The 72,089-nt window shown below is 45.4% G+C and overlaps 3 protein-coding genes across 3 annotated transcripts; 2 read left to right on the top strand and 1 right to left on the bottom strand.

Moving 5' to 3' along the window:
* Nucleotides 1–18,198: 18,198 nt before the first annotated feature.
* Nucleotides 18,199–25,505, bottom strand: LOC125518871. Its single transcript, XM_048683748.1, has 5 exons — nt 25,188–25,505; nt 23,582–23,679; nt 20,850–20,892; nt 20,539–20,619; nt 18,199–18,515 (listed from the first exon to the last, which is right to left on the bottom strand). Exons 1-4 carry the CDS (start codon nt 25,503–25,505, stop codon nt 20,578–20,580), a joined length of 501 nt encoding a protein of 166 aa, XP_048539705.1. The 3' UTR covers nt 18,199–18,515; nt 20,539–20,577.
* Nucleotides 25,506–29,911: 4,406 nt separating this feature from the next.
* LOC125524803 (peptidyl-prolyl cis-trans isomerase CYP71) lies at nt 29,912–37,109 on the top strand. Its single transcript, XM_048689830.1, has 14 exons — nt 29,912–30,222; nt 30,326–30,411; nt 30,562–30,650; nt 30,892–31,131; nt 31,216–31,337; nt 31,896–31,971; nt 32,392–32,499; nt 32,586–32,762; nt 33,686–33,903; nt 34,039–34,171; nt 34,306–34,529; nt 34,783–34,936; nt 35,029–35,131; nt 36,758–37,109. Exons 1-13 carry the CDS (start codon nt 29,987–29,989, stop codon nt 35,110–35,112), a joined length of 1,947 nt encoding a protein of 648 aa, XP_048545787.1. The 5' UTR covers nt 29,912–29,986; the 3' UTR covers nt 35,113–35,131; nt 36,758–37,109.
* A 1,598-nt stretch (nt 37,110–38,707) lies between these two features.
* Nucleotides 38,708–41,706, top strand: LOC125524802 (monodehydroascorbate reductase 4, cytosolic). Its single transcript, XM_048689828.1, has 10 exons — nt 38,708–38,901; nt 39,005–39,076; nt 39,224–39,275; nt 39,424–39,504; nt 39,829–39,947; nt 40,099–40,318; nt 40,455–40,573; nt 40,663–40,788; nt 40,957–41,097; nt 41,213–41,706. The coding sequence occupies exons 1-10, from the start codon at nt 38,848–38,850 to the stop codon at nt 41,534–41,536; spliced, it is 1,308 nt and encodes a 435-aa protein (XP_048545785.1). The 5' UTR covers nt 38,708–38,847; the 3' UTR covers nt 41,537–41,706.
* The last annotated feature ends 30,383 nt before the right edge of the window (nt 41,707–72,089 follow it).

The raw sequence follows: 72,089 nt of genomic DNA, 5'->3' as shown, positions 1-72,089 counted from the left end.
GCAACCGATCCCGGCCCTTTACGGCCGTAGCGGGTGGCGTCATCCTCCCCGTTGAAATCCCACATGGGGTGGCCTCTATACTGAAGCGGCTGCACCCCCCGCATAATACATGTGGCCATGACTTCAATCATGGTCAATCCGGATCGAGCTAACAAACTTATCCGGCTCATCAGGTAAAGAACGTCCCTGTCATCTTCCTCCAGGGAGCTCCATGGACGCCAGCTCCGGCACTTCTTCAAAGGAGCGTTGTCGAACTCAGGGAGGCCGATTCGAATAGGATCCGGGAGGGGGTGCCTTCTATATAAAACCATTCTAAAGGCCAGTCTTCGGACATCTTCTTTGGGGTTCCGGACAGATATCCGGTCCCGTTAATACGCCACACTTCGGCTCCGCCCACTTGATATATTGACCCCTTCTGAGAACGGGGCACAAGGCAGAACAGCTTCTTCCACAGCGCGAAATGAGCCTCACAACCCAAAAACAGCTCGCAAAGGGCTACGAATCCTGCGATATGCAATATGGAGGCAGGCGTAAGGTTGTGCAACTGGAGGCCGTAGAACTCCAGGAGCCCCCGGAGAAACGGATGAATTGGAAATCCGAGCCCTCTTTCTAAATGAGGGACAAGGCATACCCGCTCTCCCCTGGAGGGATTGGGAATGCTCTCCGCTTGCTCTCCGCCATTATAGGTGGTGAGCCCGGCTCGAACCGGGACCATGTACGCTGGGGGAAGAAATCCCTTGGTTTGAAGCATCACTAATTTGTTGTGCGGGACGGAACATCTCTCCCAATCTCCAGGCTTGGGGCTAGGGGAGCGAGAGGAGGAGCTGCGTCGACCGGCCATGATGGAATGGATCTCTGTCGGATGCGCTCTGATGAAGGCTCACCAAGGGAGTATGGTATGATTTGGATCTGAATCCTCGTCTTTTTAATAGGCAGCTCATTCACACAGCTAGGGGGGGTAAATGTAAAAACACCCTGGCTCTTCACATTCGCTCGACACGTGGAAAGTGGTCGTTATCGGGCGTGGAAGCCAAGGAGCGCAACATTCACAAGAGGCCGGACACTATTTCAACGGGTACACGGAATTTGGAGAGGAACCCGCCTTGCAATGCCGAAGACAATACTGCACGCCGGACTCGTCGTCATTGAAGCCTGGTTCGGGGGCTACTGAGGGAGTCCTAGATTAGGGGGTCTCCGGACAGCCGGACTATATCCTTCGGCCGGACTACTAGACTATGAAGATACAAGATTGAAGACTTCATCTCGTGTCCAGATAGGACTCTACTTGGCGTGGAAGGCAATCTAGGCAATACGGATATGGATATCTCCTCCTTTGTAACCGACCTTGTGTAACCCTAACCCTCTCCGGTGTCTATATAAACTGGAGGGTTTTAGTCCATAGGACAACATACAATCATACCATAGGCTAGCTTCTAGGGTTTAGCCTCTCTGATCTCGTGGTAGATCTACTCTTGTACTACCCATATCATCAATATTAATCAAGCAGGACGTAGGGTTTTACCTCCATCAAGAGGGCCTGAACCTGGGTAAAGCATTGTGTCCCCTGCCTCCTGTTACCATCCGGCCTAGACGCACAGTTCGGGACCCCCTACCCGAGATCCGTCGGTTTTGACACCGACAATGACCTCATCGACTCCGATCAATAGAAAACATAGCCACATCGATCCCCATGTGCAGTTGATCTCATCAACCATGCACACAACCAATCTCATCAACGACAACAGATCCCATCTATCGCCTCCACATATCTAATATGCATACGATCTGAATCCGAATCCTATAGCAGAGGCTCTGATACTACTATTGGGTTCTACGGCAGGGTGCGTCGACTGCAAATTAAAATTTCCTATGTGCAGAACAACCAAGAACATGCTACAGGAGATAGATCACAGTTCGTTACCACTAGACGCGCAGTGTCGTGCAGCGGAAGAAGAGTTGGGGCAGCGCGTCCGCGTGGATTGTCTCCTCGTATGATCTCCCTCGAATAGCTGGTCATCGGTTCCCACGTACAGGTTCGCCGGAGCGGCGCAAGTGCACCGCCTCTAACGGTATCCACGCGTGCAGGAGGAACGTCGTGCGGCGGACTGCTAGGTCCGATCACACAACCGGTGGCGAGTGGAGGTGTCTTTTCGCAACACATGCAAACCCTAGTGACAGCGCCGAAGCGATCAACCACATGAGTGTGCGGCACCTCCACTTTATATAGGCGTCCGTCGTGGGCTCAACACTTGGGCCTTGCACAGACCCTAAAGCCCATAAGTCTACTCGGCCACCATCCGAATACAGCTCAGATCACATCTGACCAGTGTCCTCGGATCTGACCTCATAGGTTCCTTCCCTTAAGTGCGTGACCCCTTAGGTTCAAGCCGGCTTGGTCGCAGTCCGGATCACCTCCGTACTGCATGGTTGGTAGCGGCCCCTAGCAAGGCATGCCGAACACCAAGCAGACTATGAAGCTGGTTAGGCGAACATGTACATCATACTTCCATCCCTTTTGCCACACGATATATGTTGTCGGGCTCAAGGCGAGTCTGTCATCCTTGTGCTAGCCCAACCTCTTTCTCATTCCAGTGATGCCGACCATAAACCAGATTATCTCATAATACTTGCCGCATGGCCATGCTTATCCTGGTCGGATCACACAAGGGGCCCAGAGTATATCTCTCCTGGTCGGAGGGGCAAATCCCATCTTGCTCGACCATGTCTCGCAGCATGGGTCTAGACAAGCCCGAAACCTACCTTTGTAACTACCCAGTCACAGAGTAGCGTTTGGTTGGCCCAAAGCAAGTATGTCACCATCCCGAGTACATGTGCCAGGTCAGGTCTTAGGACATAGAACGTATGTTGTACTAGAGACTCACAGATGACATATCGATGCATCTCATAGTTGGGTCTGTCAGACTCGAACCTTTATCTCAACTCGGATCTGACTACGTCGAATCCGACTAGATCCTTCCGAGTCCATATTATCCGGTTAGCATCCAATGCTCCATGGCTAGTGAGACCAAGCCATCGACCGTGTCATATGCTAGTCTAGTCGGCTGCGCGTCCACACAGCCCTTTCGACTAGGGACCTTTTAGGCCAGTCATCATACAATGCATAGTCCCATAAACAAGTCACGTACTTGCTGATACACATCATTGATAATGTCCAAAGACTATCTTTATTCATAAACACATAAGAAATATCATCATACATGATTGCCTCTAGGGCATATCTCCAATAGAAGGTTCATCGTTATCTAACAACATGATTTCCAGGATAGGGTTGCCGCACCACTCTGGTGTGGAACGTGTCCTTGTGGACCTACGAAGTTCAGTAGCAACTTGATCCAAAGTTTCATGATCATCATCATTAACTTCCTCTCTAGTCGGTGCAGGCACCACAGAAACATCTTCCTGAGCTGCGCTACTCTCCGGTTCAAGAGGGAGTACCTCATCAAGTTCTACTTTCCTCCCACTTACTTCTTTCGAGAGAAAGTCTTTCTCTAGAAAGGATCCATTCTTGGCACCAAAGATCTTGCCTTCAGATCTGAGGTAGAAGGTATACCCAATAGTTTCCTTAGGGTATCCTATGAAGACGCATTTTTCCGATTTGGGTTCAAACTTTTCAGGTTGAAGTTTCTTGACATAAGAATCGCATCCCCAAACTTTTAGAAACGACAGCTTAGGTTTCTTCCCAAACCATAATTCATACGGTGTCGTCTCGACGGATTTCGACGGAGCCCTATTTAAAGTGAATGCGGCAGTCTCTAAAGCATAACCCCAAAATGATAGTGGTAGATCGGTAAGAGATATCATAGATCGTACCATATACAATAGAGTGCGATTACGATGTTCGGACACACCATTACGCTAAGGTGTTCCAGGCGGCGTGAGTTGTGAAACAATTCCACATTTCCTTAAGTGTGTGCCAAACTCGTGACTCAAGTATTCTCCTCCACGATATGATCGTAAGAACTTTATTTTCCTGTCACGTTGATTCTCTATCTCGCTCTGAAATTCCTTGAACTTTTCAAAGGTCACAGACTTGTGTTTCATTAAGTAGACATACCCATATCTACTTAAGTCATCAGTGAGGGTGAGAACATAACGATAGCCACCGCGAGCCTGAACGCTCATTGGACCGCACACACCAGTATGTATGATTTCCAACAAGTTGGTTGCTCGCTCCATTGTTCCGGAGAACGGAGTCTTGGTCATTTTGCCCATGAGGCATGGTTCGTACGGGTCAAATGATTCATAATCAAGAGACTCCAAAAGTCCATCTGCATGGAGTTTCTTCATGCGTTTGACACCAATGTGACCAAGGCGGTAGTGCCACAAGTATGTGGGACTATCATTATCAACCTTGCATATTTTTGCATTCACACTATGAATATGTGTAACATCACGTTCAAGATTCAATAAAAGTAAACCATTGCCCAGCGGGGCATGACCATAAAACATATCTCTCATATATATATAACAACCATTATTCTCGGATTTAAATGAGTATCCATCTCGCTTTAAACAAGATCTAGATACAATGTTCATGCTCAAAGTTGGCACTAAATAACAATTATTGAGGTTTAAAACTAATCCCGAAGGTAGATGTAGAGGTAGCGTGCCGACGACGATCACATCGACCTTGGAACCATTCCTGACGCGCATCGTCACCTCGTCCTTCGCTAGTCTTCGCTTATTCCGCAGCTCATGTTTTGAGTTACAAATATGAGCAACCGTACATGTATCAAATACCCAGGAGCTACTACGAGCGCTGGCAAGGTACACATTAATAACATGTATATCATATATACCTTTGGCGTTGCCGACCTGCTTATCTGCTAAGTACTTGGGGCAGTTCCGTTTCCAGTGACCATTTCCCTTGCAATAAAAGCACTAAGTCTCAGGCTTGGGTCCATTCTTTGGCTTCTTCTCGGCAACTGACTTACCGGGCGCGGCAACTCCCTTGCCGTCCTTCTTGAAGTTCTTCTTACCCTTGCCTTTCTTAAAACTAGTGGTCTTATTCACCATCAACACTTGATGTTCCTTTTTTATCTCCACATCCGCTGATTTCAGCATTGAATATAACTTAGAAATGGACTTCTCCATCACTTGCATATTGTAGTTCATCACAAAGCTCTTGTATCTAGGTGGGAGCGAGTGGAGGATCCTGTCAATGACTGAGTCATCTGGAAGATTAACTCCCAGCTGAGACAAGCGGTTGTGCAATCCAGACATTTTGAGTATATGCTCACTGACAGAACCATTTTCCTCCATCTTACAACTATAGAACTCATCGGAGACTTCATATCTCTCGACCCGGGCATGAGCTTGGAAAACCATTTTCAGCTCTTGGAACATCTCATATGCTCCGTGTTGCTCAAAACGCTTTTGGATCCCCGGTTCTAAGCTGTAAAGCATGCCACACTGAACCAGGGAGTAATCATCACTACACGACTGCCAAGCGTTCATAATGTCTTGAGTTGCTGGGAAAATGGGTGCGTCACCTAGCGGTGCTTCAAGGACATATGCTTTCTTGGTAGCTATGAGGATGATCCTCAAGTTACGGACCCAGTCCGTATAGTTGCTATCATCATCTTTCAGCTTGGTTTTCTCTAGGAACGCATTGAAGTTGAGGGCAACATTAGCGTGGGCCATTTGATCTACAAGACATATTGTAAAGATATTTTTGGACTAAGTTCATGATAATTAAGTTCATCTAATCAAATTATTTAATGAACTCCCACTCAGATAGACATCCCTCTAGTCATCTAAGTGATACATAATCTGAATCGACTAGGTCGTGTCTGATTATCACGTGAGACGGACTAGTCATCAACGGTGAACATCTCAATGTTGATCACATCTACCATACGACTCATGTTCGACCTTTCGGTCTCTCGTGTTTCGAGGCCATGTCTATACATGCTAGGCTCGTCAAGTCAACCTAAGTGTTTCATATGTGTAAATCTGGCTTACGCCCGTTGTATGCGAACGTTAGAATCTATCACACCCGATCATCACGTGGTGCTTCGAAACAACAAACCTTCGCAACGGTGCACAATTAGGGGGAACAAATCTCTTGAAATTTTAGTGAGGGATCATCTTATTTATGCTACCGTCGTTCTAAGCAAATAAGATGTAAACATGACAAACATCACATGCAAATCATAAAGTGACATGATATGGCCAATATCATCTTGTGCCTTTGATCTCCATCTTCGAGGCGCGGCATGATCACCTTCGTCACCGGCATGACACCATGATCTCCATCATCGTGTCTTCATGAAGTTGTCTCGCCAACTATTACTTCTACTACTATGGCTAACGGTTAGCAATAAAGTAAAGTAATTACATGACGTTTACATTGACTCGCAGGTCATACAATAAATTAAGACAACTCCTATGGCTCCTGCCGGTTATCATACTCATCGACATGCAAGTCGTGATTCCTATTACATGAACATGATCAATCTCATACACCACATATATCATTCATCGCATCCTTTTGGCCACATCACATAGCATACCCTGCAAAAACAATTTAGACGTCCTCTAATTTTTGTTGCATGTTTTATGTGGCTGCTATGGGTTTCTAGCAAGAACGTTTCTTACCTACGCAAAAGCCACAACGGTGATATGCCAATTGCTATTTACCCTTCATAAGGACCCTCTTCATCGAATCCGATCCGACTAAAGTGGGAGAGACTGACACCCTCTAGCCACCTTATGCATCAAGTGCATGTCAGTCGGTGGAACATGTCTCACGTAAGCATACGTGTAAGGTTGGTCCGGGTCGTTTTATCCCACAATGCCGCTGAATCAAGATAATACTAGTAACAGTAAGCAAATTGACCAAATCATCGCCCACAACTACTTTGTGTTCTACTCGTGCATAGAGTCTACGCATAGACCTAACTCATGATGCCATTGTTGGGGAACGTAGTAATTATTCAAACTTTTCCTATGTGTCACCAAGATCAATCTAGGAGATGCTAGCAACGAGAGGGAGGGAGTGCATCTTCATATCCTTGAAGATCGCTGAGCGGAAGCATTGCAAAGAACACGGTTGATGGAGTCGTACTCGCGGCGATTCAAATCGCGGAGAGCCGATCCAAGCGCCGAAAAGATGGCACCTCTGCGTTCAACACACGTACAGCCCGGGGATGTCTCCTCCTTCTTAATCCAGCAAGGGGAGAGGAGAAGTTGAGGGAGAACTCCGGCAGCACGAAGGCGTAGTGGTGGATCTTGCATTTCTCCGGCAGGGCTTCGCCAAGCACTACGAAGGAGGAGGTGTAGGAGGAGGGAGGGCTGCGCCAGGGGAAGGGGTACGGCTGCCCTCCCACCCTCCTACTATTTATAGGAAGAAGGGAAGAGGGGGCCGGCCCCCTAGATGCATCTAGAGGGGGGGCAGGAAGGGGAAACTTGCCCCCCAAGCAGGTGGGAGGCCCCCCTCCCCCTAGGGTTTCCAACCCTAGGCGCCTTGGGCCCTTGGGGGCGCACCAGACCACTAGGGGGCTGGTTCCCTCCCATATTCAGCCATTAAGTCCTCCGGGGCAGGTGGCCCCACCCGATGGACCCCCAGGCACCTTTCGGTGGTCCCGGTACAATACTGATAACCCCCGAAACCATTTCGGCGATTGAAACTGGACTTCCCATATATAAATCTTCACCTCCGGACCATTCCGGAACTCCTCATTACGTCCAGATCTCATCCAGGACTCTGAACAACCTTCGGTAACCGCATACAATTTCCCATAACAACTCTAGCGTCACCGAACCTTAAGTGTGTAGACCCTACGGGTTCGGGAACCATGTAGACATGACCGAGACATCTCTCCAGCCAATAACCAATAGCGGGGTCAGAATACCCATGTTGTGTGATGCCCTTGATTCAATCATACACGCAAATGTGTACGATCAAGATCAAGGACTCACGGGAAGATATCACAACACAACTCTAGACACAAATTAAAATAATACAAGCTTTATATTACAAGCCAGGGGCCTCGAGGGCTCGAATACATAAGCTCGAATACACAAGAGTCAGCGGAAGCAACAATATCTAAGTACAGACATAAGTTAGACATGTGTGCCTCAAGAAGGCTAGCACAAAAGCAACAACGATCGAAAAGGCAAGGCCTCCTGCCTAGGAGCCTCCTAACTACTCCTAGTCGTCCGCGGTCTTCACGTAGTAATAGGCATCCTCCGGGTAGTAGTAGTCTTCAGTGGCGTTTTCTGGCTCCTGGGATCCGTCATCTGGTCACAACAACCGGGTATAGGGGAAAAGAGGTAGCAAAGCAACCATGAGTACTCATCCAAAGTACTCGCAAGACTTACATCAAATCTAAACCAAGTATAGTATGCATCTGTACCAAAGAAATGGGTTGTATCTGTGGACTAAACTGCAGAATGCCAGAAGAGAAGGGGAAAGCCTAGCCTATCGAAGACTAGCATCTTCTGGAATCCACCATCTTGCAGCAACAGGAGGGAGTAGAGTAGCACAAAGTCAAGTAGTAGAAGAGTTATCAAACTCGGCCAGAGATCCTTTCTTGACACCCTGCGAGAAAGCAATCCCAGAGCCATACTATCCAGTTATCATCACATATCCAAGTCTCATCTCCATGTCTCATCTCAAGTATCCAGTTCTAGTTGTATCGATCGGGATACAACTCCAAGTGTCCGTTACCGTAGGAAAGGCTATCGATAGATGTTTTCTTCCCTGCAGGGGTGCACCAACTTACCCACCACGCTCGATTAACTCCGGCCGAACACACTTTCCTGGGTCATGCCCGGCCTCGGCCAAACAATACGCCGCAACCCGACCTAGGCTTAATAGAGAGGCCAGCACGCCGGACTAAACCTATGCCCCCAGGGGTCATGGGCCATCTCCCCGGGAACTCCTGCACGTTGCGAACGCGGCCGGTGAGCAGACCTAGCTACCTCCTTCAACAAGGTAGGTGCTTTCCAGTCCAACCCGGCGCGCGCCGCTCAGTCGCTGACGTCTAATAAGCTTCGGCTGATGTATACGACGCAGAACGGCCATACTATGCCCGCGTGATGGTTACTGCTATCAGGCCAGAGGCCCCTCGGATCAAATATCCAAATCGTAGTGGATTAGGAACGCGCGGTAATGAGCAGAGACTCACGGTCGATGTGACCCCGTCGCCCCGTCTCGAGTACTTGCGGCAAGGGCTAAGAATGCCCGGCCACGCCTCGTAAGTATCTCGCGGGCACCTTCCAGGTCAACCCGACTCCACATCACCCGCAATTAAGCTCGCGCGGGTACCACTCAGGGTCGACCCGTCTTTAGTAACATGGTTTAGTGCAAAGTCATAGTAACTGTGTGTCTAACACCAAGGGGAAAACCTGAGGAATCACCCCCGGTGAATTCCACTCGATGTTGTCATCAAGGTGAACGTAAGAGGATCCACCCTCGAGGTTCACGTTTGATGGGTTGCACGACAGAGCCGTAACGGAAGTGGTTAAGGAGGAAATCACCCTCGATGACCTCGACCGTATAAAGCTACACTACGAGATCTCATCAGGAGTGATGTAAGAGGTTCCACCCTCGGCACTCGATGGTAACTCTGCAGAGTCGTACAACTAGGGGGTGATGTGCGGTGTCGGGGCCTGGACGTCGATCACGTTGATCGAGTCATCGAACATAAAGCGAGGCAACTGGGACAAGGTGGGGTCACTGATGGATCACTAACCAACCTATACTAAGCAGTTTAGGATAAGCAGGTAAGGTATGAAAGCAGGTAACAACAACAGGCTATGCATCAGAGTAGGATCATACAGAAAGCAGTAGCAGTTCTAATGCAAGCATGAGAGGGAAAGAAATGGGCGATATCGGAATGCTCAAGGGGGGTTTGCTTGCCTGGTTGCTCTGGCAAGGAGGGGGGTCGTCGTCGACGTAGTCGATCACAAGGGCAGCATCGGTCTCGGGGTCTACCGGAGAGAAGAGGGGGAAGAAACAGTAAATATAAAGCAAACATAGCACCACAAAGCATAACATGGCAATAAGATGTGCCGGGTGTGACCTAACGCGGTAGGAGGTGATACCGGCGAAGGGGGGAAACATCCGGGAAAGTATCCCCGGTGTTTCGCGTTTTCGGACAGATGAACCGGAGGGGGAAAGTTGCGTGTTCGCTATGCTAGGGATGCGTGGCGGACGAACGGGCTGCGTATCCGGATTCGTCTCGTCGTTCTGAGCAACTTTCATGTACAAAGTTTTTCCATCCGAGCTACGGTTTATTTTATATTAAGTAAAATTAAAATATTTAAATCATTTTTAGGATTTATTTAATTAATTTAATCAACATTATCTAGAACAGTTCATGCTGGCATCAGCATGACATCAGCATGACGTCAGCAGTCAACAGAGGAGTTGACTGGTCAACTGGCGTGTGGGTCCCGTTCGTCGTTGACTGTTTAAACTAATTAGGGTTTAATTAAAATAACTAGTTAATTAGATCAATGAAACATGATTAATTAATTAATTAATTAATTAATTTAACTATTTTTTAATATATATTTTTATAAAACCATTTTGGGCGTGGGCCCCGTTCGTCATAGACCCTAGTGGCTTAGCGGGCGACGGGTGCGGGCGTGCGTGCCCGAGGCCACCAGGGGCGGGGAGCACTCGGGTGCCCAGGAGGACGCGCGTCGGTGGCCATGACGCGGCCGGCCGAAGCCGCGAGGGCTGGGGCGGCGACCAACGAGGGGGCCGCGGGTACGGGGCGTCGGACGCCGGGGTGCGCGGCGTGGCGTTGGGCGCAGACGAGGGCGGTTGGCCGGATCGGGGCTACGGGGCGCGGGCGGACGGCGAGCAACGGCGCGGTCAGCGCAGGCGGTGAGCACGGCCACCGGGCGCGTGCGGGACAGTGACCACAGGCAGGACGGCGCGTGGGCGCGACGAGCGCGATAGGGGGCGTGTGCGGGGGCGGTACCGTGCGCGACGACGGGAGGAAAAGGGGGAGGCGGAGGACGAGGGCCTCACCAGCGATGGAGGGAAGCGGCGGGCGGCGAGGCTCGGGGTCGGCCGACGATGGAGAGGCGGGGACGGGGCAGTCCGGCGCGAGGGTGAGGAGACGACGGCGAACGGCGTCGAGCGACGGGGGCACCGGTTGCCGTCGGGGCAGAGGCGAGGGTCGTCGTGGCGGTTGTCGGGGAGGCAAGGTCAGGGGCGACGTGGATCGCCCGGATCCAGTAGAGAGAGGGGAAGGAGTGGAGGAAGGTGAGGCGTCCGGCGAGGGAGGGTTCTTTGGGCGGTAGCGGCGTTCGTCGGGGCCGGGGCATCTGCCCCGATCCAGATCCAGACAGGATCGAGTGAGGGAGGGGAAGTGGGGAATCGGGGGAGTGGGCATAGGGTTTACGATTGGGTAGTGGGGGTTATGGGGGAAGCAGGGAGAGGTGGGCCGGCCTGGTTCGGGAGGCCAGCTGGGCCGAGTGGCCCCATTGGGCCAGGGGGTTGCTCTCTCTCTCCCTTGTCCTTTTCTTTTAGTTTTCCTCTCTTTTTAGCAGCTTTTGCATTTTCTTTTTAGCCAATAATGACTTTGCAAAATTGTGCCACTGGCTAATACAATTTCAAAGAATTAAAGTGCACTGCCACAAAAAGGTTGGGAGGCTTTTGGAATAGTTGCCAATTTTATAAATTAAAAAGGGCATTTAATTTATTGCTTAGGTCACTGTTTTAAGTAGTTTAGGCCACTCAAACCCTTTGCAAAAATGTTGGTTCACCACCAATATTAGTTGTGGAATATTTGGCACATGATGAACAATTTTGTTTTCATGTTTGAGAAATTTGAATTTTTGACATAAATTTGAAAATGAGATTTGGACTGGAATAGAATCAAAGTGAGATTAGCAACAGTAACAATGATGACAAGGCATCATTTAAAGGTGATTACTGTAGCATGATTCTCGGGGTGTTACAAATCTCCTCCACTACAAGAAATCTCGTCCCGAGATTTAAGTGGGGAAGTAAAGAATAACTTCGGGAGAACTGAGCCTTATAGTGCTAATTATCTGGTGAACAATTCAGGGAATTGAGGCAGAAGTATCTCTCGAGTTGAAACTTAATAAAATATCGAGAGCAAAGTATGAAGGTACAATAAGAAGTTTCAAGCGAATGGGAAAACTATCGATACCTGAACAGAGTGCGAGAAGGGGGGGTTCCGAGCATCGGGAAGAGATCATCTCTCGGATGGTGGCTCGTGACAACACACAAAGCCAATAGCAAATGATACTTCAGAATAAAGGATATATAGGAGAGTCAGGTTTCGACCCGGTGGAACTGTGGGTTATGGGCCCACCATGTGGGTTAACAGCAGGAAGGCACTAATCAATTTGCACGATCATGATAGCAAGGCAGGTCAGAGTATAGCATGTTAGTTATGTTGGCAACAACGCTGGTACCAAGGGCGAGGGACGAAGAGAACCATTTTCCTGCTCGTTAAACGAGGCGGACCAATAGGCAAAGTTCTCGTCCATCGGTGGCTACCGGAATGCCACCATCGATAGTAACAGGGGTATTCTGACCAAGTAGTACATCGAGGTGTTTATAAAAGTAGTGACGTATTACTGCTTAGATCATATAAACCTCAAGAAGGTTAAACAGAACAATGGAAAGGAAAATGTGATTATAAGATTAAACAGAACAATGGAAAGGAAAATGTGTTTAAACACATATTTCAGGGGTATATCCTTCCCAAGAACAAGCAGAGTATGATATCCAAGACCGGATAGAAGGTAGAAAACCACTTAGGTAAGGGGAGAGGAATTTCATGATGTTACCCATATAGTGGTGTTTGGGTAATTGAGCAGGAAACATTTAGCATTGGGCTTCAAATGTTCTCGTTGAAAATCGGAGTACCACAGACAAGCTTCGAGGTAGCATTGACATGGTCTTCAAGCAAGGTCGGACTTTGGATACACCAAGGATCCATCGGAAACAACTTAGAAAATAAGTCATACAATTTTAGCAGGGAAAAGATGAGGGTGTGGCCGACGAGCTCAGTAGCAATCCATCGACATGTCAAAAAGGATGTATTCCCAAAATCAATATGATCAAGTTTTTGTTGGGGGGAGATAAGAATGTTGTCGATGATAACATAAATCATCGAGGGGAAGGATTGTATTTCTCACCATGAATTCGATTGATATCCTGGAAAAGTTCAGAATGTTGATGATGATCACGACACATTTGTCGAGAGATTTCATGAAGATGTCACCGAGCTGAAAAGGAAGGATGAAGTGAAAGGCTATGAGAACCACGGATTCGACACAAGCTCAAAGTCAAGCTTGTTGTTCGAGGTGAAATGATAAGATGAGGAAGATCGACGTAAGCTTAGCTCATCGTCGAAAGTTGCTCCGGGCATAAGGACTAGGTAGCACAGTTAAAAGTGGACATGATAAAAATATAGCCGATCAGGCTAGGAATGATGTGATGGGGTATAAAGCTTCTCAGTATCAAATACTATGTGTAATGCCTGAAGGTAAATCGGAGTAGAGGTTGGACGGGGGAAATGATTTGCAGAGGATAAGTAATTTCAACTTACCCAATAAATGGGATCAAGGAGGAAATATGGTCGGGACCATAACTGCAAGGGATCCAATTTATGATACCGGAAGAATTATTCAAATGATTAAATATCCTTGCAAGAAGCTTTCATGATAAGTTCCACACCGTGTCCATGGGCATGAACACAAAGGTTCAGGGTCGACTCCCACTTCTACAATGCATAACCTTTCATTTTACTTCTCGCTCTTGATGAAGTTGTAGTATTGAAAATTATATCTGACGAAAGGCCAGTAGAGTATAACCCGCATAACTTTTGAGTTCACACGGATTAGGGAAGACATAGGTTCAACCCATCGGGGCATCTTAGGAACATATATCATAAATTTCGAAAATAAATAACACATGCTCGGTAGTAGAGCATGCTTGAGAAAGCGGAGGATACAATTTACCAAAAGCATTACGTATCCGAGGAAAGGCTTACAAGTTTATTGAATATGAAGGACGTTGTCGGATAAAATCCAAAAAAGGGGGTCTGGTGGTCCACAAGGGATTTGGTGTGAGCAACAGTATTCAACCAGAGGAAGAGAGAATGCAAGGAGATCAGATTATAGAAACAACTGACTAACTCAAGGCTCAATTGCAAAGGAATTATGAATTCCAAGACAAGGGATCAGAAGCAATGCTTTGAGTAGGGATGGATAGGTAGAATAGCCATATGGGTACAATCGATGGCGATTTGATTGGTCGAGATCTAGCTCATGTTAAAATGACGTCTGAGCCGGAAGGATGAATTCGAGGATCTGATTGAGGATTGTGAGCAATTTGCAAAATATTGTATCAACGGACTCAAAATGATAATGACAAAGGCTGACAATAAGATTACTAGACTTATGGTTTTAACCATAAATGCAAGCAAGCAAGAAATTCAAGAACAATAGGCTATTGAGGATTTTCACAAGAACGAATGGTATTACGAAGACTTTTGTGAAGTACATGAGTCAACTGAGGATGAGCGGATACTCGATAGGTGCACAAGGTTATCCGTAGGGGTATTCAGATGACAAGGAACTGCAAGGCACTAAGCTCAAAGGATTCTCGGAACAAAGGAGAGCAGTTCAGGGCATCTTGTAATAACAAGAGCAACAAGGAATGATTGTATGAATGACAAGTGTATATAGTTACCCATAAGGATATATCGGTGGTAGGGAGCTGCAAAGAAGTGGGCACAGGATCTCGGGACTCATCGAGGAGTACCTTCAGAGTCTTCTGATGAAACAGTCGGTCATCTGTGGTGAAGGGGCTCTCCGGGATGAAGTGGTTATGAGAACCTAATGTCAAGTTAGTAAAAATTTAACCCGAAAGGAAGAGAGATCAGAGTCCCAGAGTATAGGCGAGGAGTAAAAGATCATAATATCTCCCAATGGCGACGTGGGGCCGTAAGCCACACAGCCATGTTAGTAAAACAGTTTTCACTGACTAGACTCAACTTCGGCCAAGGAGTTTGGAAGGGGATTCCTACAGGCAGTCGGCTCTGATACCAACTTGTGACGCCCTCGATTCAATTGTACACTAATCATACACGCAAATGTGTACGATCAAGATCAAGGACTCACGGGAAGATATCACAACACAACTCTAGACACAAATTAAAATAATACAAGCTTTATATTACAAGCCAGGGGCCTCGAGGGCTCGAATACACAAGAGTCAGCGGAAGCAACAATATCTGAGTACAGACATAAGTTAGACATGTGTGCCTTAAGAAGGCTAGCACAAAAGCAACAACGATCGAAAAGGCAAGGCCTCCTGCCTGGGAGCCTCCTAACTACTCCTAGTCGTCTACGGTCTTCACGTAGTAGTAGGCATCCTCCGGGTAGTAGTAGTCTTTAGTAGCGTCGTCTGGCTCCTGGGATCTGTCATCTGGTCGCAACAACCGGGTATAGGGGAAAAAGAGGTAGCAAAGCAACCGTGAGTACTCATCCAAAGTACTCGCAAGACTTACATCAAATCTAAACCAAGTATGCATCTGTATCAAAGGAGATGGGCTGTATCTGTGGACTAAACTGCAGAATGCCAGAAGGGAAGGGGAAAGCCTAGCCTATCGAAGACTAGCATCTTCTGGAAACCACCATCTTGCAGCAACAGGAGGGTGTAGAGTAGCATAAAGTAAAGTAGCAGTAATGTTATCAACCTCGGCCAGAGATCCTTTCTCGACTCCCTGCAAGAAAGCAATCCCAGAGCCATACTATCCAAGAGTCAACACATTCCAAAACTCATCACCATCCAGTTCTCATCACAAGTATCCAGTTCTAGTTGTATCGATCGGGATACAACTCCAAGTGTCCGTTGTCGTAGGACAGGCTATCGATAGATGTTTTCTTCCCTGCAGGGGTGCACCAACTTACCCACCACGCTCGATTAACTCCGGTCGGACACACTTTCCTAGGTCATGCCCGGCCTCGGCCAAACAATACGCCGCAACCCAACCTAGGCTTAATAGAGAGGCCAGCACGCCGGACTAAACCTATGCCCCCAGGGGTCATGGGCCATCTCCCCGGGAACTCCTGCACGTTGCGAACGCGGCCGGTGAGCAGACCTAGCTACATCCTTCAACAAGGTAGGTGCTTTCCAGTCCAACCCGGCGCGTGCCGCTCAGTCGCTGACGTCTATTAAGCTTCAGCTGATGTATACAACGCAGAAGGCCCATACTATGCCCATGTGATGGTTAGTGCTATCAGGCCAGAGGCCCCTCGGATCAGATATCCAAATCGTAGTGGATTAGGAACGCGCGGTAACGAGCAGAGACTCACAATCGATGTGACCCCGTCGCCCCGTCTCGAGTACTTGCAGCAAGGGCTAAGAATGCCCGACCACGCCTCGTAAGTATCTCGCGGGCACCTTCCAGGTCAACCCGACTCCACATCACCCGCAATTAAGCTCACGCGGGTACCACTCAGGGTCGACCCGTCTTTGGTAACATGGTTTAGTGCAAAGTCATAGTAACTGTGTGTCTAACACCAAGGGGGAAACCCGAGGAATCACCCCCGGAGAATTCCACTCGATGTTGCCATCAAGGTGAACGTAAGAGGATCCACCCTCGAGGTTCACGTTTGATGGGTTGCACGACAGAGCCGTAACGGAAGTGGTTAAGGAGGAAATCACCCTCGATGACCTCGACCGTAAAGCTACACTACGGAGATCTCATCAGGAGTGATGTAAGAGGTTCCACCCTCGGCACTCGATGGTAACTCTACAGAGTCGTACAACTAGGGGGGTGATGTGCGGTGTCGGGGCCTGGACGTCGATCACGTTGATCGAGTCATCGAACATAAAGCGGAGGCAACTGGGACAAGGTGGGGTCACTGATGGATCACTAACCATCCTATACTAAGCAGTTTAGGATAAGTTAAGCAGGTAAGGTATGAAAGCAGGTAACGACAAACAGGCTATGCATCAGAGTAGGATCATACAGAAAGCAGTAGCAGTTCTAATGCAAGCATGAGAGGGAAAGAAATGGGCGATATCGGAATGCTCAAGGAGGGGTTGCTTACCTGGTGCTCTGGCAAGGAGGGGGGTCGTAGTCGATGTAGTTCGATCACAAGGGCAGCATCGGTCTCGGGGTCTACCGAAGAGAAGAGGGGGAAGAAACAGTAAATATAAAGCAAACATAGCACCACAAAGCATAACATGGCAATAAGATGTGACGGGTGTGACCTAACGCGGTAGGAGGTGAGTACCAGCGAAGGGGGGGAAACATCCGGGAAAGTATTCCCGGTGTTTCGCGTTTTCGGACAGATGAACCGAAGGGGGAAAGTTGCGTGTTCGCTATGCTAGGGATGCGTGGCGGATGAACGGGCTGCGTATCCGGATTCGTCTCGTCGTTCTGAACAACTTTCATGTACAAAGTTTTTCCATCCGACCTACGGTTTATTTTATATTAAAACTAGCAAGCGTGAACGTGTAACACACGTTTTGTTAAAATTCAAAATTGAATAAGTAGATCACATCTTGACTAATAGAATTAGTTTGCATGCATGTGAGTTGGTACACCATATCCAGTCAAAATAATAATAAATCATATATGTTTGTGCATGACATTCAGGTCACCATTACAGATAACCACAACTTATTAAAGAGACCCATCTAGATCTAATAAGAATTCCATGGGCTCTGCTCAAGCACCGCATCGAAGTTGACTATCTTGCCTAGTTCTCCTCCTATCTTGTTTGGTCGCCCCGCCCTCTCCCTTCTTTTCTAGCAACGCATCCTTCTCCAACACTGCCAAGTGGAATTCCATCTCACACAATCAACAATTATATAATATGAAAAATATTGTAAATCTACTATTACACTGAGATGGTGAGGTCAATTCAACATTTAGAAAAGATAAATCTAGTGAACTATATTTAGGTCTATGTTGCTGGAGTTGCAAGATCTTTTTTTGTTAGCATGGACATGAAACTGTTGTTAAATAAAATTGCCCCTCAAAATGATACTTATTCTCTCTCACCATAACTGGTTTGAACAAGTAATTTTGATTACTAATATTAGTTACTCAAAATATAATTTTTGTGCAACATTGCAAATTAAGTGGATTTTTAGAAATTAAAAACAAAAACAACAAATTATCCAAACTTAGAAATACATGCAAAGGAGATTAAAAGTTGGTCAGTAAACATCACCCATACATTAGTTCAAGTGTCCAAGCAAGAAGTAAATACAAGAATAGAAGCATACATCGGTCCAATACCTTGTACACAAGAAAGAATATACAAATTTACAAATCTCCTTGTTAAGGCATACTTAGGTTTTGCCCGAAAAACTAAAAGGCATACATGGGTTTAACCAGGGTGCTTAAATGTAGTAAATCTTCAATTGTTAGTCTTCAAAACATCCTCCAAAAGTTCACAAGCTTTTCTGTAGTATTTTTCTTGCAACTTCAGGAGTACCTCGTGGTATATATATGGGAAAGTGCAGATTCCTAACATCATTTAAAAGGTCATTTCAGTAATAGAATATATTTTGATAACCATATTAAGAGCTTGTAAAACTAAAAAATCATCATAGTCCCTTCTTAGTACCAAATATATGACAACCATAATATCATTTTAATCAAAAAATCTAACACCATCAGTGGAGAACTTTATGAGGAATACAAATCAACAGTGAAGGAGCATGACCAATCTCTGACATGTGCACAAGCAAAATCGTAGATGATGCCAGAACGCTTATAACCAGAAGATATAGATAGCTCACTGTAGTTTCCATTGAAAAAATTATCATACATCTTGCACCTATTGAGCAGGATTGCAAGATTATAATCAACCTACTCCAAGCACCAATACGAAGAAGAATCTTAATAATCAAGGATACTATTCTCCCTTCTTAGTAGTAGCATTTAAAAATACTCCAATCCCCAACAGCGAATTAGGAGCACAAGTATAGTCTTGTTTTTTGTTACTCTTTTGTATTTGTGAGTTTTTACCAAATCTACCATTGAGGATTCTGCCTATGAACTTACTGATGTTCATCATTTTTGTCCATTATTAATTTTTGTTGTCGCAAGTGCAGGTTCCTCTAATTGAACAAGGTGGAAAAATTGGTGTTTTCAGATTAACCCCAGATGCAATGAGCAACCAATGCTTAGTCCCATTTAGCAGCTTCCTACACCCAACCAACGGTTTGATGTGAAAGGTAAAAGAAATCTAATCAAAAGTAGTGTTAGGTAAAGAAGAACCTCACGTTAGTGCGTGGGCCTCGACATGCGTCAGAGTGTCCGGCGAGCTGCTGCAGCAGCCCGCGCTCGCGGTCCGTGCAGCATGTTCCATCAGAGGAGGAGCGGCGGCGGCGGCCCTCGCTCCTGTTGGTGGCGCGGGCGCCCCTCCTCCCATCAGTATAGCGGCTGGCATCCATGTAGAAAGCTCGCCCCCGCCAGACGTCCCGCTGCTCCCATTCACCGTCACCCTCCCCATCTCCTCCAGCCTTCCAACATTCGTCCCTGTTTCCGCACGGAATCAACGCCCCCTCGTCCTCCTCCTGCTCCTGCTCCTTTCGCCTCACGGCACGCACAGCCTCCGCCGGTCCTGACCACTGGCGCCTCCGCGCGGGCGAGGGGCGCAACCACCGGGCGGTCGCTGGGAGCAATCAATCAGATTGAGGTCGGGTGGCGGGCAGACGGGCGAGCCACCGCCCCCGAATGATTAGGGTTTGGTGGAGGCCCTACACTGGGCTCCATTCGAAGAGGGCGAGGGAAGGGGGAGGGGAGGGAGCGGGAAGGAGGAGACGACGCGGGTGGGGGAGGTGTGAGTGGTGGATTTAGTCGTGAAGGTTACCGCGGGGATGGGAATGGATGTGTGCGGGTGCGGCGTGTGGTGGTTCCTGTTTTGATTACCACTTCCACGATTGCGGTTGCTAAACAGGTGTTTTAATCAAACACATTTTAGTGGGCGATCTGGACCATATAGAGATCAATAGACGCGTAAGATGTTGTTTTGGATCTCCGCACTTCGTGCTTTTATAGTGGTAGTAGATAGATAATTTCTCCAATCAACATCATCGCAACTTAGCACAGTTCATTTTATTTTCTTCGGAAGAAGGTCAATCTTATTTCTTCTGACCTGTCTGCTCTATGGATCTTGGAGCTCAAAGCAGATGGACACATCCCAGTTCAGACTTCAGAGCATGTTTGTAAGCAAAAATTATACCTAACGATATAATTTCCGCAAACCTAATGCTCACGCATAAAGACTAAAAAGTTAATGGCTTAGCAGTTGATGGTGAAAGTACATTACAAGTTGGAGTTTCTAGTTCCAACAAATCCGGGTATTGGTTTCTGTCAGCCAACAGTCTACTATCATATCAACCAAGGTTTGTGCTTCACTTATGGAGGTAGCCAGTAGAATTTATTGGTGCATACAAGTGTATTCCAAGCTATAACATTTTAATTTAGGTTCTATTTTCATCCATCACTACACATTTTAATTTCTGTTTGTGGAAAGAAATACCTTGATGATGATGCTCGACGTAGAAGAAGTCACCATCATCTAGGTTGACATTGACATACTGTTCATCCAAATCCTCAGGGGCTGCAGACATATATCTTAGTCAAGAACTCAAGATGAGTGAGAGCAATTCAGACAGAAGATATGAGACAGGAAAGTCCATCCATGTGGTAAGTCATAGTAACCATGACTTAGAAGCCCTTACTATGTATTTAATCGTTTCAACTTCCAGAATACACATATGACAATGATTACCCTTCACCGGAACATGGCAATATCAGTATCTATATCTATGAAAAGCATGGGTGCTCCACCTCCATATCCATGATGTTCTCTAGTGGAGTTACTACTTCATACCTGCAAGAAGCAACACTTTTAGATAAAAAATGATACTGATTTCTTATTCTTATGGCATATCATTCTCCATCAAACCATTTTGTACCCATTCTATGTTAGTTTTCCAGATGTAAAGTGAAAAGGTGTTCTGGTATGAAAGATCTAACAAAGAGAGTCAAACTTTTGAATATAATTTGATGATAATGGTACATCAGCAAGAGGTTAAATGCCGCATTTGGAGTGCTAACCAAGTCTAAAAGGCAAGTGAGTCTGCCCACTCAACATGACAGAGTGTTAAAAAATGTTAATAGATTTGGAAGGTGTTAAAATCCCCTCTGAACATACCGTTATTTCTCATGTACCATATGAAGGAAATATGCCCTAGAGGCAATAATAAAGTTATTATTTATTTCCTTATATCACGATAAAAGTTTATTATTCATGCTAGAATTGTATTAACCGGAAGCATTAATACATGTGTGAATACATAGACAAACAGAGTGTCACTAGTATGCCTCTACTTGACTAGCTCGTTAATCAAAGATGGTTATGTTTTCTAACCATGGACAAAGAGTTGTTATTTGATTAACGGGATCACATCATTAGGTGAATGATCTGATTGACATGAGCCATTCCATTAGCTTAGCACCCGATCGTTTAGTATGTTGCTATTGCTTTCTTCATGACTTATACATGTTCCTATGACTATGAGATTATGCAACTCCCGTTTGCCGGAGGAACACTTTGTGTGCTACCAAACGTCACAACGTAACTGGGTGATTATAAAGGTGCTCTACAGGTGTCTCCAAAGGTACATGTTGGGTTGGCGTATTTCGAGATTAGGATTTGTCACTCCGATTGTCGGAGAGGTATCTCTGGGCCCTCTCGGTAATGCACATCACATAAGCCTTGCAAGCATTGCAACTAATGAGTTAGTTGTGAGATGATGTATTACGGAACGAGTAAAGAGACTTGCCGGTAACGAGATTGAACTAGGTATTGAGATACCGACGATCGAATCTCGGGCAAGTAACATACCGATGACAAAGGGAACAACGTATGTTGTTATGCGGTCTGACCAATAAAGATCTTCGTAGAATATGTAGGAACCAATATGAGCATCCAGGTTCCGCTATTGGTTATTGACCAGAGACGTGTCTCGATCATGTCTACATTGTTCTCGAACCGTAGGGTCCGCACGCTTAACGTTACGATGACAGTTTCATTATGAGTTTATGTATTTTGATGTACCGAAGGTTGTTCAGAGTCCCGGATGTGACCATGGACATGACGAGGAGTCTCGAAATGGTCGAGACATAAAGATCGATATATTGGAAGCCTATATTTGGATATCGGAATCGTTCCGGGTGAAATCGGGATTTTACTGGAGTACCGGGGGTTACCGGAACCCCCCCCCCCCGGGGGGGTTATTGGGCCTACATGGGCCCTAAGGGAGAAAAGGAAAGGAGGCAAGAGGTGGCCGCGCGCCCCTCCCCTCCCTAGTCCGAATAGGACAAGGAGAGGGGGGCGGCGCCCCCCCTTTCCTTTCCCTCTTCCTCCTCTTTCCCACTTCTCCTTCTCCAACTAGGAAAGAAGGGAGTCCTACCCACCGGGAGTAGGACTCCCCCTTGGCGCGCCCTCCTTGGCCGGCCGCCCCCTCCCCTTGGCTCCTTTATATACGGGGGCAGGGGGCACCCTAGAACACACAAGTTGATCTTCGTGATCGTTCCTTAGCCGTGTGCGGTGCCCCCCTCCACCATATTCCACCTCGGTCATATTGTAGCGGTGCTTAGGCGAAGCCCTGCGACGGTTGAACATCAAGATCGTCACCACGCCGTCATGCTGATGGAACTCCTCCCCGAAGCTTTGCTGGATCGGAGCCCGGGGAGCGTCATCGAGCTGAACGTGTGCCAAGAACTCGGAGGTGCCGGAGTAACGGTGCTTGGATCGGTTGGACCGGGAAGACGTACGACTACTTCCTCTACGTTGCGTCAACGCTTCCGCTTCGGTCTACGAGGGTACGTACACAACACTCTCCCCTCTCGTTGCTATGCATCACCATGATCTTGCGTGTGCGTAAGAATTTTTTTGAAATTACTACGTTCCCCAACACCATACAACCCAGAGATTTGCAATAATTACATCACCCAGTCTCAAGAGATTGACTGGTACTTCAGCAATCAAATGCAATTAGCTCCAAGTCTAGTAGGCTCTAGAAGTAAAACATATTTCTGCATAAACTTCATGAACTTGAATTGCAGTACTCTATTTCTTCTTGTCGGTGCCGATTCGCCAAGATGTGGATATTTTTTTCTGAAAATCTAATCATCTACAAATTCAGTAATAGATATAAAGGGTAAAATTAGCATACTACGTTTCTAAAAAAAAGGCAAAATTAGCAAGATATAATAAAGTAATAGAGGAAAAGGTAGTGATAGGAAGTAGCATATTTGTCCAGAATTCAATGGAATGTGGAGCACTGGGATACATACATGTTCAGAGGAAAGGGTACTTTCAAAAAGCATATTTTTGGTATGCTTTCTAGCTAGTCCATATATTTAAATAATCGCATTTGTACTTTGCTCTCGCCATAGACCGCAACAATGAGAAAGTTGAAATCCTCCCAATATTGAGCATCAAGCCATCAACCATCAACCAAGTTAAGTGCATGCTTAATTAATCCCCGCAATTAGCCCCTAAAAATATGTACCGTTTCGTCCTCACGGACATTCCCTCTGCGCAACCATCACGCCATTGCTCCTCTGCCCCATGTTGCGTCCCATGCCTCCGCTCCTCTGCCACATGCTCCTAGAAACCATCAAAACAATGAGAACTTGACATAACATGGTTGAAACATATATAGTTGAGATTTCATTGATGAGGTACATTTTTTGTGCGAATGCAAAGGAGATCTAACATATTTATGGGAATGTTCGATCTTTTTTGCAACTCCAACTGAAGAAAAAAATTGAACCAAATACATTTACAGGGATGTTCAATCTTTTTAGCCAATCCAACTAAAGCACGTCATATCCAAATAGGAAGCACCCTAAAAATTATACTTCTATAACTTGAGCTAAAAGGTCTACTGTCATGAGTGTACCAAGAAGAGCATTTATTTTGCAAGTAGAGAGGCTGCAGGGTGCCTTGTATCCATTCAACAAAAGAACAGCAGACGATTTGTCTCAATAGGAAATATTTATTACCAATAGATCTTTTAGTGGAGGGGTAAAAATTCTTACATACAGTGGGACACTCTGGAGCACTACTGTCTATTAGCAAGTGTTGTTCTCTTTGATCTTTTATATGCTAAAAGTTAGAATAATTGCAGTTTTGCAGAAAGCACTGCTCATCGTATATTCAGATTCTGCTTGTGTGTGATGACCCAGTTACCTACAGGGCTGGTGTGGATTACTAACAGGGTGACATGGTTAACTCCACAATCATGTTTTACTTTACTAATTCCATTTGACCAATACACAATTAGCACTCACAGAAATATATAGTGTTTCACCCAATAGAACGATTTTTTTAGGACTAAGAGTAGAAGGTGGCTAAGGCATGTATTTTATAAAGTTAACATACATCAGAACTATTGAAAATCTTCAGAATTCACAGACATTGTTCTTAACTTCATTATGCAGAACTATTGTAGATGCCATTGTTTTGTCAAATAGATTAACGTTTCTCAGCTATATCTAAATAATTTCATTATGTCATCTACAAATTGCCATTACACAAAGCTGCACATATTTAGACAACCATGTACTGCATTTTGTAGATGAAGAAAGAAAAGAAGCTAGCTCATGAAAAAGGATTTCGTTGAGCACCTCAGTGCACGGCTTCGTGGGCCTAATGGAGCAAAGATGAATTGAGTACTGAATCATTTAGTCAAATGATTATTAGCGCTGCTAAATGAGTTCTCAGTGTACAACTGTGCATCCTTCAATACAAAAGAGGCAGCAGTATGGAGGTTATGTGTCCGAAAAAGGAGAGCGTGCACAAAGAGGCAGCAGTATGGCGAGCGCCGCAACCCGGTACGCTAAAATTTAACACTGACGGCGCATTTGTTCCAGGCCAATATCATGCAGCCTGGGGTGTGGTGGTTCGGGATCATGCTCGGGATGTGGTGGCCTGCAAAGCTGGCCGGATGGCTCATGTCACTGATGCATTCACGATTGAGATTCAGGCCATGAGGCAAGCGGTTGACTTAGCTGCTCAGCTATCAGATGATTAGAATCGTCATTAGGAATAGTTGAGATTCAGTGTACCAAGAAACAACTATGTAAAATAAACTTACTTGGTTGTACGCTCACATTTGGCCGCCGGGAAGCAGAAGAGGAACGGCGACCTGCGGCTCGAAGGGCGCGGCGGGCGGCTCCGTCGGCGGCTCCCGCGGCGTCGCGGCGGCGTCCCCGGCGGCGGCTCCCGCGGCGACCTGCGGCGAAGGGCGGCGTCCCGCGGCTAAGAGCGCGACGGCTCCCGCGGCGACCTACGGCGAAGGGTGGCTCCGTCGGTCGGTGGCTCCCGCGGCTGCCCTTCCGTGCTGTGACTTCCGTTGGGAGGAGGAGGAGGAGGCGATAGGTCGTGCGGGCGTGAGGAGGAGTGGGCGATAGGTCGTGCGTTGTTGGCATCTCTTTTTTAACCGCGGTGCAGCGTTAGTGGCTTATTAATGCGTGGTTGGTGGTGTTAAACACTGAAGGATTAAGAACCATTAGATCTTATTTAATGATGGACATGGTTGTTTGGATCTGCTCTTCTTTTCTTTTTATAGAGGTAGTAGATGGAATGGTGGGTAATTAAAGGGTAAAACGCATTTAGTATGCTGGAGGGATGTAGACCATCAGATTGCAGGTTTCGATGGATAAGATGATCTGGTTCTCCGCCCTCTCTTTCTTTTATAGTGGTAGTAGATTAAAAGATTTAAATCATTTTTACGATTTATTTAATTAATTTAATCAACATTATCCAGAACAGTTCATGCTGACGTCAGCATGACATCAGCAGTCAACAGAGAAGTCGATTGGTCAACTGGCGTGTGGGTACCGTTCGTCATTAACTGTTTAAACTAATTAGGGTTTAATTAAACTAACTAGTTAATTAGATTAATTAAACATGATTAATTAACTTAATTAATTAATTAATTTAACTATTTTTTTAATATATTTTTTATAAAACCGTTTTGGGCGTGGGCCCCGTTCGTCATAGACCCTAGTGGCTTAGCGGGCGCACGGGTGCGGGCGTGCGTGCCCGAGGCCACCAGGGGCGGGGAGCACTCGGGTGCCCAGGAGGACACGCGCCGGCGGCCACGGCGCGGACGACCGAAGCCACGAGGGCTGGGGCGGCGACCAACGAGGGGGCCGCGGGTACGGGGCGTCGGACGCCAGAGTGCGCGGCGTGGCGTTGGGCGCAGACGAGGGCGGTTGGCCGGATCGGGGCTGCGGGGCACGGGCGGACGGCGAGCAACGGTGCGGTCAGCGCAGGCGGCGAGCACGGCCACCGGGCGTGTGCGGGAGGGTGACCACAGGCAGGACGGCGCGTGGGCGCGACGAGCGCGATAGGGGGCACGTGCGGGGGCGGTACCGTGCGCGACGACGGGAGGAAAAGGGGAAGGCGGAGGCCGAGGGCCTCACCAGCGATGGAGGGAAGCGGGGGGCGGCGAGGCTCGGGGTCGGCCGACGATGGAGAGGCGGGGACGGGGCAGTCCGGCGCGAGGGTGAGGAGACGACGGCGAACGGCGTCAAGCGACGGGGGCACCGGTTGCCGTCGAGGCAGAGGCGAGGGTCGTCGTGACGGTTGTCGGGGAGGCAAGGTCAGGGGCGACATGGATCGCCCAGATCCAGTAGAGAGAGGGGAATGAGTGGAGGAAGGTGAGGCGTCCGGCGAGGGAGGGTTCTTTGGGCAGCGGCGGCGTTCGTCGGGGCCAGGGCATCTGCCCCGATCCAGATCCAGACGGGATCGGGTGAGGAAGGGGAAGTGGGGAATCGGGGGAGTGGGCATAGGGTTTACGGTTGGGGAGTGGGGGTTATGGGGGAAGCAGGGAGAGGTGGGCCGACCTGGTTCGGGAGGCCAGCTGGGCCGATTGGCCCCATTGGGCCAGGGGTTGCTCTCTCTCTCCCTTGTCCTTTTCTTTTAGTTTTCCTTTTTTAGCAGCTTTTGCATTTTCTTTTTAGCCAATAATGACTTTGCAAAATTGTGCCATTAGCTAAAAAATTTCAAAGAATTAAAGTGCACTACCACAAAAAGGTTGGGAGGCTTTTGGAATAGTTGCCAATTTTATAAATTAAAAAGGGCATTTAATTTATTGCTTAGGTCACTGTTTTAAGTAGTTTAGGCCACTCAAACCTTTTGCAAAAATGTTGGTTCACCACCAATATTAGTTGTGGAATATTTGGCACATGATGAACAATTTTGTTTTCATGTTTGAGAAAATTGAATTTTTGACATAAATTTGAAAATGAGATTTGGACTGGAATAGAATCAAAGTGAGATTAGCAACAGTAACAATGATGACAAGGCATCATTTAAAGGTGATTACTGTAGCATGATTCTCGGGGTGTTACATGTTGGCTCCCACATGTTCCATGATGATCTCATTGGATGAACCACGATGTCGGGGATTCAATCAATCCCGTATACAATTCCCTTTGTCCATGGGTATGTTACTTACCCGAGATTCGATCGTCGGTATCCCCATACCTCGTTTAATCTCGTTACCGGCAAGTCTCTTTACTCGTTCCGTAACACATGATCCTGTGGCTAACTCCTTAGTCACATTGAGCTTGTTATGATGATGCATTACCGAGTGGGCCCAGAGATACCTCTCCGTCATACGGAGTGACAAATCCCAGTCTCGATTCGTGCCAACCCAATAGACACTTTCGGTGATACCTGTAGTGCACCTTTATAGCCACACAGTTACGTTGTGACGTTTGATACACCCAAAGCATTCCTACGGTATCCGGGAGTTGCACAATCTCATGGTCTAAGGAAATGATACTTGACATTACAAAAGCTCTAGCAAATAAACTACACGATCTTGTGCTATGCTTAGAATTGGGTCTTGTCCATCACACCATTCTCCTAGTGATGCGATCCCGTTATCAACGACATCCAATGTCCATGGTTAGGAAACCATAACCATCTATTGATCAACGAGCTAGTCAACTAGAGGCTTACTAGGAACATGTTGTGGTCTATGTATTCACACATGTATTACGGTTTTCGGTCAATATAATTATACCATGAACAATAGACAATTATCATGAACAAGGAAATATACTAATAACTATTTTATTATTGCCTCCAGGGTATATTTCCAACAAAAACCATATAAAATTATTGTAAACATGGCATGAATACTTTATAAATTATAGATACGTTGGAGACGTATCAGATGCCTATATACATGATTATTGCCTTGGATATCGTCATGATTATTTGCTTTTCTATCAATTTCCCAACAGTAATTTGTTTACCCATCGTATGCTATCTTCAAGAAAGAAGCCTTTAGTGAAAACTATGGGCCTCGGGTCTACTTTTATCATATATAAAATCATAAAAATACTCCGCTACGATTTTACTTTATTTATTTTATTTTCTATTTTTGTTCAGTCTATCTACCAAATACCATACAATTTAATCTTGCATGTAACCGCCGAGGGATTGACAACCCCTTGTTCCTGTTGGCTTGCAATGATTTGTTGTTTGTGTGCAGATGCTACCAACAAGGTGTTGCGTGGTTCTGCTACTGGATTGATAACCTTGTTCTTAACCACCTGGGGGTGTGGAAGTAGAGGGGGGAACTGGGGGTGGCGGAGGTGAAACCTGACATAACCACCTGGGGTAGAGAGAGTGCAGTGGCAAGAGGGGTGGAGAGAGGGCTGGATCCGACGAAAGCAAGTCTAGGAGTGGCCAGATCAGCACCATGGTGCCTGCCACCACTGCTCATGGATGCTATGGAGGGGAGCCGCCATCAGTGGAAGCAGCCGCTCGTGGCGCTGCTCATCTTCCCCAAAGGAGCACGGGACAATCGCTCCCCTCTTACCCGATTGGAGGCTCGCTCGCATCCGATGCTCATCATACGAATTGCCGCCTCTCATGGCATCGTTCATCCGACAACGACATACCTTGTGACGAATGCGGATGCGCGGAGGACCGACGCTAGAGGAGGCAGGTGGGGTGCGTGGGGAGTTGCGGGATTTTTTTCTAAGGACGAAGGTGTATGGGAGATTAGGGTTGTGGAATTAATGGCTTAACCGTACATCAAACCATGATTGATGGCTTGATGCTAAACCTCAAGAGGATTTTGATCGTCACATCCTTTGATTAGACATATATAAGATGTAAAGTGCCTGCCTTCCGTGCGAAAGTCCTATTATGATCTCGAGCTCAAATGCACCCCGATGAACAATAAAATCGAAAAAATGTTAAAAAATTCAAAAGATTCTATTTTTTGTGGTATGACAAATGTTTTGTATGCTTGCATCAGCACGAAATCACATTTGTGGAAGTCGTGAAAAAAACAGTACTCCAAAATATTTTCAAAACTAGCATTTTTGGAGCATCGATTTTGTTTTTTTGCCACAACTTCCATAAATGTCATTTCGTGCTAAATTTTTTCAAGCATACAAAACATTTGTCAAAGTTTATCATCAATTTTTTAGATTTCTTTGAATTTGTTTACTAATGTTTTTTATTTTACTGTTCATCAGGATGCATTTGAGCTCCGGAGCATATAGTCCATGTCCCTTTCTGTGGTGATTTTTTATATGAGTAAGTAGATAAGTACTCCCTCCGTCCCGTAATGTAGTCGAAAAACGTTAGTGCATTATGAGACGGAGAGAGTAAATAGGTAGTAGAAGTAGATAGATAGATAGATATATTCTCTTTCCGGCAAAAAGAAAAAAGAAAGGAAAATCAATGATGTCAAAAAGGAAAGAAAGGAAAATCAAACTCGGGGTTTTCGTATTAGGCCAGTTTGGGCCGTACGAAACTGTAGTACTGGACCTATGCTAGTAAACCCCCGTAATATTTCGCCCTACCTTCTCGAGGCCCCGAGCGCGGACACCCCCAAATCCCCGGAACCCTAGTGAAGAGAAGGCTCGAGTTCTACATGGCGACGACGAGCGAGTCCACCGCCAACTCCACCGTAACGAGCGCGACGGCCGACGGAGGCACAGAGCGTGAGCAAGAGCACGGCAATGCCGCGACTGCCGCCCCTGCCGTGGTGCAGCAGGAGGAGGAGGGGGAAGAGTTGATCGGTCCGGGCCCCGCGCCGGCGCGGCAGCGGCAGAAGCGCCCGCTCCAGTTCGAGCAGGCTTTCCTCGACGCCCTCCCCTCCGCCGCCATGTGCGTCTCCTCCTCCTCGCCGTTTAGTGCCATAGGATTTGTGAGGCGCTTGTGTCTGCTTCGTGGAGCAGTGGCTAACTGTGGCGGCGGTTGCCTTCTGCAGGTACGAGAAGAGTTATATGCATAGGGACGTCGTCACGCACGTCGCCGTTTCCCCCGCTGACTTCTTCATTACCGGGAGCGCAGATGGTAATTTCTTGCACACCGTGACCTGTTTTGTGCGCAGTAGTGTTTTCTGGTAGTGGATGAATCGACACTTTAGATCCATGCACCTATCAGTTTCCTTCGGCTTCTGGGAAAAGTTGGCTGATTCTGTTTCATGTTTTCTATTCTCCAAAGGACATCTGAAATTCTGGAAGAAGAAGCCCAGTGGAATTGAATTTGCTAAACATTTTCGGTCTCATCTCAGTCCTATCGAAGGCTTAGCTGTGAGTGCACACGTTCTTATGTTCACTTGTTCAGTTCAGATATTATGATGCTGCATAGTACATTTAGCTTGTTAGTTGCCACTACCTCCGATCCGTAAAAAGTGTTGCAGTTTTGAACTAACCCCAGTTCAAAACTAGTTCAAGACGGCGACACTTATTTTGGATCGGAGGGAGCACTATTGATTGCACTCACTTGCCATAGTACAAAGAATTGCAATTATAGCGTGATCCAGTAATGCAGGTCAGTGTTGATGGCTTACTTTGCTGCACGATCTCTAACGACCGGTCTGTCAAGATATATGATGTTGTAAACTATGACATGATGTTCATGATGCGCCTCCCGTTTGTCCCTGGGGCGATTGAGTGGGTTTATCGGCAGGGTGATGTTAAACCGAAACTTGCTGTTAGTGACCGGAATACATCTTATGTTCACATATATGACACTCATTCTGGTTCAAATGATCCCATCATCTCCAAAGAGGTATTTTTTGTTGTTGCCTTCTATGTTTCTTTGTGAATTCAAGTAACTAAAGGATTTGTACTTACTGAGCTTCTCTCACTGCAGATTCATGCTGGCCCTGTAAAAGTTATGAAATATAACCATGCCCAGGATGTTGTGATATCTGCTGATGCCAAAGGACTCTTGGAGTATTGGTCTCCATCTACCCTTAAGTTTCCAGAGGATGCGTATGTTCTGGCTTCTTGGAGTTATTTTCAGCATCATGTTTCTTCTGATTTTTTCTTTGCCAGAACACTTTGCAGAACAATTGCAAACTTGAGTCTGAGTACATACTTCCACTTTCTAGTACTTTTGGTGAAAACTTGGCAACTGAAACAATGTAACAGATAGTATATGGTTGAACCCTGCAAGTTCTAATTAGGTATTGGTATGCTAAGTAGAGATGCATGAGTTGAACTGTTGAAGCGATAAAATACCAACTTCTGCTGAAAACTGGCAACTGAACAGTGTAACAGTAGTATATGGGCGAATGTGTAAGTTCTTATTAAATATTTGTACGTCAAGTAAAGATGCTTGAGTTGAAGGGATAACATATTTATAATTTTCCAACTTTAAATCTTGTTCTGCACGCCTAGGTGTTTCTGGTTGGATTAGTATTTTAATATCTATACCTTCAACTGCTATAGTGCTATGAGGTCTACTTTCACGATACTTATATTATACATTGATAAATGCATTAACCCATTGACTTATCAATGCTTGACATTGCTATCTGCTTTTCGCAGGGTGAATTTTCGTTTAAAAACAGATACAAATCTATTTGAACTTGCAAAATGCAAGACTAGTGTGTCTGCCATTGAGGTACCTTTTTATGTGATCCTTGTGTGATTAGCGTATACTGCTTCTTCATTACTTAGTTAGGCATACAATTGCACAACAAGGACTTCGAATGCTTTGCAGCAGAATAAATTTATACTCCCAAACAATAACACAGACTGCCACACATTGTGCATTCTTTCTTTCTACCAGCATACCACTTCAATGATAGAGACACCTGAATTTGTAAGATATATCCACCCTATCACATCAGTAGTTGGCTAGATCACTTCATAGATACCTTAATATAATATAATGGGCCAAAAATGATGTCAATCGTTTTGAAAAAAAGAACTACATAGGTCTAGTGCATTATCAAATCTGATACTTTTTAGAAACGACAATCACTGTTATTATTGTAATTATGACTGGAATAGCTCTACTTAATGAGCTGGTCTTTCCCAGGTGAGCAACGATGGCACTCAATTTGTGGTCACGTCCCCTGACCGCAGGATAAGGGTATTTTGGTTCAAAACTGGTAAGTTAAGACGCGTGTATGATGAGTCCCTTGAGGTAAGATACTTCCTCTGTCCAATGCTTGCACATCACAAGTATATATGTTCGGTTTGTAATTTTGGACTGAATATTGTTGCTTGTAGGTGGCACAAGATCTTCAGAAAAGTGATGTTCCGTTGTATCATCTTGATGCTATTGATTTTGGGAGAAGAATGGCTGTCGAGAAGGAAATAGAAAAGACAGAAAATGTTCCTCAACCTAATGCTGTATTCGATGAGAGCTGCAACTTCCTTATTTATGCCACCCTTTTGGGCATAAAGGTATGCCTTCGTTCCTTCCTTTTCCATTGTTTTCTTTAGGGCATGTACAATGGTTGATAAGACAGTCTTATCTTAAGTCTTGCATGTAATTTAGAGATGACAAAAAAGGATGTCTACAATGGGTCGTCTCTTAGCCTTATCTTCAATAACTAGCTATTCCTAAAAACATGGTGAGACAACATATTGTGCTAAGGGATCATCTATTGTCTTCTCTTAAATAAGAGAAGACGAGCCTTTTCTTATGAGTTCTCTCTCCTCCACCTCATCATTTATCCTACGTGTCACTCCTAAGATAGCACCATTGTACATGCCCTTACATTTGGTTCTTTAGGCCCTTCCCAGCGCTCCACGGTGTACAGGTGCTAAGGGTGCCACATAGGCAAAAATATGATGCGGCAAAGCATTTAAAGAGGAGAGAGACCATTATGGTGACCCCAATAAGAACCAATGCTAAGCACGTGGATCTAGACAAAAAGACTATCAACCAGTACATGAAGGAGTTTTATTACTAAACAATTAAATAGAGGAGGCTTAGCTACAAAACCTAAGCACCGATGCATTGGGGACATTAGTTGCTAAGCATTTTAATGCACTTAGCACCTCACTTTAGCACCAATGCATTGGGAGAGGTCTTATGTACTTCGATATTACCAGTCCATTTTTGTTGTGTAGTTACTTTTACATTCTGGTTACAATTCTCAAGGAAATTTATCATTGATGTTAAAGAATCTGACAAAACATTTATACATATATTTGCTCATGGTGAGCCATTGACCTTTTATCACACATACTAAATCATGTTCTGCTCCTAGTCGCTGATCTCATATATGAATAATGACAATGTGTACTTCTGTCTGGCATCTTACACCAGCTACTAAGTGAAACATCTTTCTGTAAGACTTCTAAACATCATATATATGCAGGTTGTAAATTTGCACACAAATAAGGTTCCCCGTATCCTGGGGAAGGTAGAGAACAATGAGAGGTTTCTGAGAATTGCTCTATACCAAGGCGACAAAGGCAACAAGAAGGTTAGGAAAATCCCTTCAATAGCTGCTAATGTCAATGACACGAAGGAGCCTTTGTCAGACCCTACTCTGTTATGTTGTGCCTTCAAGAAACACCGAATATATACCTTTAGGTATGCTAGTTCAAGCATTTCAGGAGAATATTTAATTGGCTGGTTTTAAACTTCCTGGAAGGCTCTTCTGAACTTTGTTCATATATGTTATTTCTTGGAAGTTTAACATCCTTTTTCGTCCTTATTACTGTACAGTCGTAGAGAACCTGAAGAGCCTGAAGATGCCACTAAGGGTAGGGATGTTTTCAATGAAAAACCCCCACCAGAAGAACTTTTGTCTGTATCAGAATTAGGGAAGACTGCTACGACATCACTACCTGACAATTTGGTATGTTTTCTCAACATTTAGATGTGGCTGTTACTCCTTTGGTGAATGCCATTAATATCCGGATTGTATGTGAAATCAGTATCTATCTGTCATTTTGCATTGCCTGAATCTGTTAAATTCTTTATCTATTTCAGGTGTTTCATACTTCAATGGGTGATATTCACTTGAGACTATATCCAGAAGAGTGTCCAAAAACTGTGGAAAATTTCACTACTCACTGCCGAAATGGTTATTATGATAATCTCATATTTCATCGCGTAATTAAAGGATTCATGGTCCAGACTGGGGATCCTTTGGGGGATGGTACTGGTGGGCAATCAATCTGGGGCAGGGAGTTTGAAGATGAATTCCACAAAAGGTATTTTAGCTATATGACACATTTTTCTTGTTTGCACAAATGAGTCTTTTTTTTTTCCTTCTCAATGTACATTAGTCGATTATATGGTAAATTTATTACTCAGGGAAAAACTATTTATGGTGTTAAAAAAACAATATATTTATGGTCGACTAAATACAGTTTTGACGTATGCACTGCCTTGTTGTTGAAGAGACCTTTTATGGATGATCTATCCCTTAGGCTTACAGTGTCAACTTTATTGGTCATATTGCAGCTTGAGACATGACAGGCCATTTACACTTTCAATGGCTAACGCGGGACCAAATACTAATGGTTCTCAATTCTTTATCACCACTGTGGCTACTCCATGGCTAGATAACAAACATACAGTGTTTGGTAGAGTTGTGAAAGGGATGGATGTTGTTCAGGTATCAAACTTTTGCATATTCCCTTTTAGTGCCTGAACGTTGTCTTTTCATTTCCTTTATTGTCTTCTTAACATTTCATTTTGTGTTTAAAGCAAATTGAGAAGGTCAAGACGGACAAGAATGACAAGCCATATCAGGATGTGAAGATCTTGAATGTTACAGTTCCCAAGACATAAGCTCCTGTTTAATCAATTGGTCAGTGGTTCTCTCGCCTTTTTTTCCTTTAACATCACCACTCACTTCACGATTTTGGTCTGTTCTGGACTTAATTTTCAAGTTGCCTTGTTGTACATCTGGGGGCAAACTTGTCCATGTTTGAAAATATGTTCCTGTATTAACAGTCTGTTTATCTAATACTCCCTCCGTCCCAAAATAAGGAGTGAATAGCATAAAACTACCACTTTTCGTGTTAGGGTTCCAAAAAACTACCAAAAATTTGTTTGTTACTGATACCTACCAGAATCGGCGTCGGCTGTTTCATAAAACCCAAATCACTGAGTGCTTATTTGACTGTTTGTTTGACTGTTAACTTACATGTGTGGCCCACATGTCAGTTGTCTCCTACCTCTCTTTCTTCTCTCCCTCTTCTCCCCTGATCTGTCTTGAGCACTGCCTGTAAAAAATGGGAGAAAGCCACCCACTCCGGCGATGCAACGAGCATGCAAGCAGGGCAACGCGGCCGCGCGCAGCGGCACGCTGCAGTAGGAGAGGTGGGCATGCACTGCTTGATCTGGAGCTTGGGGCGCCATGGCGGCTCGGTGTTCCTGCGGGACAAGAGAGCTTAGAGAAAGGGAAATGAGAAGATGGGGAGGAGAGATGGCACACGCACAGCGGCGGAGCTCCCACCAGCGAGGGACACGGGACAACGGGGAGGCTGAACGGTGCTGGACGCGGGACATCACTGGCAAGGAGCAACGACGGCGGTGGCGGCAAGGAGCAGTAGGTAGTAGCGGCAAGGAGCGCAGCAGCTAGCGGCAGGGAGGAGGAGGAGCAGCTAGCGGCAGGGAGGAGCAGTGGCGGCGGCGGCCATAGGCGAGGCAGGTGAAGTCCAGACCGGCTGGATCCTCATGATCTCCGATTGCTTTTTCAAATAAATTACAAGGACCCAATTGCTTACTTAAAATATTTGTAGGGACCTGATTGCTTTTTTTAGAAAATATTTGCAGGGACCTGATTGCTTTAAAAAAATAGGGGTTATTCTGTAAAAATGAGGGCATATTTCTAAATTCTAAAAAAAATTGAGGGATTGAAGAATTTTATTTTTATTTGAGTGAGGAAGAGAAACTCACACATAGGCTCCACAGGTAGGTTAACTGTCAAACAAACAGTCAAAGAAACGGTTATCTTACGTGCAGGCCCCAACTGTCATAATCACGTTCAATTGATAAGCACTCGGCGATTTGGGATTTTTGAAACAGCCGACACCGATTCTGGTAGGTATCAGTCTCAAACAAATTTTTGGTAGTTTTTCGGTACCCTAACGCGAAAAGTGGTAGTTTTATGCTATTTCACTCCAAAATAAGTGACGTGGTTTTGGTTCAAACTAAAAGCATGTCACTGTCTTGAGGAACAAGATGCACAGTTTCTGAGGCTCGGCTGCATGATTGAAAGTGATTAGTAATTCAATCTGTTTTGATGGGCTAGATTTTGTCCCCTATTTTCAATTGTTTTTGCAATCAATAGTATACCATGCCATAGATGCAGGGAGGGTGCGTTTGATTTGTCATAATTAGTTTCCTCTTCCTTTTGGTGGATTTCTTTTCATCAATGTTTGGCTCCATCATTCATTGCCATCGTTCTCATGTCACATACCTTGTGCAGGGTTGCTACATCACGGGCCTTATGATGATTTGCTGACCTGTTGCTACATCAGGAGAGGTGTTGTTTTCTGCTGTGGTGCTTGGAGTTTGCCTTCTTCAGCAGAGGGAGCAGGACCAATGCAACTTGTGTCTTGGGTAATGTCTGCGGTACGAAAGCAACAGTGAGCCTTTGAACGAGAAGCATGGATCAAAAGCAAACCATAACATTTTTCTCTGTCGACAGAATTATCTCCCAACGTTAGTAGGGGAAAGCTAACAGATGTTCCCAATTTTTTCACGGGTTAAGCTTGTAACTTGATGAGAATGGTCAATGGAAAATATTTGATAGTAATAAATTCCATTTATTGTATTTATATATTGCTTAACGTGAGGATTGTTGCTTGCCGATGCATTGGTCACCGGCCCTTTTACGAAAGTATTGGCGGTAGGGTCCGCGTATGCACTGCGCCGCGGAAAACAGAGTAGACTGCCTGTCCTGCACTGCCTGATGTCTCTACTCAGACATCACCAGCCACTAATCTAATCATGCGCCAGATTCCATCGCACAGATGTACTACTACCCATTTATCTAATCATGCGCCAGATTCCATCACACAGATGTACTACTACCCATTTCTCAATCTACTCTTTCTCATTTCCATTGTTCAAGAATTCAGGTCAGTTAATCGTATTCACAAGCTGGCCGAGTCAAATAGCACATATTCATCGTGTTAACTTGTTAGGCCGATTACCCATTAACTTGTGGGCAAAGAAACCCTAAAATTTTGCCCCGTAATCCCTCCTCAATAACTAGGGTTTGACCAAATAGTAGTACTACCTCTCTCAGTTTACAGGGCGTGCGCGTGTCCCTAGATCATCAATTTGACCAACCTAATACAAGTCATATATTACAAAAAATATATTAATATAAACTTCAGATGTTCTATTTTCAAACTGTATAATTTTTGTGTTATATAGTTTATATTAAGGTGATAAAATTGGCAATCTAGGTATACGCGTAGGACTTGTAAACTGAAACGGAGGTAGTATATTTTGGTATATTACATAGTTGAGAGCATGAGAGTATGGTATAATACATAAAAAACTAGATATATGTTGACAAGTTTCTATTTAATCTATCAATTAATGGTCCACCGATTAATCCAGTTAATAACCCGATTCACCGATTAATCGTTACTCCCAAGCCAACCGAGCAGCTATGAGGAAACATTGTAGTACGTCTATCATCATAGCATGCATGCCCGTGGCCACATAAGTACAAATACTTACAAAGGATAGGCACTGAATGCACCATTGAATGAGTGCGACGAGGAATGGCAGTGGGTGATAACGTGGGGTGCGGGGTGCAGATCCTACCGTCAAGGACACTGGTGGTAGGGTATAATAGCCTATCGCCAGAAACTTTGACGGTAGGGTATTTTTCACGTTACGACGGCGTAGTTAAACTCTACCGTCACAAACCGTGGCGGTAGCATGTTATACCATGCCGCCGAGGACTATGACGGTAGGAAAAATGATCATATTTTTTTAAAAAAATCAATATGGGATCAGATTCGGCTAAACTTTCAAAAAAGTTCAAAACATCAAATCTCGCCGGCACCAGGTCGACCGAGGTTGACGGCTGAATTGATGGTGGCTGACCAAGTGTGGACGGACAGGAAGGTGGAATCTGTCCTTCGGTTAGCCGTCGGTGTGTGTGTTCCTTTTCTATCGGTATAATAATGCCACCCGTGAACCTGGACTCGGTAGGAGGCCCATATGACAGTGAATCTTACTTCAGCTCTTAGGTTTGCATTCCATTCTGTTTTTTTCTTTCTCATCCCTGTTCTTCATTCCGGTGGGGAAAGGCTAGTTAGCCGCCACCGAGGAAATAGTGACCCCATTGGGTCAACCCTGGGTCGGCCACGCGGACAGGACACGGCCCGCGCCAAAAGCAGCGGAAACGTAAGCGGCCAACGGAGGTGAGGGAATAAAAAGCCAGCGAACGGCCGCGTTTTCCTCCCACCTTCCTCTCCTCCTCCCCTCTCCTCCGCCCTTCCGTTTCTTCCTCGCAATTCGCTGCTGCGCTCCATCCATCGATCTGTCGGGGAGATGGCGTCGGAGAAGCACTTCAAGTACGTCATCCTCGGCGGCGGCGTCGCGGCGGTCCGTACTCTCCTCCCTCCGAGTCTCTGCTTCCTGTCGTCTCTGTGGAATGCATGTTTTGGTTGGATTCTCACGCTTGTCTCTGTTTTGTGTGACATGACAGGGATACGCCGCGAGGGAGTTCGGCAAGCAGGGCGTCCAGCCCGGGGAGCTCGCCATCATCTCCAAGGAGTCCGTACGTCGCTCTACCTTCCCGCCCGCCGCATGACCTCTTCCCAAATCCAACCATTTCTTCTACCCCAAAACACAAAAAGAAATTTGGGACCGACCCTGTCTAACGGTCAACCTGATGTTGTTGTTGCTCTTGTGTTTGCGTTTTCAGGTGGCTCCGTATGAGCGCCCTGCGCTCAGCAAGGGCTACCTCTTTCCCCAGAGTAAGAAACATGCCCCCCCCCCCCCCCCCCCCCCCCCCCCCCCCCCCCCCCCTGCCTGCAGTGCAGACACAACAGCTGACTGAATTTTTGTTACCCGCCGCAGCGCTTGTCGCTCCACTCTAAACGTGTCTTCCTTCCGTGCAAGCAGATGCCGCCAGGCTTCCAGGATTCCACACCTGCGTCGGGGGCGGCGGGGAGAAGCTCTTGCCCGAATGGTACACGGAAAAAGGTGAGGAATATGTCCTGTCCCCATTGCGGAGAGTGGTTGGTTACCCATTCTTTAAGATTAACCAGAGCAAACTACGTGATGATTAGTCAAAACATAACTGAGGAGTTTTCTTGGAGTTTATGTTACTTTAGAGACCTTTTACGGTACATCTAAGATATATGGGCCATCCATTTTAGTGAACCAACGCATCGGATTGACCAACACCAACAGAACAGCATGTCTCGAGTTTATGTTACTATTATCTGACAGCTTAGGCACCAGAAAAGAGCATCTAGTGTGTTCTCTGTAAGATTTTTGCACTTCTGAGCAAGTGTCTGTCTGCAGGCATTGAGCTGATCCTGAGCACCGAAATTGTCAAGGCTGATCTTGCCTCCAAGACATTGACCAGTGCAGCTGGAGCAACCTTCACCTATGAGACCTTGCTCATTGCCACTGGCTCCTCGGTGAGTTCCCAACTGTTAATTTCTCATTGCAAAATAAATAACCTGCAGCTTGCGCTATTGGTACTGAACTTGTTAATCTTACTTTTGCCGAGTCAGTCTTCTCTTCATAAATATGTGCACTCATTGTATCTGTATTTCTCTGCTTGCTCAGACCATAAAGCTCATTGACTTTGGCGTTCAAGGAGCAGAATCAAACAACATATTGTATCTAAGGGAAATTGATGACGCCGACAAGTTGGTCGCAGCTATGCAAGCAAAGAAGGATGGGAAGGCCGTCGTTGTTGGAGGTGGCTACATAGGACTTGAGCTCAGCGCAGCACTGAAGATCAACAATTTCGATGTCACTATGGTGTACCCAGAGCCGTGGTGCAGTAAGTCTGACTGTTCTTGTCTGTTAAGCTTATTTTTTTGAATATTTAGCAGCAAAGAAACACCAAGGTCTCGATACTTACACACATGGACGATAACGTTGATGCAATCTCACATGGGGAATGCCATCTTTTGCAGTGCCCCGTCTCTTCACTGCCGGCATTGCTCATTTCTACGAGGGTTACTACGCTAGCAAAGGAATCAATATCGTGAAGGGTACTGTGGCCAGTGGTTTTGATGCTGATGCCAATGGAGATGTGAGTTCTGAGTATACTCTACAATTTCAGTTTGATAGTGGTGTTTGAAGTGAAGGACTTGAATCTGTTTTTCTCTCTTTGCTTGGCAGGTTAGTGTGGTGAAGCTGAAGGATGGAAGAGTACTGGATGCGGACATTGTCATCGTCGGAGTCGGTGGCAGGCCGCTGACAGGCCTCTTCAAAGGCCAAGTTGAAGAGGAGAAGGGTGGACTCAAGGTTAGTTTCACTCTTGTGCTGATGAATGCATCCAACTGACACTTGGACAAAATATTATCCAACTGATTGGCTCAACCTAATTAGCAACTGTACACATCACTTTGTGCATCTTGTCCTTGCCGCTGCCTTAAGGTTTGACATTATCTTCTATCTTGTGTTTTCACCCAGACTGACACATTCTTCGAAACAAGCGTCGCTGGTGTATATGCCATCGGTGATGTGGCGACTTTCCCCATGAAGCTGTACGACGAGCTGAGGAGAGTGGAGCACGTCGACCATGCTCGGAAATCAGCCGAGCAGGCAGTAAAGGTGAGCAATCCTCGTTAGGCCCCATTCACAAACCCGGTAGGATTCATTCAACTGTTTGTTTTCCAGTGAAAGTCCACATGACATGTAACACAAGCGTTTTTCAATTTATATGTAGGCGATCAAGGCCAAGGAGTCCGGCGAGTCCGTGGCGGAGTACGACTACCTGCCCTACTTCTACTCGAGGTCGTTCGACGTCGCGTGGCAGTTCTACGGCGACAACGTTGGCGAGACGGTGCTGTTCGGGGACAACGACCCAGCGGCGGCTAAGCCCAAGTTCGGCACCTACTGGGTCAAGGACGGCAAGGTCATCGGTGTGTTCCTAGAGGGTGGCTCCGCCGACGAGAATCAGGCCATCGCCAAGGTCGCCAGGGCCCAGCCGCCGGTGGCCGACGTGGAGGCGCTCGGCAAGGAAGGCCTTGATTTCGCCACCAAGATCTGAAGATTCCTCTTATCTATTCTACGCGTGTAAATTTTGTGTTTGTCCCTCCCCTGCCGATGCTTCCTAGTTCCTAGTTCAGAAGTGTGATTCGATTTTTCATTGGAGTTTGATGGTGTTGCTGTGACCACTATGGCAGAATCCGAATAAATTTAGTAGCATCTCTGGTTCTACATTCTTTTAGGTTATACGTATATCTCTGCTTCTAGTTGGCAAGGCAGAATTTCATGCCAAACGAACAAGACCAAAGGGAACTGGGTTCCAAATGAGGTCTTCCCTGATAAAATTCTTGGTGGATTTTAGTTGAAAATATGAAAATTAATTCTACCATGAACCGATCCCGGTTCGTAGGCCGAACTTTATCAAGCAGAAAAGAAGCAATGCTTGGACAAGTTTGGGGGACATAGCAAGCGCTCTAAGGCCCACACAACGCAATTCATGCTTAGGGGAGGTGCTTAAAAAAACTCAGTTTTTCTGAAACATCGGTGCTAATTTATAGACGGTAAATGCTTAAATCCTATAAAGATAAGCACTCAAGCTTAAGAAAAAATGGTTTTATTTACCAAGCAACCCCACCCCCTAAGTACCTTGCCTTGTACAAGGCCTGAAAAGTGCGGAGTAAAAAGGTGAAACTCCTCGCTTCATGTTTTCTTCCTTTCCAGCTTGTTGCGGGTAATCTGGGCTCTTGTTGCGGGGAATCAGGGCTTTTTTTCGACCTATATAAAAACTGCTAGAATGAGGCCCGACGGTCTTAACTCCTAATGATACTCCTACTGCTATTGCTATTGTTACTGCTTTTGGGCAAATGCAGTGGAATGGTATTTGTATTTGCACCAGAGAAGGAAGCTCGGTGACAGATAAACCGAGATTTAATAATAAGAAGAAAGCAATCATAGTACATGGCACACACTGTTGACGAATGAGATTGATGTCCCAAGCCTTGGGAGGAGCTATATCCGACATGTCACCTTGCGGCGTTCGGTCGGCTCTTTGGTCTCAGACCGCTACCCGCTACTACTGGACTTGGACGCGGAACTCCGCATGGGCAGAAGTATGGTGAATGTTCAGATTGTTACAGACTGTTCTGTTTTAGACAGATTCTGTTTTTGATGCATAGTTTGTTTGTTTTGATGAAACTATCAATTCCTATCTGTGGATTAAGCCGTGGAAAAGTTATATTACAGTAGCTATAATGCAAAAGAAATATGAATTGGTTTTCAACAGTACTTAGAGTAGTGATTTGCTTTATTATACTAACGGATCTTACCTAGTTTTCTGTTGAGTTTTGTGTGGATGAAGTGTTCGAAGATCGAGGAGGTCTCGATGTGAGGAGAAGGAGGAGAGGCAAGAGCTCAAGCTTGGGGATTCCCAAGGAACCCCAAGTAAATATTCAAGGAGACTCAAGCATCTAAGCTTGGGGATGCCCCGGAAGGCATCCCATCTTTCTTCAACAAGTATTAGTATGTTTTCAGATTCGTTTTGTTCATGCAATATGTGCAAATCTTGGAGCGTCTTTTGCATTTAGCTTTCACTTTTCTTTTATGCACCATGCTGGTATGAGATAGTCCTTGATTGATTTATAGAATGCTCTTTTCACTTCACTTAAATCTTTTGAGTATGGCTTTATATAATGCTTCATGTGCTTCGCTTATATCATTTGAAGTTTGGATTGCCTGTTTCTCTTCACATAGAAAACCGCCATTTGTAGAATTGCTCTTTTGCTTCACTTATATTTGTTAGAGTGCAGCCATATTGTAACATCCCAAATTTTCAATTTGGAATGTTATACACTAGATCATCATGCATAACATATTTTCTTACATTTTGGTCGATCCTAGAAATTTCACGCAACTCAAGGACCTCCGGAGAGAGTTGGGGATTTCGTTATTTTCATATTTGAGAGTTTCTCAAATTTTGAAAAGAGGATCGTTTGATTTATTTGTTTTATCTTCAATAAATTTTCCGGTGTCAAAATATGAGAGAGGGAATAATATGACTTTCCCAAAATTTAGGAAAATGAAGATTTAATAAATAGATCAATTTTTGTTTGTCGGAGTTTTATTTTGCATTTTATTTGGATAGGGAAAAAAATGCGCGTTTTCGAAAATTGCATTTTAGGTCCGGAGAAAAGTTCATTTTGTTCGGCTCATTTTTAGGAGTCGGGGAAAATTTACTTTAGATTTTTCGGAGTTCGTTTAGATCTCTTTTTATTTTTTTTCTACGCGCGGAAACTATTTAAAAAAAACAAAAAAAAACTGGAGCAGGCCGGCCAGGCCAAGGCCCAGCCGGGCCGAAGGCCACCGCGCCCCAGGCCACCGCGCGCCTAGCGCCAGGCGCCAGGGAGCCGGCCGCCGCCGCCTCTCTCCTGTACCGAATCCTAGTAGGACTTTTGTCCTACTTCCGTATATTCCTTTTCTATTTCTAGATCCTTTCCTTTCCTCTTTTCTATTCCTATTCCTAGTCTAATTCCTTGCCCTCTACCCCAAGTAAACCCCTCCCCTCCCCAATATAAATACCCAAGCACCCCCCCTCTAAACATCAAATCAAAGCCCCTCTCCTCCACACCGCACCTTGCCGCCGCATCACCCCACGCCGCGCCGCCGCATCACCCGCGCCGCCGCCGCCCCACACCCACGCCGCCGGAGCCCCTCACCGGAGACCTCGCCGAGGTTGCCCCGCGTCTCTTTTTCTCGGATCATTTTCTTCTAATCGTTCCGATTCTTTTCTTCTCTAAACCGTTCCGGTTTTCTAGATCGGTTTTTCGTTCGGTTTTTCTTCTCCGAAACCCTAGATCGGATTCGTTTTCTTCTCCGATTTAGTTGTCTTTGGACCGTTCGCCGGACCGTTCGTCCTAACGAACGTGATCACCGGATTTTTTTCTAGGTTAACGACGTCCGTTCGTTTAACCGTTCTTCTTTTTCTTTTTGTCGGATTTACTCCGCGATCGCGATCTCAGATCCGATCTTCTTTCTAGTTTTTCTTTTCGCTCGTTTATCGGAATCAGGTGATTCAAGCGCCTGGAGTTTCGTCTCGAAACCGCCGTTCCGTCTAATCAACTTGAACAAGCTTTTGCCCCGATAAAAAAAATTGACCTAGTTTCAACTTGCTAGAACCGAGTTGTTTTCTTCCGCCGTTTGTTTTCCGTTTCTTTGTTCGGTTCGTTCTTCCTTTGCAACCGGAGTTCTTAAGTTGAACTTTCTGGTTCATTCTCTTGTTCGAGTTTTACCTGTGCATTAGATGAGTACTTATTGTATGCTTGTTGTTTGTCTGCGATAGATTACCCGGATTGCGCCGCTTGTTACTTCGAAACCTTAGGACTCGCGGATCATCAGCAAGGCAAGTAACACTTTGATCATACCTTTTCTACAACCCATGTTTTATTGCATTAGATCAATCCTCTCACATTGCATGATTAGGATCTAATTAAATTGTGGGATGGGAAGTAGATGAGGTAGTACCTATTACCTGTATTACTATGAAACCTTTGGGAGTTACTTCTACGTTTGCTTATTATTATGCCATGCTATGCTAGTAGACGTGGATTGGGTGAGTGATATCCATGACAGATGTGAGTTGATAATTTTAATGGTTTATCTAAGGTGGCAACTTAAACACACATCTGGGTGGATTGAGGCACCTGATGTCTATCAGGACTTGCCTGTTTTTTTTGGACCGCCACCCAGGCTCAAAGGGATCATAAGATCTTTCATGCTAGAAACTTCCGTGTGCAGCCACAAGCCATTATGGGCTCTGGCATAGTTGACTAAGTTGTGCGAACTCTTACGGGGTGGACTAGCAGATGTAGGGGTTGTAGGTGGTACGGTCTACCCCACATGTAAGGTGCTAGCGCTTCTGAAAGACTGTGTCTCGGTCATCCGTCTTCTCAAACACCATGTAGTGCGAGAAACCAAACGGAGGCGATCGAGTCTTGTGGGGAAACGTGCGCAAACCTCTGCAGAGTGTACAAACTAATCATGATTAGCCGTGTCCCCGGTTATGGACAACTTGAGTATCTAGTACTTGAATATCATTGTGAATCTCAACATGTTACTTCTAATTAATGTTGTTGGGTTTTAATTGTATTTTTAATTGGGATTGAGAATGCTGTCAACCATTCTCAATGTTTCACAACCACCATGATAGTTAAATAAATTTATTCCTTTGCAGTAGGGAAAAATTGGCTTTACGCAAAACTGTAACCATAGAGCTTTCCACCAGCCATATGTGCATATAGTATAGCTGTCTCATTCCATTACTCTCTATGTGTTACTTTGCCAGCATATTCCATGTGCTGACCCATTTTCGGGCTGCAACGTTAATGTTGCAGACTTTTCAGACGTCGATTGAGGTGTTTAGGTCGTGGCCCTATACTCAGTGATGCCGCTGGAGTTGATGGACCCATTTATCTTCCGAGTCTTCCGCTGTTATCTTTATTAGATGGCCTTTAGCCATATTTATTGTAATAAGTTCTTTTTGAGCCATCGATGTAATAAGTGTGTGATTGCAACTCTGATATAAAACCTTGATGTACTGTGTGGTGTCAGCATTACTGATCCAGGGATGACACCGTAGCACAGTAGACGTGATCCATTCGGGTCAGGTCGCTACACATATATTTTGTAGAAAGAAATAAACTCTCTTGCTTCACTTATATCTATTTAGAGAGATGACAGGAGTTGGTCATTCACATGGTTAGTCATAAAATCCTACATAAAAATTGTAGATCACTGAATATGATATGTTTGATTCCTTGCAATAGTTTTGCGATATAATGATGGTGATATTAGAGTCATGCTAGTGGGTAGTTGTGGATTGTAGAAATACTTGTGTTGAAGTTTGTGATTCCTGTAGCATGCACGTATGGTGAACCGTTATGTGATGAAGTCGGAGCATGATTTATTTATTGATTGTCTTCCTTATGAGTGACGGTCGGGGACGAGCGATGGTCTTTTCCTACAAATCTATCCCCCTAGGAGCATGCACGTAGTACTTTGTTTCGATGACTAATAGATTTTTACAATAAGTATGTGAGTTCTTTATGACTAATGTTGAGTCCATGGATTATACGCACTCTCACCCTTCCATCATTGCTAGCCTCTTCGGTACCGTGCATTGCCCTCTATCACCTCGAGAGTTGGTGCAAACTTCGCCGGTGCATCCAAACCCCGTGATACGATACGCTCTATCACACATAAGCCTCCTTATATCTTCCTCAAAACAGCCACCATACCTACCTATTATGGCATTTCCATAGCCATTCCGAGATATATTGCCATGCAACTTCCATCATCATCATATACATGACTTGAGCATTTATTGTCATATTGCTTGTCATGATCATAAGACAGCTAGCATGATGTTTTCATGGCTTGTTCGTTTTTTGATGTCATTGCTACGCTAGATCATTGCACATCCCGGTACACCACCGGAGGCATTCATATAGATTCATATCTTTGTTCTAGTATCGAGTTGTAATTTGAGTTGTAAGTAAATAAAAGTGTGATGATCATCATTATTAGAGCATTGTCCCATGTGAGGAAAGGATGATGGAAGCTATGATTCCCTCACAAGTTGGGATGAGTCTCCGGACTTTACAAAAAAAAGAGGCCAAAGAAGCCCAAAAAAAAATAAAAGAGGCCAAAGAATCCCACCAAAAAAACAAAAAAATTAGAAAAAAATGAGAGAAAAGAAAGAAGGGGCAATGTTACTATCCTTTTACCACACTTGTGCTTCAGAGTAACACCATCTTAATATAGAGAGTCTCTTGAGTTATCACTTTCATATACTAGTGGGAATTTTCATTATAGAACTTGGCTTGTATATTCCGATGATGGGCTTCCTCAAATGCCCGAGGTCTTCATGAGCAAGCAAGTTGGATGCACACCCACTTAGTTTCCAGTTTGAGCTTTCATACACTTATAGCTCGTAGTGCATCCGTTGCATGGCAATCCTTACTTCTCACATTGACATCAATTGATGGGCATCTCCATAGCCCGTTGATTAGCCGCGTCGATGTGAGACTTTCTCCTTTTTTGTGTTCTCCACACAAACTCCACCATCATATTCTATTCCACCCATAGTGCTGTGTCCATGGCTCACGCTCATGTATTGCGTGAAAGTTGAAAAGGTTTGAGAACATCAAAAGTATGAAGCAATTGTTTGGCTTGTCATCGGGGTTGAGCATGATTTGAATACTTTGTGTGGTGAAGATGGAGCATAGCCATACTATATGATTTTGTAGGGATAACTTTCTTTGGCCATGTTATTTTGAAAAGATTGCTTTATTAGTATGCTTGAAGTATTATTATCTTAATGTCAAATGATAGACTATTGCTTTGAGTCACTTGTGTCTTAATATTCATGCCATGATTAGATTATGTGATCAAGATTATGCTAGGTAGCATTCCACATCAAAAATTATCTTTTTTAATCATTTACCTACTCGAGGACGAGCAGGAATTAAGCTTGGGGATGCTGATACGTCTCCGCCGTATCTATAATTTTTGATTGTTCCATGCCAATATTCTACAACTTTCATATACTCTTGGCAACTTTTTATACTATTTTTGGGACTAACATATTGATCCAGTGCCCAGTGCCAGTTCCTGTTTGTTGCATGTTTTTGTTTCGCAGAAAATCCATATCAAACGGAGTCCAAATGGGATAAAACGGATGGAGAATATTTTTGGAATGTTTGTGAAATATGGGAAGAAGAATCAACGCGAGACGGTGCCCGAGGGGGCCACGAGGCAAGGGGGCGCGCCTGCCCCCTGGGCACGCCCCTGACCCTCGTGGGCACCCCGTAAGGCGGTTGCTTCTCTTCTTTGGCTGCAAGAAAGCTAATTTTCGGAGAAAAATCTGGGCGAAGGTTTCAATCCAATCAGAGTTACGGATCTTCGGATATATAAGAAACAGTGAAAGGGTAAAATCCCAGAACGCAGAAACGGAGAGAGACAGAGAGACAGATCCAATCTCGAAGGGGCTCTCGCCCCTCTGCCGCCATGGAGGCCATGGACCAGAGGGGAAACCCTTCTCCCACCTAGGGAGAAGGTCAAGGAAGAAGAAGAAGAAGGGGGGCTCTCCCCCCTCTCCCCCGGTGGCGCCGAAACACCGCCCGGGCCATCATCGTGTGACGGCGATTTACACCAGCACCTCCGTCATCTTCACCAACATCTTCATCACCTTCCCCCATCCATCTACAGCGGTCCACTCTCCCGCAACTCGCTGTACCATCTACTTTAACATGGTGCTTTATGCTTCATATTTTTATCCAATGATGTGTTGCCATCCTATGATGTCCGAGTAGATTTTTGTTGTCCTATCGGTAATTGGTGAATTGCTATGATTGATTTAATTTTCTTGTGGTTATGTTGTTGTCCTTTGGTTCCCATCATATGAGCGCGCACGTGGATCACACCATAGGGTTAGTTGTATGTTGATAGGACTATGTATTGGAGGGCAAGAGTGACAGAAGCTTCAACCCAGCATAGAAATTGATGCATACGGGATTGAAGGGGGACCAATATATCTTAATGCTATGGTTGGGTTTTACCTTAATGAATGTTAGTAGTTGCGGATGCTTGCTAATAGTTCCAATCATAAGTGCATAGAATTCGAAGTCAGGGATGACATGCTAGCAGTGGCCTCTCCCACATAAAACTTGCTATCGGTCTAGTAAATTAGTCAATTGCTTAGGGACAATTTCGCAACTCCTGCCACCACTTTTCCACACTCGCTATACTAACTTTATTGCTTCTTTACCTAAAGCAGCCCCTAATTTTTATTTATGTGCTCTTTATATTCTTGCAAACCTATCTCGTTACACCTACAAAGTACTTCTAGTTTTATACTTATTCTAGGTAAAGCGAACGTCAAGCGTTCGTAGAGTTGTATCAGTGGTCGATAAAACTTGAGGGAATATTTGTTCTACCTTTAGCTCCTCGTCGGGTTCGGCACTCTTACTTATCGAAAGAGGCTGCAATTGATCCCCTATACTTGTGGGTTATCACCCCCACCCTCGTGGATGGTGGGTGGCCCCCTCTGGTGCTTCCTTTGCCTAATATTTTTTATATATTTTGAAAATGACTCCCGTGGAGTTTGAGGACTTTTGGAGCTGTGCAAAATAGGTCTCTAATATTTGCTCCTTTTCCAGCCCAGAATTCCAGCTACCGGCATTCTCCCTCTTCATGTAAACCTTGTAAAATAAGAGAGAATATGCATAAGTATTGTGACATAATGTGCAATAACAACCCATAATGCAATAAATATCGATATAAAAGCATGATGCAAAATGGACGTATCAACTCCCCCAAGCTTAGACCTCGCTTGTCCTCAAGCGGAAGCCGATATTGAAAAATATGTCCACATGTTTAGAGATAGAGGTGTCGATAAAATAAAATACGGACACGAGGGCATCATGATCATTCTTATAACAACAACATATATATATTGTCATATGATTTCTTTTGCTAAAGTAACAATTCATTCACAAGTTCAAGTATGAATCAAAAACTTCATTGAAAACTAACAAACTATAATCTCAGTCATTGAAGCAATTGCAATTTATCATAACATCAGATAGAGTCAATATAAGAGCTTTTCAGCAAGTCCACATACTCAACTATCATTTAGTCTTTCACGATTGCTAACACTCACGCAATATTTATGGGTATGAAGTTTTAGTCGGACACAAAGAAAGATAGGGGCTTATAGTTTTGCCTCCCAACCTTTTACCTCAAGGGTAATGTCAACAATAATAGTTCATGAAAACTCACATCCAATTAGCTATATATATCAGGATCTTTGCAATACATTGTGCTTGCTAAAGGATAAAATGTAAAAAGGAAAGGTGAAGATCACCATGACTCTTGTATAAAGTAAAAGACAAGAATAAAAGATAGGCCCTTCGCAGAGGGAAACAGAGGTTGCCATGTGCTTTTATGGTTGGATGCACAAAATCTTAATGCGAAAGAACGTCACTTTATATTGCCACTTGTGATATGGACCTTTATTATGCAGTCCGCCGCTTTTATTTCTTCCACATCACAAGATCGTATAAAGCTTATTTTCTCCACACTAATAAATCGTACATATTTAGATAGCAATTTTTATTGCTTGCAATGATGACAACTTACTTGAAGGATCTTACTCAATCCATAGGTAGATATGGTGGACTCTCATGGCAAAACTGGGTTTAAGGATATTTGGAAGCACAAGTAGTATCTCTACTTGGTGCAAAGAATTTGGCTAGCATGAGAGAGAAAGGCAAGCTCAACATGTTGGATGATCCATGATAATATAATTTATTTTAGATGTAAGAAAACATAACCCATTACGTTGTCTTCCTTGTCCAACGTCAACTCTTTAGCATGTCATATTTTAATGAGTGCTCACAATCATAAAAGATGTCCAAGATAGTATATTTATATGTGAAAACTTCTCTTTCTTTATTACTTCCTATTAATTGCAATGATGACCAAAACTATACTTGTCAACTCCCAATAATTTTTTTCATCATACTCTTTATATGTGAAGTCATTACTCTCCATAAGATCCATATGATCTCTTTATTTCTTTTTATTCTTTATCTTTTCTTTATATTCCCTCAAGATCATAGCAAGATAATCAGGCCCTTGACTCAACACTAATCTTTATTATATATATAGCTCACGGACTCGATTACATAGAAGGATCATAAAGCAAAACTCAAAACTAGATCATACTAACACTTTATTCTACTAGATCAAGATATTATCAAAAGGATTGAACTAAGAAAAATGGTAAAGATAAAAGTGTGATGGTGATACGATACCGGGGCACTCCCCCAAGCTTGGCAGTTGCCAAGGGGAGTGCCCATACCCATGTGTTTATATCTCTTTCCTCGGGGGTGGTGATGATGGAGTTGTTGATGATGTATGTTGTCCATCTTCCAAGGCATAGGCTCACCATCGTAAAAGGATGATCGAGTCTCCGGGATCCTCAAATATGTAGCCAAACTCATTGAGGGAGTCCTGGATTAGGGGGTCTCCGGACAGCCAGACTATATCCTTTGGCCGGACTATTGGACTATGAAGATACAATATTGAAGACTTCGTCCCATGTCCGGATGGGATTTTCCTTGGCGTGGAAGGCAAGCTTGGCAATACGGATATGTGGATCTCCTCCCTTGTAACCGACTCTGTGTAACCCTAGCCCCCTCCGGTGTCTATATAAACCAGAGGGTTTAGTCCGTAGGACAACAACAATCATAACATAGGCTAGCTTCTAGGGTTTAGCCTCTACGATCTTGTGGTAGATCAACTCTTGTAATACTCATATCATCAAGATCAATCAAGTAGGACGTAGGGTATTAACTCCATCGAGAGGGCCCGAACCTGGGTAAACATCGTGTCCCCTGCCTCCTGTTACCATCCGCCTTAGACGCACAGTTCGGGACCCCCTACCCGAGATCTGCCGATTTTGACACCGACATTGGTGCTTTCATTGAGAGTTCCACTGTGCCATCACCGTAAGGCTCGATGGCCCCTTCGATCATCGGTAACGATGCGGTCCAGGGTGAGGTTTTCCTCCCCAGACAGATCTTCGTATTCGGCGGCTTCGCACTGCGGGCCAATTCGCTTGGCCATCTGGAGCAGATCGAGAGCTACGCCCCTGGCCATCAGGTCAGGTTCGGAAACTTAAACTACACTGCCGACATCCGCGGAGACTTGATCTTCGACGGATTCGAGTGAAGGAAATATGCCCTAGAGGCAATAATAAAGTTATTATTTATTTCCTTATCGATAAATGTTTATTATTCATGCTAGAATTGTATTACCGGAAAGCATAATACTTGTGTGAATACATAGACAAACCAAGACGTCGTCACTAGTATGCCTCTACTTGACTACGCTCGTTAATCAAAGATGGTTATGTTTCCTAACCATGGACAAAGAGTTGTTATTTGATTAACGGGATCACATCATTAGTTGAATGATCTGATTGACATGACCCATTCCATTAGCTTAGCACCCGATCGTTTAGTATGTTGCTATTGCTTTCTTCATGACTTATACATGTTCCTATGACTATGAGATTATGCCCGTTTGCCAGAGGAACACTTTGTGTGCTACCAAACATCACAACGTAACTGGGTGATTATAAAGGAGCTCTACAGGTGTCTCCAAAGGTACATGTTGGGTTGGCGTATTTCCAGATTAGGATTTGTCACTCCGATTGTCGGAGAGGTATCTCTGGGCCCTCTCGGTAATGCACATCACTTAAGCCTTGCAAGCATCGCAACCAATGAGTTAGTTGCGGGACGATGTATTACAGAACGAGTAAAGAGACTTGCCGGTAACGAGATTGAACTAGGTATTGAGATACCGACGATCGAATCTCGGGCAAGTAACATACCGATGACAAAGGGAACGACGTATGTTGTTATGCGGTCTGACCGATAAAGATCTTCGTAGAGTATGTAGGAGGCAATATGAGCATCCAGGTTCCGCTATTGGTTATTGACCGGAGACGTGTCTCGGTCATGTCTACATTGTTCTCGAACCCGTAGGGTCCGCACGCTTAAGGTTTCGATGACAGTTATATTATGAGTTTATGAGTTTTGATGTACCGAAGTTAGTTCGGAGTCCCGGATGTGATCACGGACATGACGAGGAGTCTCGAAATGGTCGAGACATAAAGATTGATATATTGGACGGCTATATTCGGACACCGGAAGTGTTCCGGGTGATTTTGGAGAAAACCGGAGAGCCGGAGGGTTACCGGAACCCCCCGGGAGAAGTAATGGGCCATATGGGCCTTAGTGGAGAGAGAGAGGGGCAGCCAAAGGTGGGCCGCGCGCCTCCTCCCCCTTGGTCCGAATTGGACTAGGAGAGGGGGGGCGGCGCCCCCCTTTCCCTCTCCCTCCCCACTTCCTTCCCCCTCCTAGTAGGAGTCCTACTCCTACTAGGAGGACTCCTCCTTGGCGCGCCTATAGGGCCGACCGGCCTCCTCCCCTTGCTCCTTTATATACGGGGGCAGGGGGCACCCCTAGACACACAAGTTGATCCACGTGATCATATTCTTAGCCGTGTGCGGTGCCCCCTTCCACCATAGTCCTCGATAATATTGTAGCGGTGCTTAGGCGAAGCCCTGCAACGGTAGTACATCAAGATCGTCACCACGCCGTCGTGCTGACGGAACTCTTCCCCGACACTTTGCTGGATCGGAGTCCGGGGATCGTCATCGAGCTGAACGTGTGCTAGAACTCGAAGGTGCCGTGGTTTCGGTGCTTGATCGGTCGGGCCGTGGAGACGTACGACTACATCAACCAAGTTAACGCTTCCGTTGTTGATCTACAAGGGTACGCAGATCACACTCTCCCCTCTCGTTGCTATGCATCACCATGATCTTGCGTGTGCGTAGGAATTTTTTTTGAAATTACTACGTTCCCCAACAGTGGCATCCGAGCCTAGGTTTTATATGTTGATGTTATATGCACGAGTAGAAAACAAGTGAGTTGTGGGCAATATAAGTCATACTGCTTACCAGCATGTCATACTTTGGTTCGGCGGTATTGTTGGACGAAGCGGCCCGGACCGACATTACGCGTACGCTTACGCGAGACCGGTTCTCCCGACGTGCTTTGCACATAGGTGGCTTGCGGGTGACAGTTTCTCCAACTTTAGTTGAACCGAGTGTGGCTACGCCCGGTCCTTGCGAAGGTTAAAACATCACCAACTTGACAAACTATCGTTGTGGTTTTGATGCGTAGGTAAGATTGGTTCTTGCTTAAGCCTGTAGCAGCCACGTAAAACTTGCAACAACAAAGTAGAGGACGTCTAACTTGTTTTTGCAGGGCATGTTGTGATGTGATATGGTCAAGACATGATGCTAAATTTTATTGTATGAGATGATCATGTTTTGTAACCGAGTTATCGGCAACTGGCAGGAGCCATATGGTTGTCGCTTTATTGTATGCAATGCAATCGCGCTGTAATGCTTTACTTTATCACTAAGCGGTAGCGATAGTCGTGGAAGCATAAGATTGGCGAGACGACAACGATGCTACGATGGAGATCAAGGTGTCGCGCCGGTGACGATGGTGATCACGACGGTGCTTCAGAGATGGAGATCACAAGCACAAGATGATGATGGCCATATCATATCACTTATATTGATTGCATGTGATGTTTATCCTTTTATGCATCTTATCTTGCTTTGATTGACGGTAGCATTATAAGATGATCTCTCACTAAATTATCAAGAAGTGTTCTCCCTGAGTATGCACTGTTGCGAAAGTTCTTCGTGCTGAGACACCACGTGATGATCGGGTGTGATAGGCTCTACGTTCAAATACAACGGGTGCAAAACAGTTGCACACGCGGAATACTCAGGTTATACTTGACGAGCCAAGCATATACAGATATGGCCTCGGAACACGGAGACCGAAAGGTCGAGCGTGAATCATATAGTAGATATGATCAACATAGTGATGTTCACCAATGAAACTACTCCATCTCACATGATGATCGGACATGGTTTAGTTGATTTGGATCACGTAATCACTTAGAGGATTAGAGGGATGTCTATCTAAGTGGGAGTTCTTTAAGTAATATGATTAAATGAACCTAAATTTATCATGAACTCAGTACCTGATAGTATCTTGCTTGTTTATGTATGATTGTAGATAAATGGCCCGTGCTGTTGTTCCGTTGAATTTTAATGCGTTCCTTGAGAAAGCAAAGTTGAAAGATGATGGTAGCAATTACACGGACTGGGTCCGTAACTTGAGGATTATCCTTATTGATGCACAGAAGAATTACGTCCTGGAAGCACCGCTGGGTGCTAGGCCTGCTGCTGGAGCAACACCAGATGTTGTGAACGTCTGGCAGAGCAAAGCTGATGAGTACTCGATAGTTCAGTGTGCCATGCTTTACGGCTTAGAACCGAGACTTCAACGACGTTTTGAACGTCATGGAGCATATGAGATGTTCCAGGAGTTGAAGTTAATATTTCAAGCAAATGCCCGGATTGAGAGATATGAAGTCTCCAATAAGTTCTATAACTGCAAGATGGAGGAGAACAGTTCTGTCAGTGAGCATATACTCAAAATGTCTGGGTATAATAATCACTTGATTCAAATGGGAGTTAATCTTCCAGATGATTGCGTCATTGACAGAATTCTCCAATCACTGCCACCAAGCTACAAGAGCTTCGTGATGAACTATAATATGCAAGGGATGAATAAGACTATTCCCGAGCTCTTCGCAATGCTGAAAGCTGCGGAGGTAGAAATCAAAAAGGAGCATCAAGTGTTGATGGTCAACAAGACCACTAGTTTCAAGAAAAAGGGCAAAGGGAAGAAGAAGGGGAACTTCAAGAAGAACAGCAAGCAAGTTGCTGCTCAAGAGAAGAAACCCAAGTCTGGACCTAAGCCTGAAACTGAGTGCTTCTACTGCAAGCAGACTGGTCACTGGAAGCGGAACTGCCCCAAGTATTTGGCGGATAAGAAGGATGGCAAGGTGAACAAAGGTATATGTGATATACATGTTATTGATGTGTACCTTACTAATGCTCGCAGTAGCACCTGGGTATTTGATACTGGTTCTGTTGCTAATATTTGCAACTCGAAACAGGGACTACGAATTAAGCGAAGATTGGCTAAGGACGAGGTGACGATGCGCGTGGGAAACGGTTCCAAAGTCGATGTGATCACGGTCGGCACGCTACCTCTACATCTACCTTCGGGATTAATATTAGACCTAAATAATTGTTATTTGGTGCCAGCGTTAAGCATGAACATTATATCTGGATCTTGTTTGATGCGAGACGGTTATTCATTTAAATCATAGAATAATGGTTGTTCTATTTATATGAGTAATATCTTTTATGGTCATGCACCATTGAAGAGTGGTCTATTCTTATTGAATCTCGATAGTAGTAACACACATATTCATAATGTTGAAGCCAAAAGATGCAGAGTTGATAATGATAGTGCAACTTATTTGTGGCACTGCCGTTTAGGTCATATCGGTATAAAGCGCATGAAGAAACTCCATACTGATGGACTTTTGGAACCACTTGATTATGAATCACTTGGTACTTGCGAACCGTGCCTCATGGGAAAGATGACTAAAACGCCGTTCTCCGGTACTATGGAGAGAGCAACAGATTTGTTGGAAATCATACATACAGATGTATGTGGTCCGATGAATATTGAGGCTCGTGGTGGATATCGTTATTTTCTCACCTTCACAGATGACTTAAGCAGATATGGGTATATCTACTTAATGAAACATAAGTCTGAAACGTTTGAAAAGTTCAAAGAATTTCAGAGTGAAGTTGAAAATCATCGTAACAAGAAAATAAAGTTTCTACGATCTGATCGTGGAGGAGAATATTTGAGTTACGAGTTTGGTGTACATTTGAAACAATGTGGAATAGTTTCGCAACTCACGCCACCCGGAACACCACAGCGTAATGGTGTGTCCGAACGTTGTAATCGTACTTTACTAGATATGGTGCGATCTATGATGTCTCTTACTGATTTACCGCTATCGTTTTGGGGTTATGCTTTGGAGACGGCCGCATTCACGTTAAATAGGGCACCATCAAAATCCGTTGAGACGACGCCTTATGAACTATGGTTTGGCAAGAAACCAAAGTTGTCGTTTCTGAAAGTTTGGGGCTGCGATGCTTATGTGAAAAAGCTTCAACCTGATAAGCTCGAACCCAAATCGTAGAAATGTGTCTTCATAGGATATCCAAAGGAGACTATTGGATACACCTTCTATCACAGATCCGAAGGCAAGACTTTTGTTGCTAAGTTCGGAAACTTTCTAGAGAAGGAGTTTCTCTCGAAAGAAGTGAGTGGGAGGAAAGTAGAACTTGACGAGGTAACTGTACCTGCTCCCTTATTGGAATGTAGTGCATCACAGAAAACTGTTTCTGTGACACCTACACCAATTAGTGAGGAAGCTAATGATAATGATCATGAAACTTCAGAACAAGATACTACTGAACCTCGTAGATCAACCAGAGTGAGATCCGCGCCAGAGTGGTACGGTAATCCAGTTCTGGAAGCCATGCTACTAGATCATGATGAACCTACGAACTATGAAGAAGCGATGGTGAGCCCAGATTCCGCAAAATGGCTTGAAGCCATGAAATCTGAGATGGGATCCATGTATGAGAACAAAGTGTGGACTTTGGTTGACTTGCCCAATGATCGGCAAGCAATTGAGAATAAATGGATCTTCAAGAAGAAGACTGACGCCGACGGTAATATTACTGTCTACAAAGCTCGACTTGTCGCAAAAGGGTTTCGGCAAGTTCAAGGGGTTGACTACAATGAGACCTTCTCACCCGTAGCGATGCTTAAGTCTGTCCGAATCATGTTAGCAATTGCCACATTTTATGATTATGAAATTTGGCAAATGGATGTCAAAACTGCATTCCTGAATGGATTTCTGGAAGAAGAGTTGTATATGATACAACCGGAAGGTTTTGTCGATCCAAAGGGAGCTAACAAAGTGTGCAAGCTCCAGCGATCCATTTATGGACTGGTGCAAGCCTCTCGGAGTTGGAATAAATGCTTTGATAGTGTGATCAAAGCATTTGGTTTTACACAGACTTTTGGAGAAGCCTGTATTTACAAGAAAGTGAGTGGGAGCTCTGTAGCATTTCTGATATTATATGTGGATGACATATTACTGATCGGAAATGATATAGAATTTCTGGATAGCATAAAGGGATACTTGAATAAGAGTTTTTCAATGAAAGACCTCGGTGAAGCTGCTTACATATTAGGCATAAAGATCTATAGAGATAGATCAAGACGTTTAATTGGACTTTCACAAAGCACATACCTTGACAAGATTTTGAAGAAGTTCAAAATGGATCAAGCAAAGAAAGGGTTCTTGCCTGTGTTACAAGGTGTGAAGTTGAGTCAGACTCAATGCCCGACCACTGCAGAAGATAGAGAGAAAATGAAAGATGTTCCCTATGCTTCAGCCATAGGCTCTATCATGTATGCAATGCTATGTACCAGACCTGATGTGTGCCTTGCTATAAGTCTATCAGGGAGGTACCAAAGTAATCCAGGAGTGGATCACTGGACAGCGGTCAAGAACATCCTGAAGTATCTGAAAAGGACTAAGGATATGTTTCTCGTATATGGAGGTGACAAAGAGCTCATCGTAAACGGTTATGTTGATGCAAGCTTTGACACTGATCCGGATGATTCTAAATCGCAAACCGGATACGTGTTTACATTAAACGGTGGAGCTGTCAGGTGGTGCAGTTCTAAACAAAGCGTCGTGGCGGGATCTATGTGTGAAGCGGAATACATAGCTGCTTCGGAAGCAGCAAATGAAGGAGTCTGGATGAAGGAGTTCATATCCGATCTAGGTGTCATACCTAGTGCATCGGGTCCAATGAAAATCTTTTGTGACAATACTGGTGCAATTTCCTTAGCGAAGGAATCCAGATTTCACATGAGAACCAAGCACATCAAGAGACGCTTCAATTCCATCCGGGATCTAGTCCAGGTGGGAGACATAGAGATTTGCAAGATACATACGGATCTGAATGTTGCAGACCCGTTGACTAAGCCTCTTCCACGAGCAAAACATGATCAACACCAAGGCTCCATGGGTGTTAGAATCATTGCTGTGTAATCTAGATTATTGACTCTAGTGCAAGTGGGAGACTGAAGGAAATATGCCCTAGAGGCAATAATAAAGTTATCATTTATTTCCTTATATCATGATAAAAGTTTATTATTCATGCTAGAATTGTATTAACCGGAAACATAATACATGTGTGAATACATAGACAAACAGAGTGTCACTAGTATGCCTCTACTTGACTAGCTCGTTAATCAAAGATGGTTATGTTTCCTAACCATGGACAAAGAGTTGTTATTTGATTAACGGGATCACATCATTAGTTGAATGATCTGATTGACATGACCCATTCCATTAGCTTAGCACCCGATCGTTTAGTATGTTGCTATTGCTTTCTTCATGACTTATACATGTTCCTATGACTATGAGATTATGAACTCCCGCGTACCGGAGGAACACTTTGTGTGCTACCAAACGTCACAACGTAAAAGGGTGATTATAAAGGAGCTCTACAGGTGTCTCCAAAGGTACATGTTGGGTTGCGTATTTCGAGATTAGGATTGTCACTCCGATTGTCGGAGAGGTATCTCTGGGCCCTCTCGTAATGCACATCACATAAGCCTTGCAAGCATTGCAACTAATTGGTAGTTGCGAGATGATGTATTACGGAACGAGTAAAGAGACTTGCCAGTAACGAGATTGAACTAGGTATGGGATACCGACGATCGAATCTCGGGCAAGTAACATACCGATGACAAAGGGAACAACGTATGTTGTTATGCGGTCTGACCGATAAAGATCTTCGTAGAATATATGGGAGCCAATATGAGCATCCAGGTTCCGCTATTGGTTATTGACCGGAGACGTGTCTCGGTCATGTCTACATTGTTCTCGAACCCGTAGGGTCCGCACGCTTAAGGTTACGATGACAATTATATATGAGTTTATGCATTTTGATGTACCGAAGTTGTTCGGAGTCCCGGATGTGATCACGGACATGACGAGGAGTCTCGAAATGGTCGAGACATAAAGATTGATATATTGGACGGCTATATTCGGACACGGAAGTGTTCCGGGTGATTTCGGAGAAAACCGGAGAGCCGGGAGGGTTACCGGAACCCCCCGGGAGAAGTAATGGGCCATATGGGCCTTAGTGGAGAGAGAGAGGGGCAGCCAAAGGTGGGCCGCGCGCCTCCTCCCCCTGGTCCGAGTTGGACTAGGAGAGGGGGGGGGGGGCGGCGCCCCCCTTTCCCTCTCCCTCCCCACTTCCTTCCCCCTCCTAGTAGGAGTCCTACTCCTACTAGGAGGAGGACTCCTCCTTGGCGCGCCTATAGGGCCGGCCGGCCTCCTCCCCTTGCTCCTTTATATACGGGGGCAGGGGGCACCCCTAGACACACAAGTTGATCCACGTGATCATATTCTTAGCCGTGTGCGGCGCCCCCTTCCACCATAGTCCTCGATAATATTGTAGCGGTGCTTAGGCGAAGCCCTGCGACGGTAGTACATCAAGATCGTCACCACGCCGTCGTGCTGACGGAACTCTTCCCCGACACTTTGCTGGATCGGAGTCAGGGGATCGTCATCAAGCTGAACGTGTGCTAGAACTCGGAGGTGCCGTGGTTTCGGTGCTTGATCGGTCGGGCCGTGGAGACGTACGACTACATCAACCAAGTTAACGCTTCCGTTGTTGATCTACAAGGGTACGTAGATCACACTCTCCCCTCTCGTTGCTATGCATCACCATGATCTTGCGTGTGTGTAGGATTTTTTTTTGAAATTACTATGTTCCCCAACATCGAGCCCACGTCAGGTGCACCGCACAATCACGACGAGCATGACGTAACTTTGCCATCGGATAGTGTTCGGGAGATCACACCTGCAACTACTCCAGCCCTCAATCCGGAGCAAATCACGCCATCCGAGGACGGGGGGATAGACCCCGCCATGGAGGCCGCACTCTCAGTGGCGATGGAGCCGGATACTGACTTCACCCCTTACGAGAGCCGTGTTGCCGAACCACTGGATTCATCTCCGGCCACGGGCTCCGAGCCGCCTGCGTCCGTGGCTATCAAATCATATTGGGCGCCGATCATGGAGTTCACCTCCGTGGATATCTTTCAGCACTCACCTTTCGGTGACGTGCTAAATTCATTAAGGTCTCTCTCCCTGTCAGGAGATCCTCGGCCGAACTATGTCCGGCTAGAATGGGATATGGACGACGAAGAAATTCGCTGCCCACCCACCACCCACTTAGTAGCCTCTGTCGACGATTTAACCAACATGCTCGATTTCGACTCCGCAAACATCAACGGCATGGTCGATGATCCAGGAGAGGAACAGGAACTAGTGCCCACAGGGCACTGGACAGCCACTTCATCACATGACATATACATGGTGGATACACCCAAAAAAACGATGGCGAGGAATGGGAGGAGACAACGGAGGATGACCCCTCCAAGAAGCATACAAAGCGTCGGCGTAGGCACCGCTCCAAATCCCGCCTCGGCAAAAATAGCAATAACAGCGTAAGAGAAAATAACACTCCAGTCGACTCCAGAGGAAACGACGACCACATTGCCCCGACGGCCGAGCACGATGAAGCTGCAAATGGAGAACATAGTACGGATCTGACGTCCGAACACGACGACGCCGAGGATAAACCTCATCAAACCCCCTCTGGGGAGGAAAACAGTCCAGACGAAGATGCACACATCATCCCGGAAAGGCACTTGGAACAAGAGAACCTCCACAGCAGGCTTATTGCCACAACGAGGTGTCTGAAGAAGAAGAAGCAAAGGCTTAAGGCCGCACAAAATATGCTCAACAGAAGGTGCAACAAAGTGCTCGACAACGAAGAAAAGTATGGTAGAAGTTACCACACAAAAAGCTATCCAAAGCGCAAGCTATTACCCGAATTCGACGATGAGGCCTTAGAGCCCGAACAGCTGAAAAATAAAATGGCCAATCGGCCGGATAAACCACCTTGTGACCGCGATAGAGCGGCTAACAAAGTCGCACATAAGTCAACACATGATCTACGTGAGGACTTGCGCCAAAAATCCAGTATGACCAGATCCATCTATGGATCTAGGAAGCGCGCTCCGGCACAAAATCAAAACCGAATACTACAACCGTCTGAACGCCATGATACATCCAGATACAGGGGTGCCGCACACCCCCTATGTTTCACCGATGAGGTGCTGGACCACGAATTCCCAGAAGGATTCAAACTAGTGAACATAGAGGCGTACGACGGGACCACATACCCTGGGGTTTGGATTGAGGACTTTATCCTCCATATCCATATGGCTCGTGGAGACAATCTCCATGCCATCAAGTACTTACCCCTCAAGCTTAAAGGACCAGCTCGGCACTGGCTGAAAAGCCTCCTCGAAAACTCAATTGGAAGTTGGGAGGAGATCGAGGATGCTTTTCGGGCTAATTTTCAAGGGACCTATGTCCGACCTCCGGATGCAGACGATTTAAGTCATATAATTCAATAGCCCGGAGAGTCAGCCCGAAAGCTTTGGAATAGGTTTCTCACTAAGAAGAACCAAATCGTCGACTGTCCGGACACCGAAGCCTTAGCAGCTTTCAAACACAGCGTCCAAGACGAATGGCTCACCAGACACCTCGACCAAGAAAAACCGAGAACAATGGCAGCCCTGACAAGCCTCATGACCCGCTTTTGCACGGGCGAAGATAGCTGGTTAGCCCGCAGTAGCACCAGCGACCCAAGCACATCCGAAGTCAGGGATGGCAATGGAAAACCACAACGCAGTAAAAGCAAGCGTCCCAATAAAGAAGACAACCCAGATAATACGACGGTAAACGCCAGATTCAGGGGCTCTCGACCAGGTCAGCGGAAAAAGCCTTTCAAAGGCAGCAGAGATGGACCGTCTAGCCTAAATAAGATTCTAGACAAACTATGTTAGATTCATGGCACCCCCGATAAACCTGCAAATCACACCCACAGAGAATGCTGGGTCTTCAAGCAGGCCGGTAAGCTAAATGCCGAACACAAGGGGGAGGGGAGACACCAAGCGAGACAAGGATGAACCTCGCCAGCAAAGCACTGGAGAACAGAAAAAATTCCCACTAGAGGTTAAAACAGTAAACATGATCCATGTGACGAAGAGGAGAAGCAAACATTCACTCCGAGACATACGCGCCGTAGAGCCCGTCACCCTCAAGTTCACCCCCTGGTTGGCCTGCCCGATCACTGTCGATCACAGGGATCACCCGACAAGCATCCGGCATGAAGGATTGGCTGCCTTGGTGTTAGACCCAATAATAAATGGATACAGCGGCAGTGGTCTAAATCTGATATATCCGGACACAGTCCGCAAAATGGGGATGGACCCGACAAAAATCAGCCACAGCAATACTATCTTCAAGGGAGTAATACCAGGCCCAGAGGCCCGCTGCACGGGCTCTCTATTACTAGAGGTTGCATTCGGTTCTTCCGACAACTTTCGAAGTGAAAACTTAACTTTCTACATCGCTCCATTCGGAAGTGGCTATCAAGCACTACTCGGAAGAGCGGCTTTCGCTCGTTTTAATGCAGTACCGCATTACGCTTCTCTCAAGCTTAAGATGCCCGGTCCACGCGGCACCATCACAGTTAGTGGAAATATTGAGCGTTCTCTACGCGCGGAAGAACGTGCGGCGGCTTTAACAGCCGAGCACTAGACGGCCTCACCAACCAGAATAAATGACAGGTCGTCAAGACCACAGACATGGTTAGACGAGTCCGGCGCATCACTACATATACATGAGATTTGTTCGATGGTTCAACACCCATAGACGGTACCAGGGGCTTCCCGCATGTAATCAGGGCTAGTTCGGCTCAACTTGACTTATCTTGAATTTTAATGGCTTATTGATAATAACCAATTTTCTGGCACGTCAACTTTCACCTAAGTTCTTCTCTTTTACATATGACAATCGTGCTACACCCGTCCAGGACACGGCACAACGGAGATACATGCGCAGACGTGCAGCAGGGACCTGCTCAAAGGTTTCTTTTCAGATTAAGACCCTGCGTAAACCTTTTTTACCGTCTCTTGTTGATTCACATCCTCCGGATACTCAATACAACCGAGAAGGATGCTGACGTTATTGGCATGTGGCCACGTTGGGATATTGCACGTACCTGGACACTCGGGGTTTATTATTAAGGGCATTGTTCAGCCCGGCATATGCTATAAAGACCGAATACCTTAGGGAGTGTTCGACGTCGCGAGTTTGGCCTTATATGCATCAGCTCCGAATCATGTCTTTGGTCAAATGTTGGGTTTTCCTGGCTCCCGTGTTTTGCTACCTTACGTTCCGCTCTATCGGCTAAGGCGGCACTGGGAGAACTACTGTGATTGTGCCCTGGTTCATCCGGATGAGCACCTTAGTAGAGAAAGCCGAAAACTGACTGCCATGATAAAGCGCGAGACTGGTCAACCACTCAAAGACTTAGCGGAATCTTCGGGATTCCTCCACATTAACGAAGGGTCATTTCCCGGTCATGTACGTACGCGCCCCGTATTCGGACGAGCGCGAAAGTACCAGGGGCTATATAGTAGTCCCACCGTCAAACTCCTATGGCTAAGTGAAAGTGTTAAAGCAATATAGTCCGATTGCCTCGTTCGCTGCGCTACCACCTCCTTTATAGACCAAGACGTTGGATCAAGTGTGAATACGCGTTTTTTGCGAACACCCCCGCATTATATGCGTGGGGGCTGAAGCTGACGACTGCAAACTTTTAGGTTATATTCATATATACATAAACGGATGCACAGGAGGCATCATAATACTTTCAGGAACAAGTATAAACATAGCCTTCATAATTCAATAAAACATTGTTTTTACAATGGGAATACATGTCACTAGAACATAATATTCTTCAAGCACTGAGCTTCTACGAGCGCCTTCAAGGACTTCTTCAAAGTAGTGCTCGACAGCTACTCGGCCTATGGCCGAACCCTGTGTTGCAATAGTGGTGGCCTCCATCTATGCCCAGTATGTCTTGACACGGGCAAGTGCCATTCGCGCACCCTCTATGCATGCCGACCTCTTCATAGCGTCGATGTGCGGCACAGCACCAAGGAATTGTTGCACTAAACTAAAGTAACTATTCGGCCTTGGCCCTTTCGGCCACAGATGATCCACAACAGACCTCATGGCAAGTCCGGACAACCTATGGAGCTCGGCCCACTCGGCCATTCGCTCATTCAACAACAGCGGATGCTCTGGAGCATGGAACTGTGACCAGAACAGCTTTTCCACTTCATGATCTTTTTGATCCTTGAAGTACTCGGCCGCATCAGTGGCACTTGCTGCCAAATCCACGTATGCGTCTGCAGAACTCCATAGTTGATCAAGAGGGGCATACTTCGGATCTCCGAACTTGGTCCGCAACAAAAAGGGCTTCCCAGCCACGATATCCCCAGCTTGGCGCAGCTCCTCCTTCGCCGCTCTGATTTTGGAGCGGGCTTCCTTGGCTGCTACCATGGCCTTCTCCAGGTCCGTCACCTTCACTCGGCTTTCTTTTTCAAGAAGCTGGTAACGGTTGGCGGCATCTTTCAACTCAACGGCCATCTTGTCTATTCTTTCCTTGCTTTGGCAATGCGCAGCCTGCTCGGCCCTCAGCTCTTCGACCGCCTTCAGAGCGGCCGCATCACTATTCCTGGCTTGTTCCTTGGCTCGGGCAAGTTCCGCCCGAAGGGTCTCCACAACGGCAGCTCCATCTGTAGTCACAACATATTAAAGGTACTGGCATCATGCTCCTCTTACTATGTGTTGATTACCGGAGAAATCACATACCCTGTGCCTCGTCGAGCCAGTTGTTGACAAGCACGATGTCGGCATCTGCCGCATCAAATTGTCACTTCAGCTCGGCAAACTCATCAGTCCGGCTAGCCACCAGACCTTCAGCCACCTGCACATGAAGGCAGCCTGATTATTACCTGGGACTATGATCCTCTGTTTGCCGCCGTTCTAGACGGCAACCAGAGTCTCAGGGGCTACTATCTGCATATGGCACACCTAACATGTGCGGTACTGTCAAAAACATACACTATTTCACGTACCTCAAAGCCTTTCAGCAGACTCTTATAAGCTTCATGCAACCCGCCTTCGGCGGATGAAATCCTTTCAATCACCGTACCCATTAGCGTACGATGCGCTTCTGAGATGGCCGCTTGCTCCAGAAGATCCTTCAGTGCGTTCAACCGCACACTATACGGTTCCAGATTCTTTTTGTTGCTCTCTTTAGGAGTCGAATACTGAGGACTTCGGGTGGCCAAAGTATTACCCTCTGGCCTTGGCGGACCAGGAGAAACCCTCCGCGACGACACTTCAGGGTCGCCCACCTCATGAGGCGGGGTGGCAGGGGGAGGTGTTTTGCTCTCCGTCATCTCTGGAAGAAGATCCCCCGAAGACGAACTCTGTCGAGAAGGGCTACGATCCGAACTGCAAGATATATGCTTCGGTTATTATCTTCAGAAGTAATGTAGGATATTTTTACTATTAAGTACTTTTTGTTTACTTACAGCTCGGTAGAGGGCTGATCCCCTTGCGGACACTGTGCGGCCAGAGTACCCTCCAAGGCAGGACCCTCTGGTGAAGATTTCTTCCCCCGTTTGGAAACCTTTGTTTCCGGGTCTTCAGAGGTGAAGGAAAGGGAATTTCAGATTCTTCTTCCTGGTTATCCTCCTTCGCGGAGGCGCTAATTCCCCCGGTTTGGATGAATAATGAGCGAGGCCCGCTTTCAGCCTCTTTATTCTCCCCTTTATCTTCCCCTGAGGGCGTCTGATAAGGCGCCGGCTCGAGCATTCTGGCTAGTACTAGATTTGCTGAACCTTCGGGAAGGGGGGCCGAACACTTGATCATCTTCGCCTTTGTTACCCAGTCCTAGTCAAAGAGCGACTTTTCAGAATGATGTTATGACAAATAAAAAAGACAGCGTGTTCGGCCACGGGCTTACTTACTTGGGTATCTGGGCGATTGCAGCTCAGACCCGCATCCTCGGTGGTGTCCGGACACCTTATTTGTGGTCCGAAGAACAATTTGTACATCTCTTTGAGCGTCATGCCGAGGAAGTGCTGAATAATTCGCGGTCCTTCCGGGTTGAACTCCCACATATGGAGGGGTCGACGTTTGCAAGGCAGGACTCGACGAACTAGCATGACTTGCATTACCGTGACCAGGCTGACATCTCTCTCGAGGAGATCTCGGATGCGACTCTGCAATATCGGCACATCATTTACTGGCCCCCAGTTCAGCCCCTTGTTGATCCATGACGTCAGTTGTGGTGGGGGGCCCGAGCGAAAGGCAGGGGCGGCTACCCACTTGGCACTCCGAGGAGCTGTGATATAAAACCACTCCCGCTGCCATAAACCGAACACCTCTGGGAAGGAACCCTCTGGCCATGGAACATCAGCGCTTTTGCTTATTACGGCACCTCCGCACTTTGCGTGTCGCCCCTCGATCATCTTCGGCTTCACATTGAAGGTCTTGAGCCACAAGCCAAAGTGTGGGGTAATGCGGAGGAAGGCCTCACACACGACGATGAACGACGAGATGTGCAGGAGGGAATCCGGGGCCAGGTCATGGAAATCCAGCCCATAATAAAACATGAGCCCCCTAACAAAGGGATCCAGAGAGAGGCCTAGCCCTCGGAGGAAGTGAGAGATGAATACAACGCTCTCGCTGGGTTTGGGAGTGGGAATGACCTGCCCTCGAGCAGACAGCCTGTGCCAGATTTCGCCGGTCAAATACCTGGCCTCTCTTAGCTTCTTGATGTCTTCCTTTGTCATCCACCGACCTTGAAGGTTGGATCCGGACATGGTTGAAGGTCCGAAGTGCCTGACCTGAGCCTTGGGTGTTGGAACTCGAGGCGGGGGAAGGATTCGATTGAGCACGAGAGGGAAAAAGGACAAGCCTTGGCCTCTTTATAAAGAGGGTGAATATCAAGCGTCCTCCTCGTGGCCGTTTGGGACTTGCCTAAAATCGAGGAGTCATACCAACGGGCACCATTGGGTTACCCACATCTGTATTGATAAGAATCCCGTAATAAGGGGGACACGATCTCTGCTTCGACAAGATGTGTCAAGAAAACCGCCTCGCAATATGTGCAGTGCTGGTTGAGAAAAACGGTTCGAATAAAGACCAGGCCATGGCATAATGTCATGTTGCTAAACGTGTCAGCAGATTAGATTTGTGGAAATATTATTCTCTCTACAATGGTATGTGGAACTTATTTTGTAGAGCCGGACACCATTCTTGTGTTCAAAATCTTCTAAGGAGTATTCGGAGGAGGAACCCGCCTTGCAATGCTGAGGACAAATTTGCGCGCCGGACTCATCGTCATTGAAGCCTGGTTCAGGGGCTACTGAGGGAGTCCTGGATTAGGGGGTCTCCGGACAGCCGGACTATATCCTTTGGCCAGACCGTTGGACTATGAAGATACAAGATTGAAGACTTCGTCCCGTGTCTGGATGGGACTTTCCTTGGCGTGGAAGGCAAGCTTGGCGATACAGATATGTGGATCTCCTCTCTTGTAACCGACTCTGTGTAACCCTAGCCCCCTCCGGTGTCTATATAAACCGGAGGGTATAGTCCGTAGGACAACAACAATCATACCATAGGCTAGCTTCTAGGGTTTAGCCTCTATGATCTCGTGGTAGATCAACTCTTGTAATACTCATATCATCAAGATCAATCAAGCAGGACGTAGGGCATTACCTCCATCGAGAGGGCCCGAAACTGGGTAAACATCGTGTCCCCTGCCTCCTGTTACCATCCGCCTTAGACGCACAGTTCGGGACCCCCTACCCGAGATCTGTCGGTTTTGACATCGACACTCATACTCTTGAATCTAAATTCATACCCACAGTTTTGGTTTTGTAGGTCATTGATCTGGGCTTGGAGGCGCTCAATTTTCTCATGAAGCTTGAAGATGGCCTCCCCAATGTTCTTGACATCCAACTTGTGGTTGTTGGCGAGCTCCGTGATCATTATATGATTGGCGTCGAGTCCGTGCTCCACCATCTCCCGACACTTGAAAACTTGTTGCTCCATTGCCTCGAGCCTCTTCTCCATGCTTCTGGTCCTCCTTGGTCCCTCAACATCATGGATGTGCAGCAACCCCTCACACATCTCAATGGGTTGAGGATGTTGCAGCACTTCCGCGAGGTAGGGGTTGATGACCTTCTCGAAGAAGTTGTCCTTGGGGGCACTTGGAGACGTCATGGTGATCTAGATCTGTCAGAAAAACAGCTCGAAACAAAAACAGAGGATATTCGCGTGGTACGGTGGTCAAAACCTTCAGGAGATTATATAATGAATTTTTACCGACCAAAAGAAATATCGTGCAAGAAAACAGAGTCCGGAGAGCACACGAGGTGCCCACGAGGCAGGGGGCGCGCCCAGGGCGTAGGGCGCGCCCTCCACCCTCGTGGAAGCCTCGTGTACTTCCCGGACTGCTTCTTATTTTCCTATTTTCTTAAATATTCCAAAACGGAGAAAATTTGCTATTAGAACTGTTTTGGAGTCGGTTTACTTACCGTACCACATACCTTTTCCTTTTCGGAGTCTGAAACGTTCTGGAAAGTGTCCCTTATGTATTCCTCCGGGGTTACGGTTTCAATAACATTAGTTTCAACATTTATGGGATTACCTGAGATATAATGTTTGATTCTTTGACCGTTCACCACCCTCAGATTTGTGCCTTCGAAGTTGTTGATTTTATGGCACCGGAACGATAGACCTCCTCGATGACGTAAGGACCTTCCCATTTAGAGAGGAGCTTTCCCGCAAAAAATCTTAAACGGGAGTTGTATAACAATACATAATCACCTACATTAAACTCACGCTTTTGTATCCTTTTGTCGTGCCATCTTTTAGCTTTTTCTTTAAACATTTTGGCATTCCCATAGGCCTGGGTTCTCCATTCATCAAGTGAGATAATGTCAAAAAGCCTCTTCTCACCGGCAAGTTTGAAATCATAATTGAGCTCTTTAATGGCCCAATATGCCTTATGTTCTAGTTCAAGAGGTAAGTGACAAGCTTTACCATAAACCATTTTATATGGAGCCATACCCATAGGATTTTTGTATGCAGTTCTATAGGCCCATAATGCATCATCAAGTTTCTTGGACCAATTCTTTCTAGATATATTAACAGTCTTTTGCAAAATTAATTTAAGCTCTCTATTACTCAATTCTACTTGACCACTAGACTGTGGATGATACGGAGACACAATTCTATGATTAACACCATACTTAGCAAGCATTTTACGAAAAGAACCATGAATAAAATGTGAACCACCATCAGTCATTAAATATCTAGGGACTCCAAACCTCGAAAAAATAACTTCTTTAAGCATCTTAATAGAGGTGTTATGATCAACACTACTAGTTGGAATAGCTTCTACCCACTTAGTAACATAATCAACAGCAACTAAAATATGTGTATACCCATTAGAGGAAGGAAACAGTCCCATATAATCAAAGCCCCAAACATCAAATGGTTCAATAACAAGTGAATTATTCATAGGCATTTCTTGACGTCTACTAATATTACCAATTCTTTGACATTCATCACAAGACAAGACAAACTTACGGGCATCCTTGAAGAGAGTAGGCCAATAAAAACCGGATTGCAGTACCTTATGTGCAGTTCTATCTCCAGCATGGTGTCCTCCATAAGCCTCGGAGTGATACTTGCATAGGATCTGTTCCTGTTCATGCTCAGGTACACAACGTCTAATAACACCATCTACTCCTTCTTTATAAAGGTGTGGGTCATCCCAGAAGTAATGTCTTAAATCATAGAAAAACTTTTTCTTTTGCTAGTATGTGAAACTAGGTGGTATAAATTTAGCAAATATGTAATTAGCATAATCAGCATACCATGGAGCAGTACGAGAAGCATTTATGACAGCTAGTTGTTCATCAGGAAAGCTATCATCAATAGGTAATGGGTCATCAAGAACATTGTCTAACCTAGACAAGTTGTCTGCAACGGGGTTCTCAGCTCCCTTTCTATCAATAATATGCAAATCAAATTCTTGTAGCAAGAGATCCCATCTAATAAGTCTAGGTTTAGCATCTTTCTTTTCCATAAGATATTTAGTAGCATCATGATCAGTGTGAACAGTTACTTTAGAATCAACTATATAAGGTCTGAACTTATCACAAGCAAATACAACTGCTAAAAATTCTTTTTCAGTAGTAGCATAATTTCTTTGGGCACTATCTATAGTTTTACTAGCATATTGGATAACATTTAATTTCTTATCAACCCTTTGTCCTAGAACAACACCTACATCATAATCACTAGCATCACACATAATTTCAAATGGTAAATTCCAATCAGGTGGTTGAACAATAGGTGCAGAAATCAAGGCTTTCTTAAATATTTCAAATGCTTCTACACAATCATCATCAAAGACAAAGGGAACATCTTTTTGTAAGAGATTAGTCAGAGGCCTAGAAATTTTAGAGAAGTCCTTAATGAACCTCCTATAAAAACTGGCATGACCAAGGAAAGTTCTTATACCTTTAATGTCCTTAGGACACAACATCTTTTCAATAGCATCAACCTTAGATTTATCAACTTCAATACCTCTTTCAGAAATTTTATGCCCCAAGACAATACCTTCATTAACCATAAAGTGGCACTTCTCCCAATTCAAGACAAGATTAGTTTCTTCACATATTTGCAAAACTTGATCAAGGTTGCTTAAGCAATCATGAAAAGAAGTCCCATATACAGAGAAATCATCCATGAAAACCTCAACAATCTTTTCACAAAAGTCAGAGAATATAGCAGTCATACATCTTTGAAAGGTAGCAGGTGCATTACATAAACCAAACGACATACGTCTATAAGCAAAGGTACCGAAAGGGCAAGTAAACGTTGTCTTTTGTTGATCCTCTTTTGACCCAGGTATT

Source organism: Triticum urartu, chromosome 7 (assembly GCF_003073215.2).
Source record: "Triticum urartu cultivar G1812 chromosome 7, Tu2.1, whole genome shotgun sequence".
In the NCBI taxonomy this organism is placed as follows: domain Eukaryota; kingdom Viridiplantae; phylum Streptophyta; class Magnoliopsida; order Poales; family Poaceae; genus Triticum; species Triticum urartu.
The sequence above is the reverse complement of the archived record's forward strand: the minus strand, read 5'-3'. Positions and strand labels throughout refer to the sequence as shown.

Excerpts from the sequence above, each read along its gene's own strand:
- LOC125518871 (XM_048683748.1), bottom strand. The coding sequence starts at position 25,505 with ATGCCAACAACGCACGACCTATCGCCCACTCCTCCTCACGCCCGCACG. Across the intron at positions 23,680-25,187 it reads CTGCTTCCCGGCGGCCAAAT|GAGCATGTGGCAGAGGAGCG; the intron begins GTGAGCGTACAA and ends GATGGTTTCTAG. Across the intron at positions 20,620-20,849 it reads AGAACATCATGGATATGGAG|CCCCTGAGGATTTGGATGAA; the intron begins GTGGAGCACCCA and ends ATATGTCTGCAG.
- LOC125524803 (XM_048689830.1), top strand. The coding sequence starts at position 29,987 with ATGGCGACGACGAGCGAGTCCACCGCCAACTCCACCGTAACGAGCGCG. Across the intron at positions 33,904-34,038 it reads CACCGAATATATACCTTTAG|TCGTAGAGAACCTGAAGAGC; the intron begins GTATGCTAGTTC and ends ATTACTGTACAG. Across the intron at positions 34,937-35,028 it reads AAGGGATGGATGTTGTTCAG|CAAATTGAGAAGGTCAAGAC; the intron begins GTATCAAACTTT and ends TTGTGTTTAAAG.
- LOC125524802 (XM_048689828.1), top strand. The coding sequence starts at position 38,848 with ATGGCGTCGGAGAAGCACTTCAAGTACGTCATCCTCGGCGGCGGCGTC. Across the intron at positions 39,276-39,423 it reads GGGCTACCTCTTTCCCCAGA|ATGCCGCCAGGCTTCCAGGA; the intron begins GTAAGAAACATG and ends CCGTGCAAGCAG. Across the intron at positions 40,574-40,662 it reads ATGCTGATGCCAATGGAGAT|GTTAGTGTGGTGAAGCTGAA; the intron begins GTGAGTTCTGAG and ends TTTGCTTGGCAG.